Here is a 72,089-nt window from a genome sequence, read left to right as displayed (position 1 = left end):
GATCATGACCTGAGCCAAAGTCGGGGGCTCAACCGACTGAGCCACCCAGGCGCCCCTCATTTTGTATTTTTTTTTTCAGAATTTTAATTTGTTACCTTTTGGGGAATCGCTTTGTTAGAGTTTATTCCATAATGCTAGAAACCAAAATCTTGGAGCAATTCTTTAAAACTATCTTTTGTAGACAACATGGCAATTTCCTACATTAACTGTATAGAACTTGATTTAAAAAAAAAAAAAAAGAATCTTACCACCTAACATCTAAATTTATTAAGTTTTCATTTCCATTATAAGGTAATCTGTGTATTGATTTTTTCCAAGTAGCAATAAGAAATATTAAAGCAGTATAATCTAGAAAGACATGATAGGTTTTCTAATTTATTTGTTATTGGAAAAAATATAATTACGGTCTCTGTAGTATAGAGCTACCTATATTTCTTTGGAACAACGTTCGAATTCTCATTGTTTACCACAGTAGCTTAAATAGCAAGCTTTAAGATGAAGCATCGCAAACATATTGCAGTTTCGATATTCCATTCACTGGCATTAATACAAACCACATAGATGTTGAACGAAATAAAATATATGGTATGCTAATATGTAAAGTGATATAAGAAAGGGGACTCTTGGTATATTCTCTCATACTTAGACCTCTATAATACTATTTGGTTATATATTCAGAGGTAACATAAGATAGCTGTAATTTAGAGTTGTCACATGCAAATGGCAAAATTGTTAATGAGATATTATTTCAGAACAGTTTCATTGTGGTGAACATTTATTTTTGCCCAATACTAAATTTTACAATTATATATCAAAGACTGCATTTAAGCTTCATATAGCTACTCATTTTCAGTTTTACAGCAAATTATTCCTCATTTTTTAATAATTTCTTTGTGATATAAGGAATGAATCAAGATAAAAAAAAATGAAGAAACTGTAAGTTCTATTTGGGCTTAAGGGATTAAACTGCATTACAGTAAACTTAAGCCATTTTAATGAAAACATGTTCAAGAAGTATTCCATCTCCTTTTCTGTTTGATTCTCTTGTAGTGGGAGCACAAGGTGACATGAAGGCAGAGTCAGATGCTTTAGAACCATTAGGTGGGAAAAACAGTCTCTTCATTTGTATATGAGGTCTATTGTTTTAAAACTTTATTTCTTTCAAACGAAAGATTATTTGTAATATGGTAAGTATGACAATGGTGTACATTCTCCTTTAGCAATATCACCATGGCAATGTTGAAGTTGGGAAAACACTGTAATAAGAGCTTTCCAAAGGATATGTGTATGCAGAGGACAGATGGGTAGACTAACTGAACTAAATGTATTATAATCTGCTTCGACATTGGTTGAATGTCAGCCAACAACATGGATACATGGCCACTGAGTGCCAAGCACAAGGGTTAAACACCCTCCATACATAGCATGGCAGTACATTGTTTTAAGACAAAAATTGAGTGAATTGTACAATTTATAGCATCTTTCCTCAAGTGGTGGTTTTAGTTAAGTCCCAAATGTAGCTGTGGCATTACATTTGTTTTAATTGTATAAACAAACCCTTTACCCCACCTTGCAATTCCTCTACTGTTATGTGACAAATTTTTCAGCTCACTAAGAATAGGAATTTAAAAACCTCAAAATTGGCCTTTTGGTTGTGGTTTTCGACAGATGGAAAAAAAAAACAGCAATGAAAATAAATTGGGATGTTTAGCCACAAGGTAACATCAGCACGGGGTGGGGAGGGGGGGTAGAAAATAGAAATTTCTGCTCAGATTGATATAATACAAAAGGCTTAATAGGCAGATAGACATCATCTCTTCTATAAGCATTCTTGCTAATTGGAAATGGAATTTAAGTTGCTTGGAATAAGGTCAGGTTACGTGATCCAAACATAATGGTGTGTAACTCTTGAAAAAAACAATCTGCTTTCTAACATGACAAGAATGATTTGCAGTTAATAATAGAGGGGGAAAGGCCAGTCTTTTCAGACACCCTTGACTTCACCTAGGACAAAAAAGAAATCACTTCTGTGGCTGTGAGCTACTTACTTTCTTCCTGGTCATTATTGCTTAGTTATATTTTAGTGATGAAATCTATCATTACTGACTTTATTGACATTAAAGTTGAATTATTTGTGTGCCTGGTGAATAAAAACAGCATTATGCCTGCATTCATATTGCTGAGTACTTGAGAAAGCAAGTGTTGTTCCAACTTAATTGTCTTTTGCTGGTTCACTTACCCTCTAATCTCAGTTTGAAAAACATATTACTCCTTTACCAAGTCAGATGGTAATGGAGAACTGTGAGCTCTCAAGTATTTGCTTGTTGTTATTGTTTGATGTTGTAGATGAAGGAATTTAAATTCATTTATAATTTTCAAATATTGCTACCAGAAAGCCACACTTCATTTTAAAAAAATGTTCAGTGTTTGTTTATTTTTCAGAGAGAGAGCGAGGGAGCGAGTGAGAGTGAGTGGGGAAGGGGCAGAGAGAGAGGGAGACACAGAACCTGAAGCCGGCTCCCAGCTCTGAGCTGTCAGCACAGAGCCCAACGAGGTGCTTGAACTCATGAACCATGAGATCATGACCTGAGCCGAGGTTGGATGCTTAACCAACTAAGACACCCAGGTACACCAAGCCACACTTATTTCAAACAGAGTTCTGTATTTCAACTCCTTGTTATTTGTTTCTTAGACACCAGAATTAGGTAAAAGTATGTAATTGTGGCCAAGTGTCCCAATTTATTTCTGTTGTTGCTTTTTTCTTTCATCTGTCAGAAATCAAAACAGAAAGGCCAATTTTGTGTTTTTTTCAATTTCTGTTCTTAGTGTACATAAATAAATGTATATTAACAATGAATTAACTGAATTATTATTTAGAATAGAATTGTTAATCTGTCAGTGTTTTGCGGGGGGGGAAGGGTAACTGGATGTTTCATCTCCTATCATTTCTGGGAAGAAAAATAAGTTCCTAAGAATGTGCTTAAAGAAAATCGTTCCCAAACTAGGCAGTTTTCATAATAGATTTCATAATAGAACTGACAATAGAGAGCACTGAAGATACATATAATATATATTAGTATAATGTTTCTATAGAATTTTTTTTTTTATTTTTTAATGTTTATTTATTTCTGCGAGATAGAGAGAGACAAGAGTGAGTGGGAGAGGGGCAGAAAGAGGGAGACACATAATCAGAAGCAGGCTCCAGGCTCTGAGCTTTCAGCACAGAGCCTGACTTGGGGCTCGAACCCACGAACCACGAGATCATGACCTGAGCCTACGTCAGATGCTTAACTGACTGAGCCACCCAGGTGCCCTAGAAACATTATTTTAAAGTCATTTCTTTTAGATTAAAAAGGAGGCAGCTTGGATGACTAGGTTAGCCATGAGACCACAGTACAAGGGCAACTGTGAGTCATCCCAACTCCCTCCTATTTTCTTTCATAGGCATTTTCTCTTATTACAATTTATTCAAATGTAATTCTATCTTGGCATATGGTTTTTGATGGACCAGGTCCAACTCATCTACCATGTAATAGTGATTTCCAAATTCCTAAGGGAAATCATAAGACCAATATTGTTATTAAAAAATATTTAACAACTAGTACAATATAGGCAGAAACAAGTTAAAGGAGATGCCAACCAACCAAAACATACTAGCAGAGATGTGGACGGCTGAACTGGTTAAGAATGCCTCATAAAGGAATACATATTGCTGTGAGATTTTAGAGTAAAAATGAGCAGGAAATACTTAAAATTATTTCTAATATTTATTAGAATTTTATGAGCATGACCAAGTTAATTTTGTATAATATCCTTTTAACATTTATTTATTATTGAGAGACAGGGAGAGACAGAGCATGAGCACGGGAGGGCCAGAGAGAAGGGGAGATACAGAATCTGAAGCAGGCTCCAGGCTCTGAGCTGTCAGCATAGAGCCGGACATGGGGCTTGAACTCGCAAATCACAAGATCATGACCTGAGCCGAAGTCAGAAGCTTAACCAACCGAGCCACCCAGGCGCCCTGTATTTTTGCATAATATTAATAACTATATTTGTTAAAATATTTTTTTACATTTTTATTATTTATTTTTGAGAGAGAGACAGAGGGAGAGTGGGGGTAGGCGGGGGACACAGAGGGAAGGAGACACAAAATCTGAAATAGGCTCCAGGCTCTGAGTTGTCAGCACAGAGCCCGATGTGGTGCTCGAACCCATGAACCATGAGATCATGACCTGAGTCGAAGTCAGACACTTAACTGACTGAGGCACCCAGGCATCCCGTTATATTAATAACTTTCAAAAATACTTTTAATGTAATTTGATTTTATTGGATATTCCTTTTAAACTGTGCTTTAAGGGTTGCACATTTAATATCTTATTAGCCATTTCCCCATACACTCAAATTTAAATCCTTATCATTTGGGGGGACAAAGGAGAATAAGAGCGAGAGACTGAAGGGGAATGAATGAGAGAGGGAAAACAACTGCTAATTGACACTGAATCCCATTCTCTTAAATCTTTGTGTAGTCCTCAGTTCCAAACTGCTTCTATTGTAGAAGTTTCTAACACCATTTCAATTTTTGATGAAATTTCAATTGTCAAGTTATAAACACTGGAAATTAGACATTCACAACATTCTGTAATTACACAGAGACCATGCTGTGAAATTAGGACTGGAATGGAATCTTGGCTCTCTGATTCAGTGGACATATAACCCTTGACAAGTTACTCAGTCTCTCTATGCCTCAGTTTCCGGTAAGTAAAATGGGAAAATAAGATTACCTATTTTCAGATCTGTTTTGAATACTAAATGAGATATGTGCAAAACTGATACATATTTTTACTGCTAGCTGTCATCATCAACATGACATTGTGCCATCTAACTGAAATATGACAAAGACTAGGAGTCCTATTTATCCAAAATCTGAAGTTCTGAGAGAGAAGCAGCATTCTTGTCTATATCTGCACCAGCTAGGCAAAATAACTACTCTCAGTTTATAATAGGCAATGTAAGTGAGGTTCATTTTTTCTCTTTAATGAACACTTTTTTTCTATTTAAAAGAATTCTTATTCAATTTCCAAAGAAATTGTATTATAATTTTTTTTATTCTTGCTGGTTTAGACTTAAACATTGTCCAAGTGACCTATGCCTGACAAAGAGAAATGCAGACTGGTTCTACAGGGAACTTTCATAGGTAATTAAAAAAAAAAAAAGTTTGACAAGTGTATTAGTTGATGGCAGCCAGAACATTGGAAAATATAGTCTTCTGAAGAAAATGGTTGATAGGAAATTATTTTTACAAAGCTGGTATTTTGTAATGCTATCATCTATATATAGTGTAAATGTTATTGAGTATCTAGGATGCATTGGCTTTTCAGGAATAGCAGTTAGAAAAAACACAAATTTGAATGAGGAATATGGATTTTTTGATATTTGGAAAGGCTAGATGTATTATCCTTTGGAATGCTGCTTATGCTTTTGTGTAAAAAAGTAGTCATAATTACTTGACAGGTGATACCCTATGATCAAATCTCTTAAATCTTGAGCCACACCCAAGAAGTCTGATCTTGTCTTAGATCTTCCCTTTGAACTTAAAGGAAGTTCTAAGTATTTACGGGCTGCTTTCTCTATTTTGTAGAATGGTATTGGGCTCATAGCTTCTAAACTCAATAGGACTAGTATTAATGCATGGGAGATTGCAGAGTCCAGGGTGACTTAACTTGTTTGCTGGAGTTTCTTACTGCAAATTAGAATGAACTGTCCCCAATGGCTAACATGATACTGCCTTAAACACTTAAGGAACAAATTACCGTTCTTCCTGACAACATTTCCCACTTGGAAAATAAGAAGCTAGACATGTCAGTGATAACTGACCTACAAGAAGCCATATCTAACAGAGCAAAATCAATATTCACATTTTGATTAATTACTTCATTAAAAACTTTGGAGGTGTTTCATACACAGAAGGCATTGTGTTAGGCACTGGGTATGTTTTGCTGTTGAATTTGGCCTATTTTGTTGCCGACCTAACAAATCGGATAACATAATGTTTATGAACTAAACAACAGCATGTATCCGACAGGTATTTGTCAAACATCTCTCACATTAGGCCCCTGGAGTGGGAAAAAATTGTAAATGAGGCACAGATCTTGCCCTCAAAAAACTTAAAAACCAAGGAATACCGAGATAAGATACAAATATCTTGCAGGCAACTCAAGCTAGGCAACGATAAGTGCTGTGAGAGAGGTACTTAGAATGATAAAGAGGCAGAATACACCTCAAGAAGACTTTGTGGAGATGTGTAAGAAGGGTAAAAAGGTAGAGATGGAAGAAAGTGCCATGTAGGTTGTGAAATACTGACGTTACAGATGCTCACAGCATATGTAAGTACCAGAAATATCATGTGACTGCAGTACAGAGCGCACGGCGCTATTTATGACTGATCAGCCGGGATTTCATTCAAACTCCCCCTATCGTCTTGAAGTATTACAAAAAATATAGTAAAGACTCTAAGAATCCCGTGTTTGATTTTGTATACTGATAGGGAGACATAAAGGACTTTTTGTAGACAGTGCTAAAACAATCAGAGATATGCGTTAGACTCAGTAATGTGGTAGCAGTGTGTCGAATGAAGTTGGAGAGAGTTAGAATGAGAGGCAAGAAACACAAGGACGTTATTGTCATACAAGGTTTAAACTTGGGTGATGGCCGTTTTCATGTTTCATGAATTCACATTGTGAAACCTCTGAGGTAGCAATGCACTTATTTTTTAAAGGCATAAAAAACAATGATCCTCTTAGTATTTGCATGTAGAGTAACAGTTTATATATGTACATCTTCTAGAAGCATGTAAGTGACAGACTGTAACCCCTGGTTCATTTTTCAGCCACTTTACCCAGGTTACCAGGAGGAAAATGTTTACCAGATCTTTCAAAATCCTTCCATGCAGTGATACTAAAGTATAGAGCTGGAGACACAATACTGACTTGCAACTAACTGTAAGACTTAGATTAAAATGGGGCGCCTGGGTGGCGCAGTCGGTTAAGCGTCCGACTTCAGCCAGGTCACGATCTCGCGGTCCGTGAGTTCGAGCCCCGCGTCAGGCTCTGGGCTGATGGCTCGGAGCCTGGAGCCTGTTTCCGGTTCTGTGTCTCCCTCTCTCTCTGCCCCTCCCCCGTTCATGCTATGTCTCTCTCTGTCCCAAAAATAAATAAAAAACGTTGAAAAAAAAAATTTAAGACTTAGATTAAAATGGATTGGACAAAAAATAAATATTCGTTATCCTGAGGTGATATATGCATGCACACCAGATTTAAATGCTTCATACATAATTCCAATTATGGTCTCATCTTATCTATGTGAGATAAAATACACCTGCAATTTTTCTTAGATCTTCCCCCAAGGTTCCCGTTAGGGAAACCGTAACAAATCGTTACCTGATTTTAATTATTCCACCCATTATTCTCATAGATCCATCATAATTATGTAAGAGGTATTATTGCCAAGGCACTAGAGTCCCACCTACTTAGTTTCATCTTGGTTCAGTTCTGTTTCATTGTGCAAAAGTCCAACTGTGTTTTTGTCTTATCTAACTATTCAAGTGTGAGGAATATAAACATTTATATTTTCCTCCTTATTTTTCTGCACACGATCTTAGCGTATTACTTAGAATTACAGGTGTGTTTCTGTGGAGTTCAGTATTGTAAAAAAGACCCATGCTCCCAATCTAATTTAACAAATTCAAGTTTTGAATACTGTTTGCATACAACATTTTCCCGTATCTATCTTTAAAAACAGAGCCAATTTTTACTTTATTTCTTTCATCTATTTTCTTATTATTATTTTCCTGTTATGTCTGATCACTAATACAAGAGTGATGCTAACACCCTGTTTTAGAAATATTCCAAATAAATTATGAAAAATATCTTCCAAAGAATTCCCTTGATACTTCTGAAAACAATATATTTTGATTACCGTAATTTTGATATACTTTTTTCCTCTCATTGTCATGACAGTGCCAGTTAAATTCTTCATAAATTTCCTCTAAATTTACATGTTCTTGCCACTTTGTTTTTGTGAAAAGATTTTAATATTTATTCTTGCTTTAGGTCATTCTGAAATGTCAAAAGAAGGTTTTAACCAGGACGAATAAAATGTCCTTACAGGTATAAAAACAACTTGCAGGGTGAACACTTTTGCAATTTATTGCATTGTATATTCCAATTATCACTTACTAAGAATGCCTAAGCATATTTCAGTTAAACACATAAAATGATATGATGGGTCTAAACCCATAACGTTCTTTTTTTTTAATTTTAACTTTATTGCATATTTATTTTTGAGAGAGAGAGAGCAAGCAAGCGAGCATGGGAGGGGCAGAAAGAGGGAGACAGAATCCCAAGCAGGCTCCCCACTATCAGCACAGAGCCTGACATGGGGCTTGAACTCACAAACCATGAGAGTGAGCCAAATCAAGAGTCAGATGCTTAACCAACCGAGCCACCCAGGCACCCTGACTTCCTTTTAAGAAAATATTTATGTATTTATTTATTTTGAAAGGGAGAAGTGGGGAAAGGCAGAGAGAGAGGGAGAGCCAGAATCTCAAACAGGCTCAGGGATCATGACCTGATCCAAAATCAAGAGTTGGATGCTTAACTGACTGAGCCACCCAGGCTCCCCTAAAATCATGATTTTGAAACTGAAACATATAATAAATTTTAGAAATGGAAGGTCCCTATAGAAATAAAATTTTACGTTTGAAAGATCAAATATAAGAAGTAGTACATATCAAAAACCAAAATTGCAATTATATTTAAATCATACTGGAAAGGTAAGACTTAAAAATAGATCAAAAAACTTTCCATGTAAAAAAAGAAGAAAGAAGACGCAGAAGAGAAAACCACATGAAACAAAATATAAGTTCTCTGTAAAAAACTCTGTAAAAAACTGATTTTATTGATCAAAATGACTCATCAAAATCCAGGAAACACTGTCTGATAAATATATATGCCTCAGCATTTTCTGGTATAATTCTAGTGAGTGCGTGTGTACCTCATATGTATGTCAATATATAATAGCAGCACAGATTTCCTATAAAGGAAAAAATAATCAGACAGTATTAAACCTCTTCTCTGCAAATCTGACAGCTGGAAAGCAGTTTGGAGCAATTACAGCCTATGGACAGGAAACTACACACAGTCCATATATCATTCACTAGTCAGAATAAAAGATATTCACAGATATGCAAGGATCCAGAGAGTACTCAAGCTAGTTCATCTAGGTAAATTCTCGATTAAAAACAAAACAAAACAAAACAAAACAAAACCCTAACCAGATTACTGATGAATGAAATCAGAGACTTGAGGTAGAGAAGAAGATAAAACAATAGTGAAAATATAGTTGCTTCTAATCTGTAAGAGAATATTTCCTTAAATCAGTATTCCTGAGAGGAAATACATATATTTTAAGAAAAAACATAGCAATAAAGATTAAATACACTAAATGGTCTCAGGATAATAGAGAACATGCATCAAATGTCACATTTGATAAGTGCTGAGAGAAAAGTGAGAATGAGACATATTCTAAAATGCCTATCTTATTTGGGGTAAAATCAAAAAGAACAAACACGTGAGCATACCTTTGTGGGGGAACATAACTGGTATCTTTTTACTATGTGATAGTAGAGAAATACATCTTTTATACTGAACATCACATAGTTCTCTTGATTGACAAGGGGTAAATTCAAGGGTATAGCAATTAGCTCAAGTCATTAAAGAATAAATTTAAGTGAATAAAAGAAAAGAGTACTAAAAGAATCCCCTAATAAACACACAGTAAGATAAAGTAAAGAAATTAAGTAAGACTGAGCTGAAATTTTTAACTGAAAGATGGAAGCTGTTGGGTTAAGTTTGAAAACTGTTCAGTTTTACACAGGAAACAACAGATGTTGGCCAGAATGCAGAGAAAGGGAACCCTCTTACACTGCCAGTAGGAATGCAAACTGGTGCAGCCACCTTGGAAAATAGTATGGAGATTCCTCAAAAAGTTAAGAATAGAATTATCCTATGACCCAGCCACTGCACTACTAGGTATTTACCTAAAGGATACAAAACTACTGATTCGAGGGGGCACATTCACCTCAATGTTTAAAGCAGCACTATCAACAATAGCCAAATCATGGTAAAAGCCCAAATGTCCATCGACTGATGAATGGATAAAGAAATGGTACATGTACACAAGGGAATATTATTCAGCCATAAAAAGGAATGAAATCTTACATTTTCAATGACATGGATGGAGCTAGAGAATATTATGCTAACTGAACTAAGTCAGTCAGAGAAAGACAAAAACCATATGATTTCACTCATGTGGAATTTAACAAAGAGATGAACATAGGGGGGTAAAGAGATAGACAAACCAGAAAACAAATGCTTAACTATAGAGAACAAACTGAGGAAACTGAGGGTTGCTGGAGGGAAGGTGGGCATGGGAGGAGGGAATAGGTTAAATGCATGATGGGTATTAAGGAGAGCACTTGTAGTGATGAGCACTGGGCGTTATATGTAAATGATGAATCACCATATCCTATACCTGAAATTAATATTACACTGTATGTTAACTAACTGTAATTTAAATAAAAACTTGGAAGAAAAAAACACACTCAGTTGTACATTCTTTTCAAGTGCATACAGAACATTTTCCAGAATATATCACAATTTAGGCCACAAAACAAGTTTCAATGGATTTTTAAAAATCAGTCATACCTTGTATCTTTTCTGACCACATTGCTATGAAACTAGAAACCAGCCATAAGAAAATATCTGGAAAGAGCACAAATACATAGAGGTTAAATAACATGCTATTAAACAATGAATAGGTCAACCAAGAAATCCAAGAATAAATCAAAAAGTACATGAAAATGAAAATACAACAGTCCAAAATCTTGGGATGCAGTAAACATGATTCCCAGAGGGAAGTTTATAGCAACACAGACCTACTCAAAAAGCAAGAAATATCTCAAATAAACAAATTAATGTTATACCTAAGAAAGTTAGAAAAAGAAAAACAAAAAAACCTAAACCCAGTAAAAGGAAGGAAATAATAGAGATTAGAGCAGAAATAAATGAAACAGAAATTAAAAACAAAAAGAACATATCAATGAAACCAAGAACTTATTCTTTAAAAAGATCAGCAAAATTGATTAAGTCTCTAACAAGTTTTATTTTATTTTATTTTAAAGATTTTTAATTTTAATTTTGTTTTTAATGTTTATTTAGTTTGACAGAAAGAGAGAGACAGAGCATGAGTGAGGGAAGGGCAGAGAGAGGAGACACAGAATCCAAAGCAGGCTCCAGGTTCTGAGCTGTCAGCAGAGTCTGACATGAAGCCTGAACTCATGAACCACGAGATCATGACCTGAGCCGAAGTTGGATGCTTAATCAACTGAGCCACCCAGGAACTCCACAAGATTCATTTGAGAGAGAGAGAGAGAGAGAGAGAGAGAGAGAGAGAGAGAGAGAACCCAAATAAACAAAATTACTAATGAAAGAGGAGAAATAACAACAAATACCACAGAAATACAAACATTCACAACAGATTATTATGAAAATCTGTATGTCAACAAATTGGGCAACTTAGAAGAAACTGATAAATTCCTAGAAACATATAACCTACCAAAACTGAATCAAAAATAAATAAATAATTTGAATAGACTGATTGCCAGCAATGAAATTCAACTAATTATCCAAAAACACCAAAAAGCCAAAGTCCAGGACCAGATGGCTTCATAGGTAAATTCCACCAAACATTTAGGAGTTAATACCAATTCTTCTCAAACTATTCCAAAAAATACAAGAGGAAGGAAACCTTCCAAATTCATTCTATGAGGCCAGTATCACCCTGATACCCAAACCAGAAAAAGACACCACAAAAAAGAGAACTATAGGCCACTAACATGAATATAAATGCAAAAGTCTTCAATAAAATATTAGCAAACCAAATCCAACAATATATTAAACACCATGATCAACTGATATTTATTCCCTGGATGAAAGGTAGCTTAATATTTGCAAAATAATGTAACACATCACATCAATAAGAGAAAGGATAAATTCCATATGGTCATTTCCATAGATGCAAAAAAAGCATATGACAAAGTACAACATCCATTCATGATAAAAACCCTCTGCAAAGTAGGTCTAGAGGGAACATATCTCAGTATAATAAAGACTGTGTATTAAAAACCCACAGCCAACATCATATTCAATGGTGAAATATGGAGCTTTTTCCCTAAGGTCAAGAACAAAATAAGGCTGTCCATGTTCACCCCTTTTATTCAACATCTTACTGGAAGTCCTAGCCACAGCAATTAGACAACATAAATAAAAATCATCCAAATTAGTAAGGAAGAAGTAAAACTTTTACCATTTGCAGATGACATGATACTATATATAGAACCCTAAAGACTCCACCAAAAGACTACTAGAATAAATGAATTCAGTAGTCTCAAGACATAAAGTCAACGTACAGAAATCTGTTGCATTCCTATACCCTAAAATGAAGCAGCAGAAAGTGAAATTAAGAAAACCATCCAATTTCCAGTTTCACCAAAAATAAGAAAATATTTAAGAATAAACATAATGATGGGGCGCCTGGGTGGCGCAGTCGGATAAGCGTCCGACTTCAGCCAGGTCACGATCTCGCGGTCCGTGAGTTCGAGCCCCGCGTCGGGCTCTGGGCTGATGGCTCGGAGCCTGGAGCCTGTTTCCGATTCTGTGTCTCCCTCTCTCTCTGCCCCTCCCCCGTTCATGCTCTGTCTGTCTCTCTCTGTCCCAAAAATAAATAAAAAACGTTGAAAAAAAAAAAAAAAGAATAAACATAATGAAAGAGATAAAAGACCAGTACACTATAAACTATAAAATAGTGATGAAAAAATTCAAGACAATGCAAAGAAATGAAAAGATACCCCATTCCCATGGGTTGGAAGAACAAATATGCTTAAAATGTCTCTATTACCCAAATCAATGAAGATATTTAATGCAATCTCTATCAAAATACCAACAGCCTTTTTAACAGGCCTAGAAAAAATAATCCTAGAATTTGTATGGAACCACAAAAGATACAGAATAGCCCAAGTAACCTTGCAAAAGAAAAGCGAAGTTGGTGGCATCACAATTTTGGACTTCAAGTTATATTACAAAGTGGTAGGAATTTAAATAGTGTGGTGTTGGCATAAAAGTAGACATACAGATCAGTGGAATAAAATGGAAAACCCAGAAATAAACCCCAAATTATATGGTCACTTTACCTTTAACCAAGGATGAATTAACAAACAATGGGAAAAAGACAGTCTCTTCAATAAATGGTGTTGAGAAAACGGACAGCCTCATGACAAAGAATGAAACCGGATTACTTATACCTTACACATACACACACACACAAAGTTTAATCGATTACAGACTTACGTGAGAGGGGAAATCATAAAAATCCTCGAAGAGAACACGGGCAGTAATCTCTGACATCAGCCATAGCAACATATTTTCAGATGTGTCTCCTGATGCAAGGGAAACAAAAGCAAAAATAAACTATTGGGACTTCATCACAATAAAAGTCTTCTGCACAGCAAAGGAAACAATCAGTAAAACTAAAAGGTAAACTACCTAATGGGTGAAGATATTTGCATATGACATCCAATAAAGGGTTAGTAACCAAAATATATAAAGATCTGATAAAACTCAGTAACGAAAAAAAAAATCCAGTTAAAAAACTGGCAGAAGATATAAACAGACATTTCTCCAAAGAAGACATTAATATGGGCAACAGACACATGAAAAGATGCTTAACATCACTTATCATCAGGGACATGCAAATCAAAACCATAGTGAGGTATTACCTCACACCTGTCAGAATGGCTAAAATCAACAACACCAGAAACGAGTGTTAGGAATCCTCATGAACTGTTGGCAGGAATTTAAACTGTTGTAGCCACTGTGGAAAACAGTATGGATATTCCTCAAAAAAAGTTAAAATAGAACTACCATGTGATACAGTAACTCCACTACTGGGTATTTACGCAAAGAATACAAAAACACTAATTCAAAAAGACATATACACCCCATGTTTATTGCAACATTGTTTACAATAGCCAAACTACAGAAGCGGCCATGTGTCCATCAATAGATAAATGGATAAAGAAGTAGGGGTGTAAATATATACAATGGAATATTATTCAGCCACAACAAAGAAATAAATCTTGGTGTTTGCAACAACATAAATGAATCTAGAGGGTACGATGCTAAGTGATATAAGTCAGAGAAAGACAAATACCATATGATTTCACTCATATATGGAATTTAAGAAAACAAATGAACAGAGAAAAAAAGAGGCAAACCAAAAAACAGACTCTTAACTATAGAGGACAAACTGATGGTTACCAAAGGGGAGGTAGATAAGGGGGATGGGTGAAATAGATGATGGGGATTAAGAATCCATTTATCTTGATGAGCACTGACTACTGTATACAATTATTGAATCACTGTATCGTACACCTGAAACTAAGAGAACACTGTATATTAATTAGGCTGGAATTTTTTTTTTTTAAGATGCAAACCTACATCTAACTGATCTGTGTCTTTAATCACTGCTTTGTCAGATTCTCTAGATGACCAAGTAATAAAATGATAGATTCTGGATAAATAAGAGTGAAAATAAAGTAAGGGTACAGATAGCTTCAAGATGTTCTTTCTGGAATCTGAAAAAGTGTCATTTCACCCTGTTTAGTTGTTGCCCCTTCAATGACAAGTAAACACATAGTAAACAGGAGCAATTTATCACCTGAGAGTATCATCTGTCATAAGTTTTTGCTATCCTGGTTTTTTTTTTTTTTTTTACATTTAAGTCTCAATTAACATACAGTATTATGTTAGCCTCAGGTATACAATATAGTGATTTACCAATTCTATACTTTCACAGTGCTCATCAAGTATATTCTTTATCTCCTCTATTTCACTCATCTTCCCACCCACCTCCCCTTAGAATATATTTCAATTTTCCAATTTATCAGTTAGTAGCTAATCTTAGATTATCCCCCGTTCCCAGTATGTACTTTGCTTCCTATGTATTGGCAAGAATTAAAGTGATGGCTGTAGTGCCTTTACTTTGGGACAGAGAATATTAGGGTGACTCATGGAAAAAAGATTATGATCATCGTCATAATGCAGTTACAGAAAATATGTATATTTCATGCAAGTAGCACTCCCTTATCAATTTATCTTTTATATTTTTAGCATTTCCAAATACTCAGCGCATTCCTGACGCATTAACTACAACTAAAGTAGTCAAGGGAGAAAGTGAGATAATCGTTAAACATTCACTGACTAAAATCAATTAGTCCACCTACAACATTAATTAAATGGCTGGCCTTGTGCAGTCAGCAGTTCTTGGTACCTATAATGTCAGATGAGTGAAAAAATATGGACTTTGGTGTCCATCCTAACTCCAGCAAAATGCTGACTTAGCCCCTGATAAGCTGAAGTTTTCACAATATATATAATTTATGAGTCTTGTTTTTCTCGTCTGTAAAAGAAAAATAATGGCCACATCACAGAGCAACTGAAGATTTAAGCAATTGTTCTCTGTTGTCTCTAGCACATAGTAGATGCCTATTAAATAGCAATGGTTTCTTTTTCCCCTCTGGTGTGTTGGGTAGTGTAAGATGTCACTGACACCAATTTGGGTTTTCATAGCAAAGGAATTTTATAGTGAAGAGGAATGACAATGTTCCCTGCTTTTCCATATAAATCTAAACTTTTTTAGAAAATTCTGGAAGAATTAATAGAACAGTAAGAACAGTAGTCATTAAGGGAGAAACTCATTTGCTTTGGTTTTCTTCATTGCCCTCCTCAGTTGTAAGTATTTTTCTTTCTGATTCCTTTCACTTGCTCTTTTTAATACTGTATTGCCAATCGAAGCCAAACTTCAGCCTTTTTTGCGTGTGACAGACTTGCACAGGACTGCACCGAATTCCTGCCCGCTTGAATTTGGGGGCTGGCGTCAAGGTTACCTAACTTGACTGTGCTGTGATTCTGCCCGCTAGTTTTACCAGAGAAGATGCTGCACTTAGGAGATACCCACTAATTAAGTAATCTGGGGGAAAGGATGCTGCCTGACACTTCGTCCCTGGCTTAAGTATCTTGGTGTCTTCTTTAAGCAGTCATTCACTCACCTTCATGTCTCAGGAGGTGCTTTCGACTCTGAGTAAGAGAAAGCCTATATGAAGGAAAGCCTATATGAAGGAATGTTGACTTCAGCACAACTCCATAACTTCTGCTGGTCTTTCTAATCTCATCTTAAAGGAAGGGTGTACTTTCTAACTCATTTGAATTTTTTGAACAATATTGCAAATGAGTTTAAATTACGGAAATGTGGCAGTTTCTTACAAGGAGTTTTCCAGAAAGTTGAAGGCTTAGTTCATTTCTGTACGAGTTCACAATGAGTCACGAAGATGCCAGGGAGGAAAAAGTCATTCTTCCAGTAGCACGGTGATATAAACAGATAACTGTTGCGAGGGTCAAATACAAGCACCTGACACATTTTTCTTCATCATATTTATATGTTGGCAATGATCCCACAACAGAGGCTATCAGCCACATAGCCCACTTTGTAATCTCAGGTCTGTGATACTCACGAGGCATCATTCAGTGGCAAGTTAGGATGTTGGGTGAAGTGTTGATGAAAATCCACAGTAATAAAAATCTTACGGATGTGAAGTCAATTACACTATCATGTGAAGTTTGTTATGAAGAGATGCTTGTTATTAAAGTATCCACGCCTCTACAAGGCTGACCTTCTCAAATGCTAGTATGTCACAAAGCATGAGATCTAAAAAAAAATCCAATAACAAGTTTCCCCACTGTGGTTTCAATTGCCTTTTCAGATCTCCCACAGTGTTCTGTGTCAGTCTGAGATAATGCACACGGTTCTGGTCCTCAGAGGGTCAAAGTGGCTTGTATTTACACTAGAGTAATCATAGAAAGGATTTCTACCTTGATCAAATTATCTAGATATGTTTTTACTCAAATCTTTACTCCACTTGGCTTGTGTAGACAAAGTGTTGATCTGCAGAAATTGAACACCTTTTTCTTCCTATATTTTTCCAAATAAAATGCCTCATCAATAGTAGGGGCTCAAAAAAAGTTGTGTCATTCTATTGAGAAAGTTCATGACCACTCAGGTCATTTGGTATTTCATAATATTGCAAAAAAAAGCATATTTATACATTAAAATGAATGTGTTCTATTGTGTCTCCTGTTTGAAAAGACCTTCCTTATTAAACTGTGTCAAACCAAAAAAATTTTAAAGAGTATTCTTTGAAAACTCAGAGTTGGTGGGATATCACCAAGAACACCATTATCATTTTCTGTAAGTGTTATTTACATGGTCTTCTTCAGTGTCACCCTAACATGTCTTTATTGTAACCTTGTCATGCTTTGTAATAATTTTCATTTTGCTCTTGTGAGGCCAAACTTTATGGCAACAATTTGGAATAGGGAAAATGTTTCTTTTTGTATATTTTCAAAGTAACATGCCTACCCCCAGTAGTCACTTCATCAATTTTGGATAAGCCAACAAAGTAATATTAAGCAAGAAAAATATCTTTTGACTGATGTTGAATGAGTCTAGGAAAAAAAAAAAAAAACACCTGTATTTTAAGCTATAAAATTCCATATCTTTTCACTTATTTGCTAAATACAATTATTTTTTTCCATTATTCAAAGAAGTTACACTTATTAGATGTGCTAAATAGAAATTCAGGAATCTAAAAGTATGACAAATCTGATTTTTCACATGGCATCCTAGCTCTTCAAATTTAGAATACCACTTGTCTTCGTGAGTCTGTACTGTGCTGTAATAAAGACCATAGCCTGGATGGCTTAAAACAAAAGGCATTTCGGGGGCGCCTGGGTGACTCATTCAGTTAAGCACCTGACTCTTGATTTTGGCACAGGTCATGATCTCACAGTTCGTGAGTTCCCAGCCCTTCATCAAGCCCTGAACTGACAGTGCAGAGCCTACTTGGGATTTCTCCTCACTCCCTCTCTCTCTGCCCCTCCCCCACTCTTTCTCATGCACGCTCTTTCTCTCTAAAATAAACTTAAAAAAAATACTGTTACAAAAAACAGGAGGCATTTAGTTCTCACAGTTGTGAGGGCTGGAAAGTCCAAGATCAGGGTGCCACAGATTAGGTGTCTGGTGAGAGCCCTCTTCCTGGTTTACTGACAGCCACCTCCTGGTTGTATCCCACATGGCTGGGGGAGAGAGAAAGCTCTAGTCTCTTTCTCTTTATTTTATTCTTTTTAAGAAAGTGAGCAGGGCAGAGGGAGAGAGTGAGGGAAAAGCACAAAGCCGAGGCAGGGCTTGATCCCATGCTCTGGGATCATTACTTGAGCTGAAATCAACAGTCCAATGTTCAACTGACTAAGCCACCCAGGCGCCCCTTTTTCTCTTCTTTTAAAGACTCCAGTGTCATCACTGGAGCTCTACCCTTGTGATCTAATTACTTCCCAAAGGCCCTGCCTCCAAAGAGCATCATTTTGTGGTTAAGGTTTCTTCGTATGAATTTGGCCAGGGGCACAAACATGCAGACCATACCACCACTAGATTAGAGTGTGATACACCTGGATTTGTGTGTATATGTGCATGAATATGTCTGTTTTTCTTCTGTGCTGTTTCTCCTTAGTAAGTGATAAAGCATGGAATAGACCTCCATGTAGCCTGCATACATGAAGCCAGTTTGAAGTCACAGGATAACGAGACTCCATTCTCTCATTATTAAATCCAAATACCTTATTCAATTCTGTCAGGGCAAAGGATTCCAGAAGGCACTAACTAAGCCTGGTAAAATTTCACCTATCATTGTTTTATGTCAAAGAACAGTGTTTTCTCCAGGCTACAGTTTCATTGTTGTTGTTATTTACTTCTTTGTGCTCATTCTCCAATTTTTCTAAAATGGCATATTCTACACATGCAATCATAAATAACTGAAGGTAATAAATTTAGGAATACAAAAATTGGCCTAAGTTATATGGTTTCTAGTTTCTGTATAACTTAGGAGTGAAAAAATAAAATTTAATTTTTAACTTTTCATGATTTTGAGTTTGAGATCCCTGTTTCTGATGAGAAGGAACATATTCTTGCCATCTTGGAGTATGCCTAATGTGACTATTTTGCTATTTGGATACTGAGGAGAAAAGGATAATTTTGATTTATTCTTTTGAGTGACTTGTGCATTTGTAAATCTTGTTGAGGCATTGTGACATGAAGTAGAAGAAAAAAAAATTACTTTCCTCAGTCTTCTGTGAAAACTCCTAAGATGAAATTCTACATGGATAGAATAATATAGTATATGGAAGAAAATTTTACAATGAAAGAAAAAAATTTAGGGCTTGAGAAAGGTTGGAATGCAAACTTACAAATACCTCCTCACCTAGAAAAATGACTTGTGCCAGATGAGGAATAAAGAATTTCAACTTCATTTATAACTGTGGTTTAGCTCCTAAAGGGATGGCAGGCTGGTTTAACATGCAGTCAGTTACGAATGCAACACCAATAAACAAAACTCAAATTCTCCCAGATGAGACATTCAGATAAGGATGCAGGTGGAGAGTGTGAGGAGATATACAGAGATGACTGGTTCCTAACTCAAAGTAACAGTTTTACCGAGGAAAAAAAAAACAAACCCTACAAATACAACGTAAGTGTTAAGAAAGAAAATAGGAGATAGGTATTTTTGTCTGTCTCTAACAGTATTTAATAGGAATGCTCTTTTATATGCTTTTAGAGGAATTGGGAAACATGTTATCTAGAAGTGAATGTAATATGTGAAATAAAGTAGATATGGGAGATGTGTGTACTATTAATCCTTATGCATCGTTGACTTGAAATGTTAAGCAGCTATGTGGCAGGCATTTTGAAATTAATCTCATCATTCATAAACTTGCAAGGAGTTTCTGGCCAAGTATTTCAAATGTCTGAAATTGTGTGTGTGTGTGTGTGTGTGTGTGTGTGTGTGTGTGTGTGTGTTTTAATAATATTAAGATAATCATGATGAGAATGAACCATTTTTCTCATTTAATAACACTAATTTGTAGTAAATAACAATTAGTAAAACCTCATGTCTATTATTTTTAAGGGTCAGAGAAATTGCAAACTCTTGAATGAAGAACAAAGTTCATTTATCACATAATCTAGGCACTCTGAGGACTAAAATATACTGGAATTACAGTACTTTTGGTAGTGATCCTCAAAAATCGGGAAGAGTAAAAACATTAGATGTATGTGTGTGTAGATATGTGTGTGTCTTCATTCATATATAAAAGTCACTGTATATCTTATAAATAATAAAAAAAATTACAGATTTAATGTTTTTTTTTTAAAAAGGGAATATCAAGTTTCAAATCAGTTTGAATTAAATTAGGCTGTTTCATAAATTAGGCTAACTCGTACTCGTATTTTCCTACATTCGTCAAACAATAAAATCCATTTAACTGTATCTCCCTGAACTCAATCTGATAAGTTTGAGTGCAAAGGCAGTTCTCAGAGAGGCTGTCAGTCATAAGTTAAATTTTGCTGGTATCAGCACAACTTTTGGTGGGGCAAGCTTTTGGAAAATATAAAACTAGTTGTCTCCAAAAATTGCCAGGCCTCGGCGAAACACAATTCGGCAGAACTCACAGGATGCCTTTGAAGAAGTCCCTGGCTGTAGTATGGGAGAAAGGGTCCCTGGTTCCCAGGTTATTTCATCCTGAAAATAAGATGCTTTTATTTTATTCTAGCTGAGAGAGGCTGAGCGTTTTTTCTAATAAAGGTGGTTGCTAAATTCGATTAAGGAGAGACTAAAATCAATCTGGGATGAGGAATTTGATGGGCGTAGTTTTGGCTAAGAGTTTAAGGGAGTAGTAAACTGTGGAATAAGCAGATGTCTAAGGAGATAAATAACATACTCAAATCTATTTCTCTAATTTTTTCAGCCAGAGGTATTTCTTTCATTTATTTCTCAATCCACTTTAAATGAAAAAATAAATAAATAATAAAAGGAAAGAAAGAAAATTGCGTAAATAAGCTTTCAAGTTCAGTTTTCTTTGTACTTCTGCAGAAAATTCATGTAGTATCCTTCTGGAAGTATCTAATGTATTTCTTTGTATGCTTTTTTAATGCTACAAGAACCCACAGGAGATGTGCTTTTGTTAACATTTTAAATCGGGCTTGTGAAATAATTTTGGCATTTATTTTAAAACATTTTGAATCAACACTTGTTAGGTGAATTGGTCAAAAAGAGAAGCCTCAAAATTTCTTTTCGAATTCCGTGTCCCAGGTAGAAAGGAAGCCTATTTATTCTGTAGCACTGTTCACATCACTCTGCTGATTTGCATGCTGTAAAAGCCCTGTATCACTGACCTCCGTATCTGGTAAATCACAAAGCTCCTTTTCTAATCAATCTTATTTTGATCAGTGGTTAAGACAATATGAAAATAAGTCAAATCCTGAAGTCTCAAATTTGGAAAAGTAGCCATGCAGCACACTGCCACAAGGTGGGAGTAAAACGTTTGAGTGGTTTAGGAACTGGCCTTTGCTTTTCCCCCGCACCACACTCCCCCCCCACCCCAAGCTCAGTGTGAACAAAGACATAAAACAGGCTTGCTTTAAAATTGAATGAAATAACATTGGTTATTTATTCCTTGTTGCTAATATGCATACCTTGAGATTGGAATGCTTTTTCACTAAAATTTGAGGATCAAAAGTAATAAATACAGTTAAAGAAAGTGGTTCAATAGCGATTTCTCAATTTCCTTTCTTTATTGTCATTCTATTACCTTTTCCAAACTATATCTTAGGGACTTTAAGTAAACCGTTTGAACATAAGTTCTACTGAAACAGTCCCCATTTTTTATAGATGATAATGAATATTACTAATTCTCTGCACTAATGAATATTTTGAAGATAGCCTCCCTCCATAAATTTTTCCTATCATTTTATATCTGCATAGTAATGAAGGCAGCCGTGTAAATGGGAACAATAAATTAAACAGTCCAAGAAAAATATATAATGATCTTGACCTTTCTAAGGAGTTGAAGGATTAAAATGAGTTTTTAAATATTGCTTATTCTAGAATAAATATAATGCAGGGCTCCTGCATACAATTCTATTGCTTTGTGCTTGAACAGACATGCTAGTTATTTTTGTGTGTTGTGTGTGCTCATTAAACTCACTTTGAAGTTCTGGATTCAAACTCGGAAATATTATGTGTTTATGTTGGGGCTGTACACACAAACACACACATGCCCTTTGAGATAGAAGACCTGACACTTAGGGTAGCAAGATGAGACATCTCAAGGCAGCTGAGACTCACCAAGGTGACACTGACACACCCAAGGGATCTTGAATGGTGCTAAATGGAAAGGGCTTCCATACCCCTTGAATAAAAAGACATAAAGGCTGAGAAAAGGCATATATTGCCTTGCCAATTTCAATTCCTTGCCTCCTGCTGCATATGAATAAAGAATGGGCTAATGGATGGCACTTTTTGTCGTTGGTAGTGAGGTTGGATTTTTTGGAAAGATTTACCCAAAGAGATTTTTATCCTATTGAGTTCTGAATCTACAGTAAACTCAGGCCCTCACTACTTGTGTAACTTTATATAATGTCTCCCCAGTGATACCCATGGCAAGAAAGACAATGTGGTACCTAAGGCCATGGAATTAATGCTTTGCTGACCGCATGTTCAGATGCTCAAATACAGCAATACAAAGGTCCTAAACACAAATTTTGCTCTATAAAGTCTGAAAGATATTATATTTATAGATCAAGAAATTTCCCCTGGCTGGCTGGATATTAATAAAGTTTAAGATATATAAGGGAGGGGCACCTGGGAGGCTCAGTCGGTTAAGCGTCCCAAGTTCGGCTCAGGTCATGATCTCACGGGCTTGTGAGTTTGAGCCCTGCATCAGGCTCTGTGCTGACAGCTTGGAGTCTGAAACCTGTTTCAGATTCTGTGCGTGCCTTGTCTCTCTGCCTCTCCCCACTCATGATCTGTCTCTCCCTCAAAAATAAACAAACATTAAAAAAAATTTTTAAAGATATATAAGGGAAAATCTGTTTACATAATGAAATACCACCTAAGCATGTACTAGGTTATTTTGAGTGTTGCACTACAACAACCCACTCAAGTATCTTATTGATAATATTCCACAAATCACTGAGTCCTGTGGTCACACAATCTAACAGATACAATCTATACCAGGGTCACTGTTTTTTCTCATAAAGCTGTAATTTGGAGAATTGGCTGACAGGAAAATAAAGGAAAAAGTAATGAGCTTAAAAATTTTATTGAGTGGCTGGGACGGATTCTAGGTAACTTAACAGGAAGGAAAAAGAGCATTAAGTGTTAGCTATTGCTTAAAAAGGAATATTCTGCACAATCTGACCAATGGCTTCCTCCTAAATCCAGGATATTCTTTGGCACCTACTGACCATGTTTATTGACCCTATGATGTCATTAATGGTATGATGTACCATTATTTTATGTTCAGTAAGACAGAAAAATAGCATTTATTAAAATATGATCCGTCATTAATTGCAAGATGCATATAAATTTCAGATACGTGAAAATGTAAAAGAAAGGCTGAGAAAACATCAAAGAAAGCCACTGTTAGAGCCTACATAGACTCACACTTTGTTGGATTCATCTGAAATTTCCCACATTTTATCTGAAACTCCTCATTGGATAGGAATCAATGAGGATTGAATCATCTTGTATGTGCAAAATGATGGGGGATAGCTTGCACAATGAGATTTATATTCATTTTTTTTAGAAGTGTACCATTATATCTTTAAAATTAAAATTTAAGAAAGTTGGGGTGCCTGAGCAGCTCAGTTGGTTAAACGTTCGACTCTTGATTTTGGCTTAGGTCATGATCTCACTCACAGTTGTCGAGTTGGAGCCCATTGTTGGGCTTTGTGCTGACAACACAGAACCTGCTTGTGATTCTCTGTTTCCCTGTCTCTCTGACCCTCCAAGCACACACATGTCCCCCCTCCCCCCCCCACACTCTCTCTCTTGAAAATAAAAACACTTTTAAAAATTTAACAAAGTAAAATACATTATCCAAGTGTGTAAACTTTTCATACAGGAATCTCATTGTATGTAACTAAACTGAAAGTCAATTATCGAGCACCATTTTAATGTATTTGAAAAACATAATGGTCTTGGAGTCAGAGAATCTTAGATCTAGAATTAGTCAAAGGGATACTATTTATCGTATTTTGTTTTGTACTAGCTTCTTCCAGGGCTACTTTTTATACGAGCACATGACCTGTTTAAGCTGTGTTATTATTTCTTTTATGCCAATTAACAGCTGTTGTCTACAACACTTTAAAAAGTCCAGTTATAGGGTGCCTAGGTGGCTCAGTTGGTTAACTGTCTGACTTCAGCTCAGGTCATGATCTCTCAGTCGGTGAGTTTGAGCCCTGTGTCGGGCTCTCTGCTGACAGCTCAGGGTCTGGAGCCTGCGTGGTATTCTGTGTCCCCTCTCTCTCTGCCCCTCGCCCACTCACACTCTATCAAAAATGAATAAATGTAAAAAAAGTTTTTCAAGTCCTGTTACTTATCAAGTGATATGTCATTTTTTGAACAATATTTAGGAAAGAAGGAACAAAAACCTTAATTTTTAAATTTCATGCCTCGACATAAAATTGTGTTGTACATCCCAGAAAAAACTTGTACTAGATGAGCTCTCATTTAATTAGTTTAACAAACTACAGATGATTTACTTTAATGAATAAACTCCATAAAGAAATCCCTAAAATATCAGAGCACTTATACCCAACCTAGTTATAGCTACGTGAAAAGTCAAAAGTGGAATAATCTAGGGAGATGAGTTAATTTGATTGTTGCTTTTATTTTTTACTTGGATTTTCCTGATGTACAATAAACAAAACAAAACAAAACAAAAAAACAGAACAACCTCCCCCCTCACCATGATATTTACCTCAAGGTATCAATGAAAACTAGTCTGCATTTCACATTGATATTAGAGTTTTGATTTGTTATGTGAAGCAAAAGATACTCTTCTTAGATATATAAATTCCTGTAAAGATAGTGGGTTATTTTCTCCAGTATCATAATTGATTCATCCACCAGAGGTTGCCATAGGGCTTTTTGCAGTTGAAAGACAATGAGAAATATCAAGACTGTACAGAATATAACAAAGCTAACCATCTATTTACTATCTGTCAAATATCTATCTACACTAATACCTATCTATCTATTTGTATGTAAAAAAGATCTAATAAATAGAAGCCAAGTGACAACACCTATAGATATTAGATTTGGCTTAATCTAAAATTGAATGGAAAATAAATTAGCAAAACAATCTTTTTGTATTTAAGTTCTGTTTCAGTTATCAGTTTGTTTGTTTGTTTGTTTGTTTGTTTGTTTCCTTATGGCTAAGTCTGATTTCCTAAAATTTCTTTTAGATCTTTCGCCACTGTTTTGAATTACCGGAGAACTAGTTTTTATGTGAGCCATATCTAGTCTCACCAGTAACTCCTGGCTTCTGCTGTCTGAATGTGTGAGTAACATTTTTGGCAACATGAGGACAGGAGAATATCTCCAGGATACCGGGGGCAGATGTATTTAAATGAAACTCTTTTATTTCTTTTCATATAAAGTATTTGTGAATAAGTATACATGTATTTACTCAACAGAAAATAAAAAATCTGGTCTCAGACCATATTCTCAAGTCATTTCCTTATTGTGAATTATCATACAGATTGAGTTGTTGGTATCAAAGCCCATTTAAGTTTTTTTTTTTTTTTTTTTGATAAAAGCTCACATCCAATTCACTAGGCAATAGGAGATAGGTTTTGTGCTTAATAGTGTTTCTCTTTAAAAGTGCAACTGTAATGAGCAATGGAATAAAAAAAGAAAAAAAAACACAACGAAAGAAACAAAAAAACAGCCCTGTGAAGTATTAACAATAACCAGACACAAAATACTCTAATCAGAAATACTACCCTGGACAAAAAAGAAATGTAAGGCTGGAGACATTAAGTTTATGTATGTACACACTAGCACTTCTGGATAGCTCCCAAAGGCACAGGGCTTACTACTTCCAAAAAGTACCCACTATTAAGGTGACATAGGTCTTGTCCCTTGAGCCTCCTTAAAGAAACAACAACTGTTCAGTAGCAGTGTAACAGATGTTAAAAAGAATCATTAGCAATCTAAATGTTTTTCTGAGCAGATGTCTCACTTCTGTGGCTAACTTTGGAGGGAGTGAAGTAGGATGCAGTGAGAATGGGGGAAAGGAAGAAAAGTTGAAAGGAATCAATACTAAGCAGATCTTCTTAACAATTACTCATGTAATTATACCAAAGACAAGAACTGAGGTGTGGGGTCTTCTAATGGCTGCTGGTTGACGAAGAAGAAAGGTAAACAACCCAAGGGAAGAATTAAACTCATTTTGCTCCATTGACTTGGCACACAACTTTGGGTCAATGAGAGGGGGAGAGACAAGCAGTATTATAGAGAGATTTAATGCTAAAATAGCAATTGTGCACTTTTCGATTGATATCAATACGGAATCCAAGGCTAAAAAAGAATCCATGGAAAGAATGAAAATGAGGAAAACCATTCCACCTGTGAGATGAATCCATGAAAGGAATAAGAAAGTGATTAGCTTAGGCGACTGTGGTTGTAACGTTATTTCCTCAGGGGCAAATTTTGGAAGATTTTTCTCAAGCATTTTTCACCCCTAAAAACCCCAAGGTGGAAATTCTCTGTGTAAAGAATGTGCAACCTCAGCTTCCTCATCTAAGTCCTCCCTTTCTTCCCAAAAGGACAGAATGTGGAAGCACATATAAATTATCTGCACCTTCAGAGAACCATTGTTTTAGTATAGGAGAGTAAAGGGAAACAGGTACTAGAACATAGTCTTTCTTATAATTTTAGCTTTCAAATAAGTAAACAATATAATTATAGACCATAGAAAACTCATGGTCAGTAATACAGAAAACTCAGTGAAAACATAAATTATGCATTTAATATACACATCATGAAATATACTGAATAACAGTTTGACCTTGGCTATATGTAACCAGATCCAGAGATTTTAATAAGAGATTTTACAAGACAAAATTATATGGCAGCAACAGTTTCCAGGGTTCCCAGGAAAAAGTAGACCTTTTTATACATTGAAAATCTGACTATATATTGGATTTGTGAAAGTTGAAGAGCCTAAAAGGCAAATCCCAGTTCTGTAACATAAATTCATATTGATTAAGTCACACGCTACTGTTCCACTTTTTCTCTGTCTCAGTAATAAAATGTATGAGGACAGACAACTATGCTAACATCACAGTGTGTGAGTAAGTAGCTTTAATCATTAATTTTAAGTGACAGATGACATTTACTGATGCCTTTATTCCACAAATATTTATTAAAAACCTATTCTACACCAGTATGGTGGATAATCTTTGACAACTACAAAGATTAAAGAAATGTTGCTACTACTCATAAGTGGCTCAAGGTCTAGTAAATGAGAGGCTCAGTCCCCACACAAGATAATCCTGGAAGTGAGTTATGCACCTGAGGATACAGTGAGCCCTAAGAATGCAATGGAAGCCACATTCCTACTGCAGCCAGTGAAGAACAACTCAGAGAAGTCAAGTTCTGGTTGTGCTGGTCACCTGCATTTAACCTGATTTGAAACATGGAAAGATTTTGGAATTCCTCATAAACAATGTATTGATTTAATTACAATGGATCTGTCAAACACAAAATACAGTCTTTGTAAGAATCAATCGATTCTTATTTATTCTCAACATTGGAGTCTCTAGTAACCATTCACACTATTTGAGATGTGGCATGATACAGGAGAAGTGATGGTGGCACACACTTATTTTCCTCACTCAGACGAGATACCTTTATTGTTTAAATTACAAAGGCTTCTATGATTTGCAACTTTCTTATTTCTCCAATATTATCATCCTAACTTGGCAAGGATAATGCAAAAACCCTTCAACTACTCATTGAATGTGGAGTCCCACACTGAATGTGGCATGATTTCTGAAACTGATTTTTTAACGTATATAATTGGAGAATAATTTAACATTCTTAAGAATAGTGCATTTAATAAGAACTGCCACAATAATAAGCATTATCATAATAACAGCAACAGAATCAAACACCTATTCAATTCTTAGCATGTACCGGGTAGCCTTTTAAACTCTTTAAATAGATTAACTCACTTTAGTCTCACAACAGCCTTATGAGGTAGGTGCTGTTTTCTCCCTTTTACAGATAAATAAACTGAAGCAGAGAGAGGCTATGCTCAGCAGAGAGGTTAGTTGTTCAAGGTCACATAGCTAATAGGTGACAAAGTTATATTTAAACACAACCAGGACGCCTGGGTGGCTCAGTCTGCTGAGCATCCAACTTTGGCTCAGGTCATGATCTCACTGTTTGTGGGTTTGAGCCTCACATTGGGCTCTGTGCTGACAGCTCAAAGCCTGGAGCCTGCTTCGAATTCTGTGTCTCCCTCCCTCTCTGACCTTCCCTTAACTCGAGCGCGCACGCTCTCTCTCTCTCTCTCTCTCTCTCTCTCTCTAAAATAAACAAACATTAAAAAAAAAATTAAAAAAAAAAAAACCAAAAAACACAACCTGGCTCTAAAGTCTGTGATTTTAACATAGACTTTGTAAAATGGGCAGGAAACCTGAACAGACATTTTTCCAAAGATACACAGATGGCAAACAGACACATGAGAAGGTGCTCAACATCAATAATCATCAGGGAAGTGCAAATTAAAACCACAATGAGATGTCATCTTATACCTGTAAAAATGGGTAGACTCAAAAAGGCATGAAACAATAAATGTTGGAGAAGATGTGGAGAAAAGGGAACCCTTGTGCACTGCTGATGGAAATATAAACTGGTGTAGTCACTGGGGACAAGACTATGGAGGTTCTTCTAAAGTTAAAAAAGAAATACCAAATTATCCAGTAATTCTACTACTGGATACTTACCCAAAGAAAATGAAAACATTAATGTAAAAAGAAATATGTACTCCTATGTTGATAGCAGCAATTATTTATAATAGCCAAGATATGGAACCAACCCAAGTGTCCATCAATAGACAAATGGATAAAGAAGAAATGGTAAGAAAGAGACAAACCAAAAAACAGACCCTTAACTACAGAGAACAAGCTGATGGCTACCAGCGGGAGAGGTAGATGGGGAGATGGGTAAAAGAGGTAAAGGGGATTAAGAATACACTTACTGTGATGAGCCCTGAGTAATGTATAGAATTGTTGAATCACTGAAACTAATATAACATTGTATGTTAACGACACTGGCTTTAAAATAAATCAATCAATGAATGAAGATATGGCATATATACGTGTGTGTATGTGTGTGTGTGTGTGTGTGTGTGTGTGTGTATACACATACATACAATGGATTATTACTAAATCAAAAAAAAAAGATCTTATAATTTATGACAACATGGACAAACCTACCGGATATTATGCTAAATGAAATAAAGCAAAGACAAATGTCCTAGAACTTCACTTACATGTGGAATCTAAAAAAACAAATGAATAAACAAACCAATAAACAGACTCTTATTTTTTTTTAATGTTTTTGTATTTATTTAGAGAGAGAGTGAGCAAGCAAGGGAGGGGCAGAGAGAGAGACAGAGAGAATCCCGAGTAGTTTCCACACTGTCAGCACAGAGCCTGACACAGGGCCCGAACCCATGAGCTATGAGATCATGATCTGAGCCAAAATCAAGAGTTGGACACATAACCGACTGAGCCACCCAGGTGCCCCCTATTAATAGACTCTTAAATACAGAGAAATGGTGGTTGCCAGAGGGGAGGTGGGTGGGAGGATCGGTGAAATAGATAAAGGGGATTAAGAGTTATAAAATCAGTAAGTCCCAGAGATGAAAAGTACAGCGTAAAGAATATGGTCAGTTAAAAAAAGAAAGAATATGGTCAATAATACTGTGATAAATTTTATGGTGACAGATGGCAGGTGCATTTATGATGAGCACTGAATAATGTATAGAATTATTGAATCAGTATGTTGTACACCTGAAATTAACATAACATTGTACATTAATTATACTTCAATTAAAATAAATAATAAAAACCCAACCTGGTTCTAAATTCTGTGCTTTTAGCCATTCCTGTAGCCATTACTGTATCTCTTTGTTGACTAGGTATAGAAACGGAAGAGGAAAGTCTTCCTTTTAAGGTATGGTGGAAGCTAGGAGAATAAAAAGGGTGCAAGAAGAAATCTTCACCCTATAATATTAAATCCTAGAATGTCTCTTAACCATTGTCATTATTTTAAAAATAAAGATAGCGATGCAATACGTGGGTAAAGATTTTTTGTTTTTAGAGATTTTAAATGAGTTCGCGAAAGAAAGAACATAATAAACTGCAAGTTATTTTAAGAAGTTAAAAGTTTGTGGGCAGGCCCTAAACACTCTTTCTGTTCTCCAGTAACAATTCCTTGAAAAGAAACTTTGGATCTTGAGATGAAAAAAGATCTATTTGGTCATCTTGTCCATCTCACTGCTGGTAGAGAATTGCTCCTGACAGTAAAGAAGTTAACTTATTGACAGCACTCTTTAAGCAGCAATTTACCAGGTGAATCCCTAAAGGCAAGGATGACTTCTCTGGTTTATCTTTGCCTTCTTATCATCAGTATAGTTAGGAGACCCATTCAATCTTCTCTGCCAGATGAGGAAAGGGGTCAGGATTCTTGAAAATGTTTCTAATCTATACTTGAGTAAAAGTGCAGCTAATAGTATTTGCTAGTGTAATCTGGGATCATTGCTTTTCTTTCCTATTTGGGCTAGTGTGTATACAAGTATGTGCATTTGTATAAGATATTTGACAATGAAATTATGCAATATCAAATTATATTTTACACGCAAGCTTAGTATGCTATTTTTAAATGGTTATTTTTTTTTTATTGTGAGAGATAGAGAGTGTGTGAGGGAGGAGGGTCAGAGAGAGAGGGAAGGAGAGAGTCCCAAGCAGGTTCCTCCTTGTTAGCACAGAGCCCATCTCAGGACTCAATGCCACAAACCATGAGATCAGGACCTGAGCCAAAATCAAGAGTTGGAAGTTGAACCAACTGGGCCACCCACGTGTCCCAAGATGCTATTTGTTAGGTAGGAAAATAAAAGGTGTAATGGGATGACAAAGGCAATATGGGGAAATGGGTACCTCTTAAACACATTCTGAGTGAAGAAGTCTTATCAAAATTATCGATTTTAATGAATTTCACAGTTATTAGAATTATAAAAAGTTGGAAATTTAGCCAGGTTTATTCTTTCAGTTCAACTTTGGTGCCCTATCATCATTCTATGAGTATTCCATGGGATAATGTTATATAAAACAGTTGCAAAGAAGTAGATGTGTTATAAACTGTTCAACTAATACTAGTCTCTTTACATTTCAAGCCTTTTTTAAACAGGTGGACAAAGTACCTCAACTCTTTGACTAGATGGCCTAACCTCATCACCACTGCTGAGATATATCTGCTTTCAGCTACTCCTCTTTATTCTTCAGAAAGTATGTTACTAAAAGAGCCAACAGTCTATACAGTGGAGCAAGAAGCTATAAGTATATGAACGGCCAAAGGACTTGTTGCTTCAAAATATATTCTACTTCTGCCTGTTATTCAACTGATGAATTATATCTAGGCACCGCCAATAAATGCAAATGTTATATAATGGTCCCGTATTCTCTGTTACAGTAGGTTCCTAGACTACTGTGTAATAATTGGAGAGAATGAAACAATCCCAAAAATAATCCAAGGGAGACAGGACAAGAGAAAGGCAATGGGGAAAAGGTTCTTCTTTTTTTTTCACGCTTATTTTTCAGAGAGAGAGAGAGAGAGAGAGAGAGAGAGAGAATGCAAGTGGGGGAAGATCAGAGAGATAGGGAGACAGAGAATCCCAAACAGGTTCTGCATTATAAGTGCAGAATCGGACTCAGGGCTCGATTCCATGAACCATGAGCTCATGACCTGATAACCTGAACTGAAATCAAGAGGTGGATGCTTAACTGACAAGTCACCCCACACACCCCAAAATGTTCTTGTTTCTATGGAAAGGCACAGTTCAGATGAGTTCCAGAGGAATGATGAGAGGGCAAGAAGGAAGAGATGCGAGTGTTAAGAAGAAAAATAAAGTTTTTGCTCGTGCCCTATCTACTACTGGACATGAATGCCAGGAACCAAAGCCATGAACGAGTGGTCATTAGTTACTGAGGTTATAACCAAGGTGATTACCTGTTAGTTGTTAGCTTAAAATACTTAAGTTCAAATACGACTACCAAGACTTTTACCTGAGAGATCTTCTCTCCCTGCCTTCACTTGGCATTTGGTTACTGGAATAGGCCTACCTCTGGCTTCACTTTTAATTGCTGTTGCATGATCATATAACAAGTTTACCATGTATACCACTAATTAACTGTTTTATGCACTGATATTGTTTCAGAAGTAGGGTAAAGATTTTTATGCCAGAGAAGTATTTGTTTCCCCGTGGTTATTTTTTTCATTTCGCTGGGGGATATTGCAATATAAATCATCATCATCATCACGATCATCTCTTTATAGTCGCTGGACCATAATATAGGCTGGTCAAAAGTAGAAGGATGAAGAAAAGGGGACCAGGTATGAGTGGATTTCTAATGTTAATACATGATACTATTCATATTTTGGGAATAATCTAGATCAAGGGAGCAAAGGTAACTCTAGTTTCTTATCTTAGATTAAGCCACCCTCAGTAAGCGAACCAACAATCACAGAAGAAGAAAGTGAAAAGTACTTATTTTCCTATTTGTCTGTGGTGAGTGTGTGGTTCCTGGAAGGTATCTAGAAAGAGTTTTCTTGTGGATGTGTTGCTATGGTACTTAAAAAACAGAGAAGTATATAAATTTGGCAATCACCAACATGTAGCAACAAACTGGTGATGTGTGAAACATGAGGTAGTGTATAATAAACGGTTGCATTGAAAATATTCCAGATGAAGTTTTATAGTGTATTAAGTATTCAGCTTCAAGAGGAGAACACAAGGAGGCTGTATCTGGCCCTTTCTGTAACTGGGAAATTTACATGTTTTTTAAAGACAATTACCCAGAACTCTTTTAAAACTCACAAATACAGTCGAATCTCTTTCAATGTACACTTTGCAAAAAAGAGAAAATGATACAGTCATGTTACTGATCACACTTCTGATGACTAATGGGACTTGGTGAACCTTTTTCATTTAAACGTGAAATAGGATGTGTCACTGTGCTTTCTTTGGAATTATTAAAACTTCATACTTGCCAATTCAGTCTCAAAAATCCCCATGGGTAAATTCTTCATGTGATGAACTAAATGTGGGGAAGAGAAGGCATCGCAATGATCAAAACCTCTTAGAATTTTATGATTCCTGTACTGCTCTGACACACATTTGAGAGAGGGCCTCTGGAAGTGTATGAAGGTTAAGTCTTAACTGAGGACATGAATCTAAGCCCTGGTATCTAGTTCATATTCTAACGAGGGAAAGACATTTGTTTTTAAAATGATTCCAGTTTGGGGGCGCCTGCGTGGCTCAGTCGGTTAAGCGTCCGACTTCGGCTCAGGTCATGATCTCACGGTTCATGGGTTCCAGCCCCGCATCGGGCTCTGTGATGACAGCTCAGAACCTGGAGCCTGTTTCAGATTCTGTGTCTCCCTCTCTCTATGCCCCTCTCCCACTCACACTCTCTCTCTGTCTCAAAAATAAATAAACATTAAAAAAAATTAAAAAAAAAAATGATTCCAGTTTGGAGTAAATTGAGTTCAACACGAGATCCTGCTTTCTAATAGTAAGGTCCAGTGCCGCTGTGCAGGTAACAATGCCAGCACCGGGTACCTCCCCCAAACAATGAAGGACTTCTCTAACACCTTCTGTGTGATCATGGGTTCAAACAGACCCTTCTTCAATCTTCTCTGAGATTCTGTTCCAGTTCTAAAATTGTCCTATCCCCCTGAATTGGAGAACCAGCTTACCCTGTGGTGCTGAAAATGAAAGCCAAAGTCTTTCCCAGACTGAATGGGATGGCTACATCTGATATGACTTAGACACTATTTTGCTGATGCCACTGTGTGGTGGTCACCGGTCCTACTCACTCTCTGTCCCGTGTATACCTCCATTATTAAGATTTCTGTAAAATGTGGCATCCTTCATACTGATTCATTCAATTGTATATTCGTCCATAACATCTTAACATCTATTAGTTTAAGCATGAAAGGGTGGTGAAGTCCTCACTGGTCAGTCATATTCTCGAATTAGACATAAATTTACAAAGACAACCTGTATGGAACATCTTGCCCAAAGTTCCATAGCCAACATTAGGGAGCCAGCACCCCACTCCCATACTTCAGTTAAAGGGTTTCTTAGCATAAGTAAAAACCTGTCCAACATAGTTCATGGTGGAAAGCACAAAGTTGTGCTGATTTATGTACGTGCTTAACAAATGTTTGTGCAGAATGAAAGGTGGACATCTTTGACAAGTGCTTTATCTTCATAGCATATCACCACTAAAACAAAGGAAATGACATTTTACATATTCACAGTTAGGCAGGCATTACGTTCGCATTTTAAGTTGTCAGTAAAAGCAAAGGGTTTTGTGATAATTCATCATTTTCTATCTAGTGGTCCTTTTCCTATTTAAAGCAATGTTTTTGTATTTTTCCCCAAGTACTCTACACGTTCAGAGAAACTTCTCCAGTAACAAACTATATAGAAATGATTCTGAAAGTATAGTCTTTGTTGTTTCTTTTTTTAAAAATTTCTATTCATATTTTTAAAGGCAGAGAGACATAGAGTGTGAGAAGTGGAGGGGCAGAGAGAAAGGGAGACACACACAATCTGAAGCAAGCTCCAGGTTCCAAGCTGTCAGCACAGAGCCCGACGCAGGGCTTGAACTCATGAACTGTGAGATCATGACCTGAGCTGAAGTCAGACGCTTAACCAACTGAGCCACCCAGGTGCATGTGTTGTTGTTTCTTAATCTAAATTTGTGTAAACCCTAACAGGAGTACCTAACCCATGAAATGTGGCACACCATAACTCAAGAGATGTGTGCCTGTATCCATTTCCTTTTAAAAAGGAAAAAGCGTGGGGTGCCTGGGTGGCTCAGTCGGTTAAGCGTCCGACTTCAGCTCAGGTCACGATCTCGTGGTCTGTGAGTTCGAGCCCCGCGTCGGGCTCTGGGCTGATGGCTCAGAGCCTGGAGCCTGCTTCCAATTCTGTGTCTCCCCCTCTCTCTGCCCCTCCCCCGTTCATGCTCTGTCTCTCTCTGTCTCAAAAATAAATAAACGTTAAAAAAAAAAAAAAAGGAAAAAGCGATCTCTTTTAAAACTTATTTAATGCCATTCTTAGAGATGTGAAAATGCTACCTGGACTCTAAGAAGGATAAAGAGATTCAGACAGGGCGTCCAAAAACCCGAGGTCTAGGCAGTCTCCTCATCAGATCATAGGTCTCTGACCAAATCTCTCTCATGATTAAATTGATTCATCTATAAATGTTTATCTTATTCAAAGAAAATTATTAGGACCCATTTTCTGCTATATCCAGTCTGTAAGTCCATTTTGTATGGGGGAAATCTGGGTACTCTGAAGCCAAGTATTTACAATTCTATCCAAAATAATTACCTAAGCTAAAAGACCTCTATAAAAAATTTATTTTTGACAGAGAACACACTGATGGTTGCCAGGGTGGAGAATAAGCAAAATGGATGAAGGGGAGTGGGAATTTCGGCTTCTAGTAATGTAATGAATAAGTCCTGTGAATAAAAGGCACTATGTAGGAAACAGTGATATTGTAAAAGCATTGGATGGTGATAAAGGTAGCTCCACTTATGGTGAGCACAGCATAACATATAGAGAAGTTGAATCACTTTGTTGTACACCTGAAATTAATGTAGAGTTGTGTGTCAACTCAAAAAAAAAATTAATTCTATTTTTGGTCTATTTGCAAATGCTATGCGGATAAAAGTCAATTGTATTAAATTTTGTGTCTGTGCTATAAATGGATTCCAGTTGGCAAATGCATGTTAATAATTATAATCTAAAAACCTAGTACCTATCAAGTACGCTAACGACTCATTGAATTTGAATATCTGGAAAGTTTAAGAATCATTAAGTTCATATCAAATTAAAGAGAACTTCTTATACATAACCTTCGACACTATGAGTGTACAGACTATGCTTTTTTTTTTTCTTACAAAAAAACACATTGTCTTTTTCTTCATTAATTTAATCTGACATATGTGTAGTGAATGCTAATTTTTTCTTCTGCGCTTTTTACATACACTTTTTTTGTTATATTTTTCAGAGAAGATTATTTTTCTTTTTTATAAGGTGGGAGTTGCTCTGTATAACAGCCATTCTTGTCGCTGAACAAATGTATACCTGTGAATCCAGTCTGGAGTGAAAGCTAGGAAGAGCACAAAAGGGAGAGAATATAAAGTATATCTGTGTGGAGCAGGAGACAATCAATTAGATTCATTATCTGCTCTACATTCCAGTCACTTCTTTAAAAGAAAAGAAGTACATAATACCATGGCAACAGTTAGACTTGCAGTCCGTTTCAGTATATAATCATTAAGAGGTCTTCAGCCTTCCCTGAAAATAGATATGAAAAAAATTCCAGTGGTTGCACAAACTCCCTATATTTATGCTGATTAAATGACAAGTTTGTAATTTACAGGTGTCTTATTGCCATGGGAATGCAATCATACAATTCCATTTTAGAATTCAAGGGCTTTTGAAACATGCTGCATGATTGTTAGCTGGGCTGCAAGCTAAGATTAAATTGAAGGGGCGGCATGTAGATTTTAGAACATGGTGTTGACATTTACTGGCCAATCACATTTTGCAACACTCCTGCATGACAGCAGATGTTGACCTTTCAAGCTTTCCCTATCTGCTTTCACACATTACCTGCAGAAATTAACATAACTCTGCTTCCTGCTCTATGCTGCTATTAATGTCATCTGGGAATTGAGATTCATGAATTCAGTTATTACCCAGGCTTGAGACCCGTTTTATACTCTAAGCACAGAACTAACAGCTCCTGGGAGCTGGTATTTTTGGATGTAGCTTCAACAACCAACCACCTTTGTGGTTGAGGGATAGCTAGAAGCTATGGTGTAAAAAATGTCATAGGGAACAAGAGGAGGATTAGGCAGAGGAGGACAGTTTCAAGGAGAATGCTAAGGGCCAAATAATTGTGAATACATGGGATAGGAGAGCTTAAAACACAAAAAGCGTACATTTTAAGTGAGTCAAATAATGGTGTGAGTTTCACTTCTCTTGTTAACTGAACCATGAAAATGATACCCCTTAGAGTCTGTGTGCAGTGAGCTTCAGGGTTTACTTCCCAACGCCTGGGGCCTCTATTATAGATGATTTAGGAGAGAAACAATCCAAGGGAAAGATGTCTTAGATAGCCCTTAGGAGTTCTGTGCATAATTGTAAGCCACATTCTGTAGCACTTCCTTCTAAACAAAAATCCTATCATTTCTCTATTACCTTGTCAGATACTTTTTGTTCATTTTTTTCCTAAGCATAGAAGTCCTGCTTCTAAAATATTTGGAGGGCACCTGTCAATGGGGGAATGAAATTCTGAGATATATTATTTTCTGGGACAGGAATTAGCACCTCCTATAAGTCCCAGTAATACAGATATCATTACAATGAAATATCTCTAGAAATAGGAGGACAAAGTTATGACACTGTTTATCAAAATTTGCAGACTGTGAAGGAGGATTCTGAATTTTGCTTAACCTTTTCTCCAGGTTAGCTGTATGGATTTAGTAAATTTCCTGTCGTCTATCTTTTAAAGTCCTTGGAGAGCATCTATGAAATATCTTAGTCACGGTTCTGTGAATCTAGTCTTTTGAGATACAAGCAGATGCATTTATCTCAAATAGGAATTGATTAACAGAGCTCAAGATGTCACCAATGAGATATGCATATACAGGCTACTTTAATGGCATTGCTCTGATTTACCCTCCAGCAAACATTCTGTGCTGATTTGCATGTTTCAGCCACGGTGAATTTTCCAGCAGTTTCTCTAAAATGAGCACCTCTTATCGCATATATGAAATACACAAGCATCGTGATTTAAAGGACCAAAACCCACCCTTAAAAAATATCTTTCCAACTCCATTCCACTGTGCTTGAGTTTCTATGTTTTGAAATGATTTTATATGTATGAATTAGTATTTTCTCAAAATTGTTTAATGCAAAGAAATGCTCCTGGGATGAGTGACAACGGTCTGCCTAGTATTTTCCTATGAATAACTTGACCCAGTTTCTTTTTTGTTTGAAAGCAAAGATTAGTTAATATACATTTATCCAAATGCCAGATGGACATTTCCAACCAGATATACCATAAGCAGTTCAAAGTAAAGATGTCCAAACCTGAACTGATCATTTTCACCAGACCCCTCAGCAATTAGATTTTCTTCCTAAACTGGAGAAGATGAGGTACACTCTTATCTTTGTTATACACTATACCATTTGCATTTTATCCTGAGAGGAGTTGAGAAGGACTATAAGCAGCAGAGTAACATGATAAAACTAGCATTAAAAAATCATGCTAAATTATAGGGTGAAGCATCGATGGAGAGGGCCTGGGCATGGTAAGGACACAAATAGGGAAGAAACATTTGGGATGCTATTGCAGTAATTGAGAGGTGGGAATTTCCTTTAACAATCCACTAGAGTAGTGATCATGAGAGGCATCCAGGCTTGAGATTCGTGAAGGAAATCTGAGTACATTTAACAATATATATAAAGGGTGACATCAGTGAGGGAAGTGTTAGGGAAGATTTTTAGTTTTTGTTTCTAAAATACAGTAGCTGTTGGTGCTTCTCATTAAGGAAGGAGACATGTAGCAAAAATGGTTTGGGGAAATATGTTGACTTCATTTTTAGACATGTAATTTTGAAATCCTATGAGCTAACCAGCTGGACCTATTTCTTTAAGCTCCTCTAGCCACATATGTATTTTTCACAAAACACCACATAAAATGGAATCTCCAGCATTCTTTTTGTTCATGGTCCAAATTGGAACTTGCTTATCCAGGGCCTTCTAGAAGAGCCAGTGTGGCAAAAAAGCAAGGCTTGGTTTATGAAATGCAAAGTAGTTGGACCCAAGTCCCTGCTCTGCCTTTTGCTTGTTGTGTGATCTCAGATGAAATGTTCTGCATTTAAATTTCTTTATCTTTAAAATGGAGCTGTTAAAACCCATACTGGCCTATAATAAAACACTCAAACATTGCAGTTTCTATTATTTAGTACTTGTTATTTTACTCATGTGAGGTTTTTGTTTTGTTTTTGTTTTTGTTTGTTTGGTTTGGTTTGGCTTTTGTTTTGGTTTGTGTTTTGCTTTTAGTCTGATCTTATGATCAACTTTTGCAGGCAGGACCATCTTCCTGGATTAGAGGGTCCTTAACTACCCTCAACCCACAAAACAACACATTGGTAAGATTGGGAGGGAAGTATTCAGTGCAACCAGGAATCAAAGCAACTATACTAGGTACTATAAATGTAGACTTCCAACCCATTATAATTTGGTGGCTTATTGAAAGTATCCAAATGAGAAATTATGCTTCTGTATGCATATTTAATTTTATTACTGTGACTGTTGTTTTTTTCCCTATTTTTCCACTAAATGGTGCTGAGAAAAACAGAAATAATTTTCTAAGAGCAATGTGAACACATTCTTGTAATTTATGGAAACTGACCAATTGTCGATTATATACAACATTATGGACATGAATTATAATCATATTAATTTGCCTCTAAAGCCTTAAAATATTTCTTCCAATGAAAATGAGCCTCTTTACACTTTTCTAGACCTCTTAATCACAATTGTTGTCCTACAAGAGGACTAATTTTGGAACACAACAACAAAGCCTGTCTATGCTATGGCAGGGCTTTATACAGACTTGCGTTTCCTAGGACACGAAATGACTGGGTTTGCATGATCCGTGTCCAGAGTGTAATTAATTAAGAAACATTTAGGAACAAATGCCCACACTAGAAAATTCCATAAAATAAAGTTCTTAGGTTAAATATTCAAAGGTGATTTAACTTGGGGCAGTGACTTCCCAAAATGTCCCATATATGTAAGTGTTGAAATAGGTCACAATAAATTGTATTTAACAAATATTTATTCATTGTTTATTATATGTCAGGTGGTAGAGGAAGAAAAATCCTCCCTTTCTTCCCACAGTCGCTCATTCTTCACTAGAAGACACCTGTTTTACACTTCCATTCGTTCACCCATGCTTCTAACATGCTTGCTCTCTCCTCTTACTACATTCACACCACACCTCACCTAAAAGAGGAGCCATGGTTTACCAGTAGGCATGATTACTTTGCCTTAAAGGCAAACCTATCTGCAGTCTTTCTCTTGTGCTTTGTGTTCTCCGTAGAGCAAGCTCACTTGGGTGGGGTCTGACTATATCTTATCCTCCTCTGTCTGTTCTCTGTCATTCACCCACAACAGAGTGAAGAGGTGATGCCAGAATTTGCTGCATACTTGCCTATCTTAATTGTTACATGAAGGGGAAAGAAGGAGAGCACAGGTTAAATAGCAATCTCCATTCCAAGGTTATGGAAGTTCTGCGTTAGGAGGGACTGAGTACTTCCCCAGAACTTAATAAAATGGTATTTTGCTTCCATCTGATTACTGCTCTTTGAAAACAGCTTTCTGAGCCTGGATATTCTGAAATAGAAGGGTTGATAAGATTATGAAAATCTCAACTGAAACTTGTTGTATACCATGTTTCATCAAGTGTTAGATGGACACATCCAGGTCTAGAAAGAGCAGAGCAGCAGTTTATTCTCAAATTTCCTACATTTTTGCCTGAAAATCATACGGAATTCCCCCCCGCAAAAGAAGAAAAATTACAAACTACTTTTTCAATGAGACTAGCACATAGAAGAGACCCACTTTAAATGTAAATGTGGTCAAAAACAACTGAGACGAGGACAATTAATGTGGGCAGCCGAAATTATGTGGCCATGTGCTAGGAACATCAGGTTATGTGTAGGGGTCTAACATTGATAGCAAATATATTCTCCTGGAAATTATATAATTTTGGAGCCTGAAGTGTTATGACACAGACTGAATCAAACAGAGTTCATTTCTTGGGGAAGCAGAAGCCGAGAAAGTACAGGTAGTAAGAATCTGGGGTCCAAAATTTGACTCATGGCAAAAAAAGAAATGCCTCTGAAAGTAAAGAGAACATTTGGAAAAATAGAAACTATCCTTTTTGTCTGACCAGGGCTTGCGATAAGTTAAGAATAGCAGGTCTCCCAATCTATATCAGTTCCTGAGTGAGAGATAAAGGTTATTTGGTCACACAGAACAGCCATTTTTTAAATAAGAGTGTGTCATTATATAGGCTCTCTTGGCACAGTGTGCATGCAATGTGTCAGGCTCATAATCTGAGTCATACGCCATTATAGCCAAAGAAGAGAGAGGCCGGGAACAGAAAAATCTGATGAAGTCTGTGGCCCCTCCATTTTTCATTGGTTACATTGATATATGGCCCAAGGAAACTCAACTAATTCAAATAAAAATAACATAAAGTACAAATATAGTACCCTAAAAGTGATATAAGAAAAATGGGAATTCTAGCATACGGAATCAATGAATAAAAGCAAAACTGACTAGAAGACTATTTCACCTGAAAAGCTTACACAAAGTATAGGTCAAATATTCTAACATAACTTAAAAAATATATACCTTAGTGAAATCATTACAGAGTAAATCTTCAAAACAGAAATACAAGCACTCAGGAAAGATATGGATGGATAGGGGAAGGAAAAAAAATATTAAAATTTAGGGAAAGAACCAAAAAATAAACAGGCAAAAGTGTTTCATAAATTAATTCTAAATTACAAGGGACAAAATGGAGAATACACTGCTGAAAAGCAAAGAAAAAAATTGTGAAAATTGAGAAAAATTAACAAAACGACACAAAAGAAAGACATGAAAAGGTAATAATTAGGAAGAATATGAAATTCAGAATATGAAAAAGATTGATTTACACATAAATGGAATTCACAGAGAAGAAAACCAAAAGAAAGGAAACAAATGTAATTCAAATATTTTTGTAAAAATAATGAATCTACATATTACAAAGGCACAACACATTAATCAAGGTGAAGCACATTCTAGTAAATGTATTACTCTTATGAAAAGGAATAATCTTTTGAGCAGCCAGAAAAAAATAAAATTCTCTTGTAAATGAATGAAAATCATTTTCATACCAACACCCTCTATTATAGGACAGTACAGCACCACCCACAAATTACTAAAGAATGAAAATGTGAGGCAAAGATTTCATAACTAGCCAAGTTCTCCTTCAATTATACAAGCTAATATCATTTTTCATTCTGCAAAAAAAAAAAAAAAATGGGGGAGTGTGACAAAATGTGATGTAAATATTATACACTCTGACAATAGAATAATTATACTATTAATGGGGTGCCTGGGTGGCTTAGCCGGTTGTGTCCAACTCTTGGTTTCAGCTCGGGTCATGATCTCACAGTTTCGTGAGTTTCAACCCCACATCGGTCTCCATGCTGACAATGTGGAGTCTGCTTAGGATTCTCTGTCTTCCTCTCTGTCTGCCCCTTCCCCACTTGTATGGTCTCTGTCTCTCTCAGAATAAATAAATAAAGTTAAAAAAAGAATAATTATACTATTAATAAATGAGGAAAAAATAAATGTTGAAAGTTTGCCTCATTTTAACACCTATAATATAGACATCTACAATATAAATACATCTGTATGTAATCTACATACACGTATATTTAAGATATCATTTAGAGCTGAAAAATAAGTGGTAAAATTTTAAGAATACATGAGTAAACACCAAGAACATTACTAGTATTAACTAAAAGTACAGATTAAAGAGAGCAAAGAGAAAGGAATATAAGAGATTTCAAGCTAAATTTGATGGTGTGTATGTAAGTGCATGTATAACAACAACAACAAAAATCATCATAGAATTAAATTGAAACATCTGTCATGTAAATATAGATAGGCTTAACTTGTGTACTAAAATGAAATATATAGAACTAAGTTAAAAATCCAAACTCATCTGTATGTTAAATAAGGTGATTAACTAAACATTATTTATAAATGTCAAAAATAAAAGGAGAACATATATACCAGGCGAATGCAAATAAAATATAAGTTGGGACTGGAGCACAGGGAAGATGGTGGAGTAGGAGGATCCTAAGCACATCTTGTCACGGACACCCCAAGATCATGGTGCAAATAAGTTTGTAAATGGCATGAAGATTGGAAGAAAAAAACCTTCTACAGCTAACTGTAAAGAGAAGACCACATCAAAAAGGGTAGAAGTGGCAGAGATGTGTTTCAGAACCAACCCCCCCCCATGAAACTAACCCCAAATGGGAGGGCATCATCAACAGAGAGAAGCCCACAGGGGGCACCCTTGGCATTGGGGACCCACACTGGAAAGATGAGTCCCTGAAACGCTGGGTTTTCAAAATGAGCAGGACTTACCTGTGGGAGGGCCACAGGGTGATAGGAAACTGAGTGTTCAACATTAAAGAGCCACCATACTAAGTAACTCATCCCAAGACACAGCACAAAAGCAGAAGTTTAGAAAGTGCCTGGGGAATGGGGCGCCTGGGTGGCGCAGTCGGTTAAGCGTCCGACTTCAGCCAGGTCACGATCTCGCGGTCCGTGAGTTCGAGCCCCGCGTCAGGCTCTGGGCCGATGGCTCGGAGCCTGGAGCCTGTTTCCGATTCTGTGTCTCCCTCTCTCTCTGACCCTCCCCCGTTCATGCTCTGTCTCTCTCTGTCCCAAAAATAAATAAAAAACGTTGAAAAAAAAAAAAAAAATTTAAAAAAAGAAAGTGCCTGGGGAATATATGTGAAAAACATTTATTGACTAATGTTAGAACATGTGTTGAAGGGGCAGAAATATTCAGGAAATTTCTTCAGAGACAAAGGTGCTGGTGGGCTCTGTTTCATTCCCCGTACCCAGTCGAGGTAGTTGGATGCTTATAGGAGCCAGGGTTAACACTCTCCATCTATCTTGGTAACACTTCATGATCCACTCCTCCTGTACATTCACATCATCCCTATATATTCACCGACCTTTCTGGGCAGGCATACCTCCTCCAAAATGGCTCCTAGCCCACCCTACACTGCAGGCAGCCCTGGCCAGGACCAGCATCACTCCAAGGTGACTCCATTCTGGGGAGAATTCAAAGTAACAATCATAAAGATACTCACTGTACTTGAGAAAAGAGTGGATGATCTCATTGAAAACTTCAACAAAGGTAGAAAATATAAAAAAGAACCAGTAAGAGCTGAAAAATTCAGCCACCAAAATAGAGTATGCAGAAGAATGGATTGATGAGCTGGAAGACAGGTTAATAAAAATCAACTGAACAGCAAAAGAAAAAAGGAAAAAATGAGAATAGGTTAAGAAAACTCAGTGACATTATCATGTGTAATAACATTCACATTATAGGGATCCCAGAAGAAGAAGGAAGAGAGAACAGGGCAGAAAACTTATTTGAAAAAAATAACAGGTGAAAACTTCCCTTATCTAGGTAAGACAGACATTCAGGGACAGGAATTACAGAGCTCCTAATGAGATGAACCTGGGGGGGGAGGGGATCCACATCATAACATACAATATATAAAAGGGCAAAAAGTAATAATAAAGAGAGAATTTTAAAAGCAGCAGGAGAAAAGAAAACAGCTATACAACAGGGAAACCTCTTAATGCTATTGAATGATTTTTCAGAAGAAACTTCACAGGCCAGAAGGGAGTGGCATGATGTATTCAAAGTACTAAAAGGAAAAACCAAAACCAAAACCAAAACCAAAAACAACCTATAACTAAGAATACTATACCCAGTTAGGTTATCATTCAAAATAGAAGGAGAGGTAAGGAGTAAGACAAGCACAAATTAAAGAAGTTCATCACCACTAAAGCAGCCTTCCAAGAACTGTTAAAGGGGATTAATTAAAAGGAAAGAAAAGGCCTAACTTGAAAACCACTATGAAAGGAAAAAAATTTTTCACAAGTAAAAACAAACATGTAGTGCAAGTAATAGTTTAAATCACTAATAAAGTCAGTATGGAGGTTAAAACACAGTAAAACCAATTACATCTACAAAAATTAGTCAAGGGATACACAAAATAAAAAGATATAAAGTATTACATCATATGCATAGAACATGGAGGGCTAGTAAAAATTTAGTGTTTTTAGAATATGTTCTAATATAAGTGACCATTAATATAGATTGCTATAACATAAGATATATATGAACCAATGGTAACCACAAATTAAAAATTAGGTCTTTTCTTTGGCCTCACTGGACCATCCCCCACCATAAACATAGAGTCTGGTGGGGTTCAGCTGCACACAAGTGCACATGGAACATTCTCCAGGAAAGATTACATGTTAGGCCAGAAAAAAACAAGTCTCAATAAGTACAGCAAAATCTCAAATTTGAAATTATATCAAGCATCTTATCTGACCACTAGAGTATGAAACTAGAAATTAATTACAAGAAAAAATGTGGAAAAAAAACACAAGTACACAGAGGCTAAACAACATGCTACTGAACAATGAATGAGTGAACCAAAAAAATCAGAGTAAATAAAGAGAAAATACAGGCAGACAAATGAAAATGAAAATACAGTAGCCCCAAATCTTTGGGACACAGCAAAAGCAGTTCCAAGAGGGAAGTTTATAGTGATACAGGCCTACATCAAGAAACAAGAAAAATCTGAAAGAAACAACCTAACCTTAAAACTAAAGGAGACAGAAAAAGAATAAAGCCCCAGAATAGTCAAAGGAATAAAGTACTAAAAATTGGAGCCACAATGCACAAAATAGAGGCTAAAACTAGTAAAAAAGATAAACCAAGACCTGGTTCTTTGAAGATTTTAAAAAAATTGATAAACCATTAGCCAGACTCATCAAGAAAAGAGGACTAAAATCAAATCAGAAACGAAAAAAGCAAACAACCACAAAAATACAAAGGATTATAAGAGAATATTACAGAAAATTATATTCCAACAAATTGGATAACTGTTTGCTAGAAAAAAAAGCTACATCAATTGCTACAAACATACAATATTCCAAAACTTAATCAAGAATATGTAAAAAATTTGAACAGACTGATTACCAGTAATTAAATTAAAGCAAAGGTCCAGAATCAGATTGCTTCACAGGTGAATTCTACCAAACATTTAATGAAATTCAATACCTATTCTTCTCAAACTATTAAAAAAAAATAGAACAGGAAGGAAAACTTCCAAATTCTTTCTATGAGGCCAACATTACCCTGATACCAAAACCAGACAAAGATACTATGAAAGAAAACTACAGGCCAATATCTCTAATGAATATAGATGTAAAAACCCTCATCAAAATATTAGAAAACTAAATTCAATAATACATTTAAAAAGTGAGTTACCATGATCAAGGGGAACTTATCCTACGGATGCAAGGGTGGTTCAACATTCACGTATCAATAAATGTGATATATCAAATTAACAAAAGGAAAGATAAAAACCATATGACCATCTCAAAGATGCAGAAAAAAACATCTGACTAAATACAATATCCATTTATGATACAAACTCTCAACAAAGTGGGTTTAGAGGGAATATACCTCAACATAATGAAAGCCATATATGACAATTCCTCACCCATCATCATATTCAATGTTGAAAAACAAAATTTTCCACTAAGAACAGGAATAAAACAAGGATGTCCACTCTCACCAGTTTTATTCAATACAGTACCGGAAGTCTTGACAGCACCATTCATATAAAAAAGTAATAGGCAACCTAATTGGTAAAGAAGTAAAACTATCACTATTTCCCAAGGACATGATACTCTATACAGAAAAATCTAAAGACTCCATCAAAAAACTACTAGAATTCATCACAGAATCCAGTAAAATTGCAGGACATTTAATTAATACACAGAAATATATGGCATTTCTATATTCTAATAATGAAGTAGCAGAAAGAGAAATTAAGAAAACAATTCCATTTATGAATACACCAAAAAGAATAAAATACCTAAGAGTAAACTTAAGCAAGGAGGAGAAGACCTATACTCTGAAAACTTTAAGACATTTGCAAAAGAAACTAAAGATGACACAAATGAGTGGAAAAATATACGATGCTCATGGATTAGAAGAATTAATATTGTTAAAATGTTCATGCTACCTAAAGCAAGTTACACATTCAATGCAGTCCTTACCAAAATGTCAGTAGCATTTTTTCACAGAACTGAAACCAATAATCCTAAAATCTGTAAGGAACGACAAAAGATCCCAATAACCAAAGCAACCTTGAGAAAGAATAAAGCTGGAGATATCACAATTCTAGGTTTCAAGATATACTACAAAGCTATAGTAATCAAAACAGTATTATACTGTTACAAAAATAGACACATAAACCAAAAGAACAGAATAGAGAGCCCAAATATACACTCACACCTATGTGGTCAATTAATCTACAACAAAGGAGGCAAAAATGTACAATGGGGAAAATATAGTCTATTCAATAAACATTATTAGAAAAACTGGACAGCTCCATGCAAAACAATGAAATTGGACAACTTTCTCATGCCATTTGCAAAAATATGTTCAAAATGAATCAAAGACCTAAATGTATGACCTGAAATCATAAAACTCTGAGCAGAAAACATAGGCTCTAATCTCTTTGACATCAGCCTTAGCAACATTTTCTCAGCAATATGTGTCCTCAGGCAAGGGAAACAAAAGCAAGAATAAATTATTGGGGCTATATTAAAATAAAAATCTTTTTCACAGCAAAGGAAACCATCAACAAAACAAAAAAACAATGTATTGAATGGGGGGAAGAATTTGCAAATGATATATCCAATAAGAAGTTAATATCCAAAATATATAAAGGATTTATACAATTCAACACCAAAAGAAACAAACATTCCCATTCAAGAGTGGTGAAAACACTTGAATATACATTCTTCCAAATAAGACATACAGATGGCCAACAGACACATGGAATATACTCAACATCACTAATCAAGGAAAATGCAATTTAAAATTACTACTTCACAACAGTCAGAACGGCTTGCAACAAAAAGACAAGAAATGACAAGTTTAGTAAAAATGTAGAGGAAAGGGAACACTCATGCACTCTTGCTGGGAGTGTAGATTGGTGCAACTACTGTTGAAAATAGTATGGATGTTCCTCAAAAAATTAAAAATAGAAATATCATATGATCCAATAATTCCACTACTGGGTATTTTCCCAAAGAATACAAAAACACCAATTCAAAAGGACATATGCACCGCAATGCTTATTGTAGTATTATTTCCAATAGCTAAGATATGGAAGCAGCCTAAGTGTTCATTCTAGATAAGTGAATAAGGAAAACGCAAATGAACTACATTCATATACAGTGGTATATTACTCAGCCATACAAAAGGATAAGACCTTGTCATTTACAACAGGATGGATGGATCTAGCAAGCACAATGCTAAGTCAAATAAGTAGACAGAGAAAGACAAATACCGTATGATTTCAATCACATATAGAATCTAAAAATAAATTAACAAAAAGCAGAATCAGGCATATGAATATGAGAACAACCTGAGGATTCCCAGAAGGGAGAGATGGGGGTTGGGCAAAATGGGTGAACAGGAATGAGAGATACAGGCTTCCAGTTATGGAACGGTTAAGTCACAGGAATAAAAGGTATAGAATCGACAATATAATCAATGTTTTTTTTTAATTTTTTGTAATGTTTATTTTATTTTTGAGAGAGAGAGACAGAGTGTGAGCAGGAGAGGAGCAGAGAGAGAGAGGGAAGCATGGAATCCGAAGCAGGCTCCAGACTCTGAGCTGTCAGCACAGAGCCCAATGCAGGGCTTGAACCCACAAACTGTGAGATCATGACCTGAGCCGAAGTCGGAAACTCAACTGACTGAGCTACCCAGGCACCCAGGCACCCCCATCAATGTTATTATAACAGTGTTGTATAGTGATAGATGGTGGCTACACTTGTGGTGAGCATAGCATAACCTATAGAGACGTTAAAACACTATGTTGTACACCTAAAACTAGTATAAACTATGTGTCAAGTAAATTTAAAGTCAAAAATAATAAATAAATAAATAAATAAATAAATAAATAAATAAATAAAAAAGAAGTACAAACTTTCATTTATAAAGCAAGTAAGAAACAGAGATGTAAAGTGTCGCATAGGGAATAGAGTCTATACTGTTGTAATAACTTACTGTGGTAGCAGGTGGTGACTACATTTCTCATGGTGAGCACTGAGTAACATAAAGAACTACTGAATCATTAGGTTACATACCTGAAACTAATATACCATCGTATGGTAATAATATTTAAAAAAATACTTGTTGGAAAAATATGTGAATAAATAAAAATAAAATAAATCATACAGAAAACAAACTCTTAAATCCATAGAAAAAATTAGTGGTTGCCTGAAGCAGTAAGTGGGGGAGTGTCTGATATAAGTTATAAGGGATTAAGAGGTACAAACTTTCAGTTAGAAAATAAATGTCATGAAGATGAGAAGTACAGCACAGGAATATAGTCAATAATATTGTAATAACACTGTATGGTGACAGGTGGCAGCTACACTGGTCATAGCAAGCAATGAGTAACATACAGATTTACTGAATTAATATGTTGTACAGTTGAAACTAACATAACACTGTATTCTGGTTATACTGCAATAAAAATTTTAATTAGTTTTAAGAAAAGTTGGGATCTCATTCTTAAAATCAGTGACAGTAGAATTAAGTCCCAAATATATTAAAAGAAAAAGGAGGGCACTTTAGGAATATACCCAGTTAATAATAAAGAATAGTTATGAATATCCATGAGCCAAACAGCATACCAAAGTACCAAGTTCCAAATATTTTACCAGCTACAGTGATAGGGTTGTAGGAGGGGAGAAAAAGGCCTTTTCACATACTGTTGAGGTGACTGTCAAATATAATTGCTATAGAAGTTGGAAAAAACAATCAAAATTATTATTATACTTTCACTTTTACTATTATGCATTTATCCTACAAACATGCATTCATACATTAAATAATTTATGTATAATATTGATTGATACATTGTTTATAATACTAAGAGCTTGGAAATAATCCAAGTATCATCCAATGAAACTGGTTAAATAATCTATGGCACAAAAGGAAATTGTCTATGTAGGACGTGGAACATTGCTTAGTATGCACGGTTAAGTGATAAAAGCAAGTTCAGAACAGTTATTTGTACAAAAACATATAATTTTGTAAGAAAGAGAGGGACTAGAAATATATATTCATATATGCTCACATTTCCTTAAAGAAACTCCAGAAGAATGCACCCGTAAACTAATGATTATCAACAGATGGAAGACGAGTTAGAAACAAGGTGAATGGGGCAGGATGAGACTAAAACTTTGCAGTAGATGTTTTTCTTGTATTATTGTGCCTTTTGAAACATATCATGTATTACTTATTTTGGGGTTACTCCAAACAGAAGTGAAAGCAAAACAGAAGTGTTGCATAGTTTAGAGAGATAAATAAGACATGCACTGTGCTTTCAAGTGGCACCTATATAATAAAGAATAGAGGAAGTGATTACAAATTACAATACACGGCAAAATAAAAGGACAATGTACTATGAGATTTCATAAAATGGGTAGTCAGTCATACCTGGGTAAGGATGATAAAAACATTCTTAAAGGAAAATTAGCATTTGAGAACTACAAGCCTTATGGGTATAAGACATCTGCTGTTATCCAGGAAGGCCCTGCACTTCGTTTAATGATCCGTGGTTACTATCTTAAAATTCTAAATTGTTTTTTTAACAAGTGGTCCCATGTTTTTATTCTGAGCTAGGCACCATAAATTATGTAGCTGGTCCAGCACTGGAGACAGCATCTGAAGTTAACATTTCCTCATTTTTATCCTCTGATCCCTAGGGTTTCTGAGATACCCTTCTGGACCAATATATAGGTGTAATAAAGGATAAACAAGAACACGAAATACTGTAATTTGCATTACTTGATAATTCTGATTACCATAAATTCCATTTTAACATCTGATTCTTGTTTTAAAATCTTCCTTATTGCATCCTATATAGTACTTATATAATATGACATAGTAAATGTCTATGAACAAATATCCCAGAGGAAATCAGTATTCCAACAGTGGAGATTAAGAAGCAGGGTCATTAACATTTCTATTTAGGTGAGACATAGAGGCAAAAATAAGACTGGAAGGGGTAGGTGTGCTGGATTTCTTTAAAATTTGTATTTGCCTAGTAATCAAGATCATTTTAAAGTTCCCTTCAGGTTGACTATACTTTGGACAGACTTCTTCTCAACTCTAGATCCCTGACTTCCCTTTTTGTAGAGAATTTACTTTACAACACTTGTAATTTTAACTTCTTGTCTGCCCCTTTGTGATATAAACATCAAGTAAGGTAGAACCAAAGTTCCCAAATTTCTGTAGGAGGACAGGAGCCTAACTTTGGTGGGGTGCCTTGCTCCAAGTTGTAAAACTACTTCCTGTGATGAAGATAGAAGAAAGAATACTTTTTCTTTGGGTAAAGTCAATTAACAAACACAGATGACCGATAGTGCCCCCACACAAACTCTTAAAATCTCTTCAGCTTTACAACTACATGGTCAATTAATCTTCAACGAAGCAGGAAGGAATATGCAATTAACAAAAGACAGTCTCTTCAACAAATGGTGTGAGGAAAACTGGACGGCAACATGCAGAAGAATGAAACTGGACCCTTTTCTTACACCATAACAAAAATAAGTTCATAATGGATGAAAGACCTAAATCTGAGACAGGAAACCATAAAAATCCTAGAGAACACAGGCAGCAATCTCTTTGACCTTGGCCAGAACAACTTCTCCCTAGATATGTCGTCAAAGGCGAGGGAAACAAAAGCAAACACAAACTATTTGGACTTCATCAAAATAAAAAGCTTCTTCACAGCAAAGGAATCAATCAACAAAACTAAAAGGCAGCCTAGGTAATAGAAGATATTTGCAAACAACGTACCTGATAAAGGGTTAGTATCCAAAATCTACAAAGAACTTATCAAACTCAACACCCAAAAAAGAAATAAACCAGTGAAGAAATGGGCTGAAGACATGAATAGACACTTTTCCAAAGAAGACATTCAAAGGGCTAACAGACATGTGAAAAGATGCTTAACATCACTCATCATCATGGAAATACAAATACAAATCATGATGAGATACTATCTCACACCTGTTGGAATAACTATAATCAACAACACAAGAAACAGGTATTGGTGAGCATGTGGAGAAAAGGGAACCTTCTTGCACTGGTGGTGGAAATGCAAACTGGTGCTATCACTCTGGAAAACAGTATGGAGGTTCCACAAAAAAAACAAAAAATAGAACTATCCTACAATCCAGCAATTGCAGTATTAGGTATTTATACAAAGGATACAAAATTACAGATTCAAAGGGTACATGCACCCCAATGTTTATAGCAGCATTATCAATAGCCAGAGCTCAAATGTCCATTGACTAATGTGGTACACATATACAGTGGAATATTAGTCAGCCATCAAAAAGAATGAAAATTTGCCATTTGGTATGACATGGATGGAGCTAGAAGGTATTATGCTAAGTGAGATAAATCAAACAGAGAAAGACAAATACCATACTATTTCACTTATATGTGGAATTTAAGAAACAAAACAGATGAACATATGGGAAGGAGGGTGCAGAGAGAAGACAGGTAAAGAAGCCACAAGAGACTCTTAAAGATAGAGAACTGAGGGTTGATGGAGGGAGGTGTGGGGGGAATGGGCTAGGTGGGTGATAGGTATAAAGCAGGCACTTGTGATGAGGTCAAGGTGTTGTATGTAAATGATGAATCACTGAATTCTACTAATGAAAACAATTTTGCACTGTATTTTGTCTAACTAAAATTTAAATTAAAAAATAAGTTAAAAAACCAAAAACATCTTCAGCCTTTTGTTTCAGTGGAGTTGAGCTCAGACTGAGTTCTGATCTCTTGGCCCCACTGCAATATCCTTGAATACAGTCTTCCTTACCTGTTTAACTTTGCCCTCTAGTTCGTGCAACTTTTGGTTTGGTACTAACATTTTACAAAAGTTGAGCAAATGTCTGTTGTTCATGTCAATCATAAGTGCTGATAAAGCTTATGGTTTTGTAGAGGGAATGTGGAAATTAGGTTGAAACTTTATCGCCCTATCTGATAAATCATGTCTTTGAGACATTGGATGAAATGTAATTTTAATAGATTTAATATGCTAATAATCAGGCAAATACACTATTGGTAATAATTCTAAGGCATCCACAACTTGTTCAGAATTTATGTTTCAAAGTAGATGGAGAGTGCAATGAAATGAGATTAGAAACGTCTTTACATAGATGGTCTTTTTTTCCGGTCCTTGTAGCCTTTAGATAGATCAATGAGTTTTGTTTCCCCGCCTGCTCTCTGCCAGCAGTTGCCTGGTAGTGATTTAAGCTTTCCTTTTTGTGCTTAATGTGATGCCATATTTTTCTTAAGATCCTCTACATCTCAGATGTGATTTTTCAAAGCATTCGTTTTTCATGCAGTTCTTTTGCAGGTTGCCCCTCGTTTTCAAATGCTGAGTATTATCCTCACTGCTCCAAAGAAATGGACCTCATATTTCAACACCTCATCTAATAGGATTTTTGTTTCTGCTCTGATGAAATGTGGCTTAGATACATTTATTTTCTCTTTGCTTGCTAGAAAGGTGCATACCAAGTAATGTGAATGCATTCTTTGTTTCTGTATTGAAGGGCGTTTACAAAGAAATAAGAGGGACTTTGTATGCAAATGAAATCCCTGGCACAGAGTTCCACCTAGTTAAACACCTAAATATGCCCCCTGCAGAAAATCAGGTGCTGAATTGTGCACCAATGTCCTTAAAGGCATTAATTAGACCTTTAATTTTATCATGTGGGAAATGCGTTCCAGTCAAGAAACACCTGGTGAAGACAAATACGAAAGGAAACAAATTAACACGTCTCGATAAACAGCTCCGAAATATTAAACAAAATGCATTGTGATTAAACAAACAAGGAGCCAGACACAGAGGAAAAGACAACTCATACGGAGGCTTCTAACCTCAAGAAATTAAAAAAGTGAAGCACATTATTAGAATAAATATTCCCAGAAAGGCAAGAAGGTGCCTTGTTTGTTGGGGGCAAAAATCATCATAAACTCATTTAAAAAATATTAATACCTGGCCCAGAATGGATTTTGGTGCGCCCCCCAACTTAAAGGCCCTGTTTTTCCTATTTGCACAATACAAGTAGATGGTTGACTGTTTCTGTTAAAACTTGCTATCATAAAAAATTTAAAAATCCTTCAAACTGCAACCGTTACAGTAATTGAATGTCTCTAAATATGGTAACTAATCAGGACAGAAGATAGCAAAAATATCTCTTGTAAGTATGTGGAAATATAGAAACATGTATACACACGTGGACATATACATATTACTGGTGTTCGAAGGGGAAAGAGATTATATTTCTGTATGCTGTTTTTTGTTCCAGGTTGCCCCCCTTACGGTCTATAAATCATGTAAAAGTTATTCCCTCTGAAGGGCAGAAGCAGTTCCAATGTTGGGACTCCTTGAATTATCTTCAGTGGTTATTAGGACAAAAAGAACACAGGCATGAATCATCAAGTTCTTCTTTAAAACATACACTTCGAAATCTGGCTTTGTGAAATGTGGGAACATCGCATGTCCTAGAAATATAGAACTCCTCTTTGAACTGAACGAAGTCGTTTTCTGCATTCTTTAATTCATTTTCAAAATTTTCTTCATTTGTTCTTCCGGAAGCCATTATTCCTTTTGTTAAATATCTAAAACAGTGACTTCAGTAACTCCTTAGTGTTGATATTATTGCAGTAGCATTACAGAACAAAGATGAAAATGTATATGCTTCATCTTAGCAACTAAAGGTTGCTATGTATATAGAATATTCTAGAAATTGAGGTAAGAGGGAAAATCTATATTTTAATACAGTTTACACTTTTTTGATTTCTACGTCATTTTTTAGTAAAGAAAAAAAAAGCAATCTTTATGGCAGGATCAGCAAATACTTCTTTAAGAGCCAGAGAGGAAATACTTGAGGCTTTGAAACAATATCTAGCCACATGTAGCCCTGTTGTTTGCTAATGTCTGTTTGGCTAGGCTGGCTGTGCGATGACCAATGATGAGAGAAATAAGCAAACCTATAGAAGATGTAGTTCTGAAGTGACTACTGTTTTACTCAAGTTGCTTTACTGAAGACAAATCAAACAGAAGTGGCTTAAACCACAATGGGTTGGATTTATGGTTAAACCTAAGTATACACCTCTATCAAAGGAGGCTGTAGGTTTTAGGTTTTTTTTTTTTTAATAATTGCAAATAATATTGTATTCCCTGACAATATTTAGTTCAAAATCCTTAACACTGGGTTCCCATTTGTTTCTTCCTACGGTCGTGCCTTTTAATACTCTCTTATTAAACTCTGTTTCATTAATTCTGTCTCATTTGCCATAATTTAGATTGCTGTGATTTAGTTCACACATGCCATCTCAAGAGTTAATACCCTCGTCACCTGGAATAGCATCAGGTATGACATAGCTTCCTTTTTTTTTTTTTTTTTTTTTTCATCCCACAACGTACTCTATAAGCTAACTCCACTGGAAGGAGGTGATGTTTACAACATTTTCACATTGGGTTAGGTGCCTCACTTGGCTCCCCTAGCAGCATATTTATGGCTTTACATGTCCTTAAAAAGAAACTTTAATTTTACAACAGTTTTAGATTTATGCAAAAATTGTGAAGATAGTACAAAGAGTTTCCATGTACCCACACTACATTTCCCCATTATAATCATCTTACCTTCATATTGTACATTTTTTATAACTAATGAACCAGTATTAATACAACGTTATTGACTAAAGTCCATACTTTATTCATATTTCCTTACTTTTTCCTAGAGCCCCTTTTTTATACCATGATTTCATCCAGGATACAGATTACATTTATTCATCATGTTTCCTTAGCTTCTTCTTGGTTGTTACAGCTTCTCAGGTTTTCCTTGTTTTGGGTGACTTTGTCATTTTTTTAGAAGTGCTATTCAGATATTGTGTAAAATTTCCCTCACCTGGAATGTGTCTCACATTTTTCGTGTGATTAAACTGGAGTTATGTATTTTGGGGAGGAAGACCACGAGGTAAAATGTCATTTTCATAACATCAAATCAATAACACATACCATCAACATGACATCATTGTTGATATTAACCTTCATCCTGTGTTTAAGAAATTATGGATGAGCTTTATCCAACAGTGAAGATAGTCTGTTATCTCTCTTTCCATACTATGCTCTTTGGAAGGAAGTCACTATGCAGAGACCACACTCAAGGAGTGGGAAAGTTATGTTGTACCTCTTTGCAAGATGTGGTAGGCACAAAAAGACCTCCCACCTATATCCATATTCAAATCTCCAGAACCCTGTAAACACATCCTTTTATATGGCAAAGTTCAAAAGAAAATAAGGTTACTAATCAGCTGACCTCAAAATAGGGAGATTATCTTAGATTTTCCAGTTGGGCTCGATTAATTACAAGGGTCCTTAAAAGTGGAGGAGTTATCAACAAAGTGAAAAGGCAACCTAGTGAATGGGAGAAGATATTTATAAATGATATTTCCTATAGGATCTTAATAGCTAAAATATACAAATAACTCAATACCAAAAGAACCCCACAGACAATATGATTTAAAAATGGGCAGAGGACCTGAATAGTTATTTTTCCAAAGAAGACATATAGATGGCCAACAGACACATGAAAAGATGCTCATCAGCACTAATCATCAGGGAAATGCAAATCAGAATCACAATGAGATATCACCTCATACTTGTCAGAACGGGTGGTATTAAAAAGATAAATAACACTGTTTGTGGGGTGTGGAGAAAGGAACCCCGTGCACTGTTGGTGGGAGTGTAAATTTGGCCACTGTGGAAAACAGTATGGAAGTTGTCCAAAAGATTGAACATAGAACTACCATACGATCCAATGATTCCATTACTGGGTATTTACCCAACAAAAATAAAAACACTAATTTGAAGAGATACATGTATCCTTATAATTATTGAAGCGTTATTTACAATAGTCAAGATATGGAAGCAACTTAAGTGTCCACATTGATAGATGGATAAGGAAGATGTGGTGTACACGCGCAAACACACACACACACAGAAATATTAGTCATAAAAAAGAATGAGATCTTGCCACTTGCAACAACATGGATGGGCCTCAAGGGTGTTATGCAAAGTGAAATAAGTCAGACAGAGAAAGACAAATACCACATGATTTTACTTATATGTGGAATCTAAAAACAAAATAAACACTGATTGCCAGAAAGAAGTGGGGGTAGATGGGCAAAAATGACTAAAGGGAGTGAGAGTTATAGGCTTCCAGTTATAGAATAAGTAAGTCATGGGAATTAAAGGTACAGGATAAAGAATATATCATTGTATGGAGACGTAGCCATACTTGTTGTGGTGAACATAACATAATGTATAGACTTGTTGAATCATTATGTTGTATACGTCAAACTAATATATCAACTATACTTCAATAAAAAAAAATTGAGGGAAGTCAGGAAAAGAGATGTAACTATGGAAAAATAGTTATTGAGATGTCATGTTGCTTATTTTGATGAAAGATAAAGAGGCCATGATCTAAGATACAGCTTCTAAAGGTTGGCAAAGGCAAGGAAAAGGATCCCCCCCTAGGACCTCCCAAAAGGAATGCAGCCCTCTTTATACATTGAATTTTACCTAGTGAGAGCTGTGTTGGACTTCCAAACTGCAGGATAGTAAGAATTCTGGCATACCTACATAAATCATCCGGAGTTTTTCTTCATGTGGAATTATCACATCACCTCCATCTATTTTTCATTCAGTCGCTTACATAAGTGTGGTCTTACAGGTATTTATTTCATATTTTGAGTTACAGTATAACACCATCTTATTTGTCAAACTCTTCTAGCTTTGATCATTGGAAGCTCTTTCATTTGGCACCTATGTCTTTCCTGACATACCGCCGTTAGTATGTACTTAGCATCCCCTTAAAGCATTCAGTACAGAATGTTCCAGACTCATGTATTTCCTTCCCAAATCCAAGAATTAGCCTTTTGTACTAAGAACACTAGCACTGGGAGACAGTACTAGAAATCAAAATCTGAACGGTAGACCAGCTTGTTGCTACTGGGGTGTCCTTTCTTCTAAGTTCTCAAAATGACAAAGCAAGGACATATATGTATGTGTACGCTACCCTATATATATATAAATATTCTATAAAGATTTCTGTATGTAAGCATCTATATCCATATCAAAGTAACCATGAATTCAAACTGATGTTTCAACTCAGATTTATTAACACATAATCTTTCTAGGCTTCTCCCCTTACATGTAATCGCTGATTCCAACAGTGAGAAAACTGCCTGCTACCATATGTCATCCATTCACTTAATAGTTTAATTCCAGTGTATATGTATATTGATATCACAATTGTCAACCTCCACCCCATGGAAAACAGCTTTACCAAATTGAGTACAGGGCTTATGTGTAGTTTTTTCATTGACTGAGTCAGAGATTGCATACATTTCCAAAGTTAGCTCAGTGTGCCTTTGTTCCCCACTCTGTACAGTGAGGTTGTTTCAGACACTTTTAAGTGAATGGTTTTTTCAGGTCCCATGTTATACTTGCATTAAGCATAGCATGGTAAAAAATGTATGGGATATACTTACATCAGAAACATCTATCATTATTTACGTGAAATTCAAATTTAACTGGGTGTCATGTATTTAATCTGGCATTCCTACCCCTTTGTCCTACAAATGCTGCATGTGCATTGGTCATACCTTCGACTTCTGTCCTGGAAACATAACCTAAGCCCTACTAATATCCACAAAGCATTAAACTTGACATACATACTGACCGCATCAAGGAATCCTGACTAAAGGCAGAAAAGTTCCCTTAATGTGGTTTCTCAAAGTCCGGCAGAATTAGACTTTAAAAAAGAAGAACATAAATAAAATAACATATCCAACCATAATTTCATCATAATTAAATATAAGATGATTAACAAGAAGATTAAAGAACTGCTTTCTTGACCAAGGAATTTGCAAAGATATAATAATGGTTGTAAAATACCCAAGAGGATATAATATATTAATGTATGTAGGCGAAGATTAAACACAGCATTGGTTACTAGACTTAAAATCATTAAGGTAATACAAAAGCTTTCAAAGCCTAAGTAGATCAGTGGAAATATTTTCCCATTAAGAAAAACAAGTAAAATTTCAAAAGTTTTCTAAAGCATATCATTTCTAAATTTTTGAAGTGTTTAGAACATAAATTTCTGCAAAAGAAAGTGAAAGTCAGAGTCAAGCTACAGTTGAGAAGGTTATGATTTTTTTTAGTCGTATTAAAAATAGGTGTTTTCAAATCAGTAGTCTCTGGTAGATCTGTTATTTTAATTTTTTTTAACGTTTTTATTTACTTTTGAGACAGAGAGAGACAGAGCATGAATGGGGGAGGGGCAGAGAGAGAGGGAGACACAGAATCGGAAGCAGGCTCCAGGCTCTGAGCCATCAGCCCAGAGCCCAATGCGGGCTCGAACTCACGGACCGTGAGATCGTGACCTGAGCTGAAGTCGGACGCTTAACCGACTGAGCCACCCAGGCGCCCCTAGATCTGTTATTTTAAACCACAGGCTGGTGTCATATTACTTTTAGATATTATTTTAAATAATTCTAGGAGAGTAGGGTAAGATTCCTAACACGAACCATAGGTGACTAAAAATATAGGAATGCTTACTAAATTTGGCTACAATGAAACAAATTCAGTTAATCAAAGGATATATCTGAGCTGTAATTGGGTAAGAAAAAGTAATTATAATTATGTTCTGATAACATAGGAAAATTCAGTGTAGTTGAGGTGCTATAATGAAGTGAGGTTAGGAGGTGAGACGGTGAGGAAACATCAGAATTTATTCTGGTTGGGGTAGCTAGGTGGATGATCGAGTGTTGTTGAATTTTCTCTTTCAAATATATTTGAAGCTAGGGGCACCTGGGTGCCCCGGTAGGTTGGGTGCCTGACTCTTGGTTTCAGCTCAGGTCATGATCTCACAGTTCATGGGTTCAAGTGCATTGGGCTCTGCGCTGGTAGTGCAGGGCCTGTTTGGGATTCTCTCTCTCTTCCTCTCCCTCTCTGCCCTTCCCCTCCCCTCTCTCAAAATAAAGAAATAAACTTCACACACACACACACACACACACACACACACACACACACACACACACACGTATTTGAAACTGAATGGATAACCACTCATGTGTCGCGGACACTCAAAAGTTTTATCTGACTAGATACTTTCATTTTTCAAATTATGTGCTGTACTCTAAAAGGGACTATTTATTTTTTGTTGCTCTGAAAGTATTCTTATCTTCCTTAAATAACACCTAAAAGTAATCAACTTGGGCAATCATATCCAAAAGTTTGAAAATGTTCTATTTACAATAACCTTCTCAATAATTCACTTACTTATCTTGCCAGTAAAATTCCAAAATAGTGCAGAACAAGCTGCTCGTATATCTCTCCCAGACGGAAGGTTGAGACAAATTATTATTTAATGGCAGTATTGTGCTTTCACTTTTCTCTTTGACCTCATTATCTGTGGTGAGTCAGTAAACATTTTTTTTTTAATCGTTGCTTTTGTTGTTTGAGACACATACTATGTCTTGCTGATTTCTGTTAACAGAATTCAAGCAAAGGCATCTAAGGAATACAGAGCTATGCTGTTGAAAAGTGTTCACTTTTAAACATTAAGGGCACTCACTAGATTCTCACACTAGCCATATTCCTTAAACATAGTGAATGTGTTAAGAAATGTTAAGAAGTTCTTTAAATGTTATTATTATGGGTTGAATCGAGGACCCCAAATATTCTTAAGTTTTAAGCCCCCTTCAGACCTTCTCTGGAAATAGGAACACTGCAGATGTAACTAGTGAAGCTGATGTCATAGTTGAGTAGCATGGGACACTAATTCAATATGACTGGTATCCTTATAAGAAGATGGCCACGTAAAGACAGAGACACAGAGAGAAGGTCATGTGAAGCCAAATGATTGCCATGAAACATCTGTAAGCCACGATCCCCAAAGATACCAGCAAACCCGAAGAAACTAGTAAGAGCTAAGAAAGGATTCCTCTATAGGTTTCACAAGGAGTATGGCCCTGCTAACATCTTGATTTCACACTTCTAGCGTCTAGTTCCGTGAGACAATATATTTGTTTGTGGTACTTTTTACAGCAGCCCTAGGAAATAATATATGTGTCAATGTATTGTGGGTGAGTTTCTGGATCTTCTAGTCTTACCCATTGATCGATTTGCTATCTCTACATGAATAACACAATGACTTCATATTACAGCTTTATAGTATTTCTTTAATGTTTTTTTCATGTTTATTTTGAGAGAGAGAGAGAGTGTGCACGAGTGAGAGCCCACACATGTGTGCATGCCAGGGAGGGGCAGAGAGACAGGAAGTGAGAGAAGTTCAAGCAGGCTCCATGCTGTCAATGCAGACCCCAATGTGGATCTCAATCCCATGAGATCATGACCTGAGCCAAAATCAAGAATTACAAGTTTTAACCAACTGAGCCACTCAGTGCCCCCAACTTTATAATAATTCTTTATATCTATTTGGGTAAATCCTCCAACCTTTTTTTTTTTTTTTTTTAATCCAGAAGAGTGCCTTAGTTATTCTTGGTCCTTAAGGATTTTATATACATTTAAAAAGCAACTTGTCAAGTCCATAAGAATAAGCCTATTGAGTTTCTGATTTAGATTACACTGGTTCCACAGAACATTTTAGGGAGAACTGACAACTTTATATTACTAAGCTTTCCTTAGTGAGAAAATAAATTTTACTCTGTTTCTATCTTCTCATATTTTTTTAATAATTTTCTCATGTGTGACTTCTGTTAAGTTCACTTCTATGCAATTTATAAAGTTGATGCCAATCCTAGTAAAATTATTCTGTTTTATGTTGATTACTGATAGGATGTAATTGGATTATAGAAATTTAGTTTATTTTAATATATTGACTGTGTATCTTAAGAACCGCTATCATTTAAGTCCGTAAATTTCTGTTCCAAACGTAATTGGATTTTCTGTAAACAAAGTTATATTATCTGCAAATAATGGCAGATGGGTTTTTTTCCTAATCCACTTACTTTTTCCTTCCTTTTCTTAATGACCTGCCTACTATCGCCGATAAAATGTTTGATATAGTGTGAATAAGCATCTTTGCTATACTTCTGGTCTCAAAGAGAAAACCTTCCATGTATCAACATATAGTTTATTTTAGAATTTTGAAGTCACCATTTTTCAGACTAAGTCAATGCTCTTGTATTCCTAGTTTGTTAGGAGTTTTATTGTTAATCAAAGTGGAATTATTTTCTCATCGTTTAAAATTATTTTCATTTTTTTCAAATTTCCCTTAAAGTTTTAAAAGTGGTCTGTTACTGTTTCCAGCACGTTTTCACATTAGTATTTTTTTCAAAATTTGTAAACTCATTTTATATTCTTTACATCACCATGATCATTTAGATAGCTGAAGTTTTAGGATTATTATTATGCTAGGTTGTATTTTTGTTGGTGGTGGTGTTGGTGGTTTGTTGGTTCTCATAGTTTTTCTTTTGTTGTTGGTAATATTTGACTGCAAAATGATCATCTCTCTTGAAAAGTTATTTGAATGTCCCACCTCATAGAGACCTAACATGAAAATGTATTCTCTAGAAATGATTTACATTTGTTTCTCTCAGGCATCTGGGTATATTACTAGCCTAGAAACACCTTGAAACGGGGGGAAAATGACTTTTTTGAGTTTTGACATTTTTGGTACCAGTTAGAAAATGCTAACTGGAGCTTCATGTTGATTTGCTTTGGCCAATAAAATGTACGCAAAAGTAATGTCACTTCTGAGCAGAAGCTTTCAGAGCAAGATCATAGTTTGCTTTATCTTCCTTTCCTTCTGTTACAATAACCAACAATGTTTCAGACTGATCCTACTCCATCAGCCTGAGTTGCAGTAGGAAGAAAACCCAAATGCAAACCACACTCTGCCTAAAATGCCCATGTAGTTTAAGAAACACACCTCCAGTGATATAAGCCATAAGGGATTTAAATGAATTAGGTATCACCATTAGGTAATTAGGTGCACAATAACCTAGCCTCTCTTGACCAATAGAGGCAGTGACTCAGATCAATAGGAAGCAACAATAGGACGAGTCTTGTCACTCTCTGCCTCTTGCTATGATCCAAAAGTTTCTTTTTTTTTTTTTTTTTTTTTTTTTTTTTTTTTGTGAGAGAATTGCTCCCTGACTCTTGATGCTATGTCATGTAAGGGGTCTCTCAGGATATGATTCATGGAGCCTAAGAGACTTTATGTATTGCTCACAGGCAGGCTGCAGTAGATTTTAAAGGTTGAAGACCTGCCCTGTTCTTCCCAAGTGATAGCTTACCAGAGCTTAACTCAAGACACTTTCTAAAGCTTCTTCTATATTCCTTAAGGCAGAGGAATAAAGCATGCAAAAATTCAATTGCTTTGCTATTAAACAAAAAGTCATACATAATCATGTTTCCCAACTTTTCAACTCATGCCTCCCTAAAGCTGACAATAATACATGGAGAGTAATATCTCAACTATAAAACATCAGTTTTTCTTCATATAAGTATCCAATCTCCTAACACAATGCTCTTTAAATCCCTAATTTAAATGGAAATCTTTGGGAAAATAATTTTTATGAACATAAGTATAAAATATAAACAATTTATGCACAAGATATAAAGGATCTTTTCTGTTTGAGGCTCTTTATTTTGATTTCTATCTCTGTGTTTACATCTACAGCAATAGAAAAAAAACCTGTCAATACAGATAATGTGTTTTTTCTTTTGTCAGTGTCATGGCCTGCCATTTCTAAAGGTGCACAATACCTAGAATCTGAAGGGACTGTGCCAGTCTGTGGTCTCCATTCAGGTCAGTTTCCGGGGAGCATTATCCAGATGGGTTCTTTGAAATCCAACAGGCAAGTTGGCCCCCAGCCAGTATAAGTCTATGGAGCTGCAGCGTTAGGTATCGTCACCAGCTGCAGAATCACAGTGGCTGTTTGTAGAAGCTGTCAATAGTCACCCATTTCAAAGACAACTTCCCATCTTGCTTTTGTTAGCAAAAAATAAAATTCTCTATCCGCCTGTTACATGTGAGTGAAGCTCAACAAATGGCTGCAATGTTATAATGAAAATGTCTGCTTCATAGCCAGTACTTGAAAAGAAAAACTACCTGAGATGATTGCTGGATCCACATGTGTGAATAGACCTCGCTGTCCCTTTGAATTTATTGTGTGTCGTTAACTAATTTTAATAACTAACTTTAATAACTTTAATTAACCTAATGTTCTTTCAACTATAAGAAAAAAAATTTAAAGTAAATGATTTAGTGTTACTACTTACCCATAAGATGTAGAAAAATCCTATGCTTCTATTTTATACTCATCTAAACAGGCACCACAACAGATAATATTCAAATACTGTCTGAAGAGAATATCTGAAGAGAAGCAAATTCAATCTCTAGGCATGGAATTTTATAAGCAGGTTTTTTTTTTTTTAATTTCATTACAGGTATATATTTTTCTTAGTTCTAGATTTTTATAAAATAGAAAAAAGTGCTATATAGAGTCAAATATTCAGCAGTAATAGCTATCAATTACTCAGGGTTTGTTGAGTTTCAGACATTGTAGTAAGCACTTTATAGCTCTGTGTTCATGCAGAGACGCTGAAGCCTATGTAACCTTCATCAAATCGCTAACCTAGTGTAATCATCATATACGACATAGAGAAACAACATTAAACTCTCTTACATACAATGATAGCTAGCTATGGAAATTATAGAGAAAATAAGAACAGATAAAAGAAAAAGAATGCTTCACCAGTGGTGATTATGCAACACCATTTTGATGTGGAAGCTTCAGTCTTATACTGACCGTTGTAAATTTTGTTTTAAAATTCTAATTTTGAGGGGCGCCTGGGTGGCGCAGTCGGTTAAGCGTCCGACTACAGCCAGGTCACGATCTCGCGGTCCGTGAGTTCGAGCCCCGCGTCAGGCTCTGGGCTGATGGCTCAGAGCCTGGAGCCTGTTTCTGATTCTGTGTCTCCCTCTCTCTCTGCCCCTCCCCCGTTCATGCTCTGTCTCTCTCTGTCCCAAAAATAAATAAAAAATGTTGAAAAAAAAATTTTAAATTCTAATTTTGAAATCAAGATTTATATAAGGAAATCTCTCAAGTACACCTCCTGTTTTGCTTATATGTTAGCAAAATTACTTCCTATGAATTTGTATTATAATAATACACCAGCTTCAGATAAAACTGAATGTAAGGTAAAGTGGTCAGTTAAACTAAATTCTTTTCAACTTTTAATCATATAAAGAAGTAAATGTGTATCCAGATCTGTCTAAAATGGGATAGTTCTTGGGGCGCCTGGGTGGCTCAGTTGGTTAAGCGTCCAACTTCGGCTCAGGTCATGATCTCACAGTTTGTGGGTTCGAGCCCCACGTCGGGCTCTGTGCTGACGGCTCGGAGTCTGGAGCCTGCCTCGGATTCTGTGTCTCCCTCTCTCTCTGCCCCTCCCCTGCTCGTGCTCTGTCTCTGTCTCAAAAATAAATAAAACATTTAAAAAAGTTAAAATAAAATGGGACAGTTCTTGATGGACTAAAGTTTATTCATCTGTGTTTGGGTTGTTACTAAAGATCACAGAGTACAGATCAAATCCTTAGTTCAGTTACATACAAAGGAAGCCTAAAACAAAGAGTTTTTCTTTGCAAAGAGAAACTGTGTTGCTTTTAAATATGTAAAAGTTCTAATTTAGGAGGACATATGGTGACTACATAATATCTATCTAGTCAGTCGTAGTGGGACTGTAAGATTTGCCTTATTCATAATTCTAGTCCTGCCATCGAACCCTGTTTTGAATGGTGTTAATACTAGTAGCTGGTACAGGTGTAAAGTCTACAGGTGAATTAATGCCAGTAGCTGCTACATCTGTCAAAATGGCAACCAGTATTCTTGGTCATCACCACTAATCTTGACAGCTTGCATTCCTGCCACCGTCCAGATGGCTGCACCTTTCCTGAGAAATAAACTGCTCTGTCCATTGCATGCTCAGTAGGCTCAGGCACAACTGGTGGTGGGAAAGTAGCACCAGAACAATCATTAAAAGTCCAAAGAAGTGAAATGTACATGTAAAAAGAATATGGGTTTTGAAGTTGTATTTGAGTTCAAACTCCTCAAACTTTTTAACAAATGTGTGACTGCTTCTATTTTTTTTTGAACTATTGGTACCTCAATTTATTTATGTATACAATGAGAAAACACATCTATCTCACAATGCTTTCTTGAGGATGACTCTGAGAAAGATGGTAGCAGGGTAGAAGGACCCTAGGCTTACCCTGTCCCATGAATACACCTAGATTCCTATCAAATCATTCTAAATATACCAGAAATCGACTCAAAGACTGACAGAACAAATTCCACAACAAAAGGTAGAGAATAGGTCACACTCAAGAAGGTAGGGGGTGTGGAGACATGGGTAAGGGGAGAAATGGATCCTGGCTGCTGTGGAGGGGAGGGAGCCACGGTCATGGAAAAAGGCAACAGAGAGAGGGAGAGTGAGAGAGAGAGAGGAGAGCACACAAAGGATTGCATAAGGAGAACATTTACTCTTAGCCATTGGCTTCGAAAATGAGAGGGGTTGAATGTTGTGAGTTCTTGCAACCAGCCAGACTTAGAGCCTAGAGTTTTAAATGTCAGTGGGCTGGGTTAGGATAGAGCGAGATGGCATTGCATGGCTTCTAGAGAGAAAGCAGGCAAACAACACGGGGGTCGACAGTGTGCATAGAGCAATAGTGTGCCCAGGGCACACAGTAGGGAGATCATTTGCTCTACTCAGAGTGTTTCCTGGAGAGGTAGGATTCATGAAGACACCTCCCAGGAACAAAGGAGCTGCCAAGTGCCATTTCCCTCCTCTACCAATCAGCATAAACACAGAGCCAACTGAGAGAAACAACTCAGCATCAACAATGGCTGCTTAACTTGCTTACACTAAGCCCCATGCCCCTGTGCTCCAGTGGAACTTCCCTTCTCAGTTAAGTTTGCCTCAGTCCCAGCATGGCAGGCCCCTCCCCCAGAACATCAGCACAAACCCCTACCACACCACATCTTCCAACCAGACAGTTTTGCAGGCCTCAGTTCTGATGGAGGTGGTGACAGGTTTCATTCTACAAGCAGACCAGAGCACAGCTAGTTAAAAGTCACCACATGCAGGCCAGGGACCAAACACTGCCTATAAGCAGGCAAGGAGAATCTCTGCAGACAACTGGCCTGAAGGATAGAGTAGCCTAAACACAACAACAGGGCACATGCAACACACTGGAGACACTCCCTGAAGGGGCAGACCTTGGACACTGTATGACTCTTATTCCTAAGGCCATTATGTTCAGAAACAGGAAACGTAACTGGATTTTTTATTACATGGAAGAAGACAGAGACTTAGACAAAGTGTCAAGAGGGAGGAATTTATCCCAGTTTAAAGAACAAGATAAGGCCATGGGCAGAGAGCTAAGTGAGACAGATATAAGTAATATGCTTGATGGAAAATTTAAAGCAACCTTCTTAAGGATACTCATTGGTCTTGAGAAAAGAATGGAAGACATCAGTGAGACCCTTTTCACAGAGATAAAAGAGTTAAAAAAAATAATCAGAGATGAAGAACACAATAAATGAGATTAGATATTAAACATTTGAGCTGTTTACATAATTTTGCTATTATTGATAGTACTGCTATAAACATTGGGGTGCATGTGCCCTTTGAACCAGCATTTTTGTGTACTTTGGATAAATACCTAATACTTCGATTGCTGGGTTGTAGGATAGCTCTAATTTTTTGAAGAATCTCCATACTGTTTTTCAGAGTGACTGCACCAGTTTGCATTCCCACCAATAGTACAAAAAGGTTCCCATTTCTCACATTCTTGCCAAAGTCTGTTGTTTCCTGAGTTGTTAATTTTAGCCATTCTGACACATGTGAGGTGGTGTCTCATTGTGTGTCCTATTGTATATTATATGTGACTATTTAGAGACCTATTGGATGATGACGCATTTCATTTGTTATGGAGTGATGTACTAAAACAGAGTTGTAGTACAAGGAGAATTTAAAAGTTATGCAGAGTAGCTAAACACTGAAAGTCCTGTAAGTTCTGCCATAGGTTTTGATTTTATTTCAAGGGTAATGGATGTCAAAGACTGATTTTAAATAGATAAAGTGAAATTAAAAAAAAATATGTTTATTTCTTTTTGAAAGAGAGACAGAGTGTGAGCAGGAGAGGGGCAGAGAGAGGGAGACACAGAATCAGAAGCAGGCTCCAGGATCTGAGCTGTCAGCACAGAGCCCAATGCAGGGATTGAACTCATGAGCTCTGAGATCATGACCTGAGCTGAAGCCGGATGCTTAACCAACTGAGCCACCCGGACGCCCCATTTAGAAATATTATTGTACAACTACATGAAAAAGTTTTGAAGGGGGCCTAAACTGTTGTAAGGTGAAATATTAAAAGCATATTTCAATAACATAAGTTAGATGTGACAAAAACTTTAAACTTTGATAAATTAAAAGTATATCCATCAAATGTTTAAGACACATATACGAGATGCAAATGTATACATTAGTTTTCTATTCACCACTCTGATGGAACACCTTGCCTCAGTACAAACTTCCCCTTCTTAGAAAAAAATGGACTTCAACAAGAATTACTAGTGATTAAGAGGTACGTTTCATAATTTTAATGTGCTCATTCAGTAGAATGAATTTATTTAAAGTATTGTGTTTGTAACACTAAACAATTAAAAAGATGGGATAGAAATTATTTGATATTTACAAACAATCCTTAAAGTGACTGATAGAAGAAGATAAAAAATCAATAATGTTTAAAAGATTTTGAAAATTTAATCAACCAAACTGAAATAATAGGCACTCCTATCATATTCTACTATAGAAGACGTAATCTTTTCAAGCATACAAAGTAAACCATATGCTGACCCATAAAGCTAGCCTTAGTAAATTTCAAAGAAAGTGAGTCAGACAAGTGTTCTCTAACCATTATGTAATTAAAAATAAATCTGTGATTTTATTTGTGTGAATTTACTATGTTTCTTAAGTAAGCAGAAGGAAGGAAGTAATACATATAAGAGCGGAAATCAGTGTTAGTCTAATAAAAAGTGTTATAAAATTAAGAAACTCAAGGTATCTAAGAGTTTTGTTCTTTGGAAAGATGAATAAATTTAATAAACCTCTAGCCAGAATTACTAATAAAAATCACAAACATCCATATAGGAATTTTTAAAAAGCTACAAATCCTACACACAAAATATAAATAGAAAATAAAATAAGAAGGTGTCATGAAAAATTTTATGTAAATATACCTTACAATGTAGATGAAAGGGGCAAAACACTAAAATAATAAAATAAAATAAAACAGACATAAGAAAAAATAGAAACTCTAAATAATAAATCTGTCAAATTATATAACTAATTCAAACCATACCACAAATCTCCTTCACTGACCAGATTATTTCACTGCTAAATTTTTCCAAATATTTAACGAAGTACTAATATCAATTTAAAACACACTTTTTCCTAAAAATTGGAGTGAAAATGTCCTGATTTTATGAAGTCAGCACAATCTTGTACCTGAACAAGACAAAAGCAATGCAACAAAGAAAAATTGAAATCTCTCCATAAGAACCATAAAAAATCTTAAATGCAATACCACTAAGTTGAATTTATTTAAGTATAGAAACATAATTTATCATGTCCAGTGAGATTTATCTCAGGAAAGAAGAGATGTTTAATATTTAAAAACCAAACATTGCAATTCAAAACATTGATAGAAAAAAAGAAAAGTCATATTTTCTGGGGTGCAGAAGCATTTAAGACAATTAAAATTCTTTCTGTGACTGAAGTAACTGCAACAAACCCCTCTCAGCAATCTTGAAATAGAGAGATTTACTTAACCTGAAAATGGTATCTTAAAAAATAACAAGAAATTTTAAGAAAGGAGGTAGCACTAATCTTACTGGTGAAACATCGAAGGCTTTTCCCATTGAAGTCGAGAATAAGAGAAGATTTTTCACTATTTATTTCCTAGTCAACATGTTGCTGGACACAAGTAAAATAAGTGAAATGTTAAAAGTTTGTAATAAAGAATAAAACTTTATTACTGTATTCAAGGATGTCATTATTGTCATATGTAGATAATTCCAAAAAAAAAATCTATGCAATGCCATTAGAATTATTAAGATACTTAAGGTATACTTAAGACATATTAAATACTTAAGATAAATACCAAATATAAGATAATAAGACCTCTTAGAATAAGATAAAATAATATTATTTCTGTATGCCAGCAAAAAGAAATTGGAAATAAAGTTAAATAAACATTTGCAAAAGGCACCTGGCTGGCTAAGTCAGTTAAACATCTGACTTTGGCTCAGGTCATGATCTCACAGTTCATGAGTTCAAATCCTCCATTGGGTGAGTTGGAGCCCCGATTCCAGTGAGCTCAAGCCTGTCTTTGGGTGAGCTCATGCCCTGCTTCAGGTGAGCCCCACTTCTCTCTCTCTCTCTCTCTCTCTCTCTCTCTCTCTTCCTCTCCCTCTCTGTCCCTCCTTTGTGCCCTGTCTCTCTAAAAAATAAATCTCTCTAAATAAACTAATAAATTTCTCTAAAAATAAGTAAACATGTGTGTAGTACAAATCACATCAAATTCCTCAGAATAAATCTAATAGAAGATGGGCAAGCTTTGTACCAATAAAACCACTGAACACTGCAATGAACAGTAAAGAAGACCTAAATAAATGATGATATATGATCAATGTTAAAGATTAGAGGATGTTAGTTCTTTCTAAATTGATCTGTACATACATTCAATTCAGTCCAGATAAATATCCCACCATGACTTTTTGTGGAAGTTGACAAGATGATTTACATTTATATGCAATTAACAGGCTATTGACAGTCACTCAACAATAAACATGTATAAATTAGAATAGAGTCTAAAAAATACAGTTGTATGTGAAGAGTCACTTTACTTATGAAAAATATGTGCCTGGATCCAGTAGTCAAAGGATGGTATTACTAAATATTTCTGGGTTAACTGAATGCCACGTTTTATAAAAACATCTTCACCCTACTTCACGTAAGGCACAAAATCAACAGTGGGTAAATTTTCAATCTGCTTGTGTATGGTAAAACATTAAAGATTCCTTCCAAGTGATGATGTTGAAAAACATTATAACCTTGATTTTTACAAATGTATTTTATGTTTTTAAATCAAATTTATTGTCAAGTTAGCTAACATACAGTGTATACAGTGTGCCCTTGGCTTCAGGAGTAGATTCCTGTGACTCATCACGTACATATAACAGCCAGTGCTCACCCCAACAAGTGCCTCCTCAATGCCCATCACCCATTTTCCCCTCTCTCCTGCCCTCCCATCAACCCTCTATCTCTGCCTATTTCACTTAGTATAATACCCTCCAGTTCCATCCACATTGTTGAAAATGGCAAGATTTCATTCTTTCTCATTGCCAAGTATACAATATTCCACTATGTATACAAACCACATCTTCTTTATCCATTCATCAGTTGATGGACATTTGGTCTCTTTCCATAATTTGGCTATTGTTGAAAGTGCCGCTATAGGGGC

The 72,089-nt window shown here is 36.0% G+C and overlaps 1 pseudogene; it reads right to left on the bottom strand.

Annotated features, from left to right (window-relative positions):
- Positions 1 to 34,804: 34,804 nt before the first annotated feature.
- On the bottom strand, positions 34,805 to 34,878 carry LOC131518568 (small nucleolar RNA U3; annotated as a pseudogene).
- Positions 34,879 to 72,089: the final 37,211 nt, after the last annotated feature.

This window comes from Neofelis nebulosa, chromosome 7, assembly GCF_028018385.1.
Source record: "Neofelis nebulosa isolate mNeoNeb1 chromosome 7, mNeoNeb1.pri, whole genome shotgun sequence".
Lineage (NCBI taxonomy): Eukaryota > Metazoa > Chordata > Mammalia > Carnivora > Felidae > Neofelis > Neofelis nebulosa.
The sequence above is the reverse complement of the archived record's forward strand: the minus strand, read 5'-3'. Positions and strand labels throughout refer to the sequence as shown.